This window comes from Bufo gargarizans, chromosome 6 (assembly GCF_014858855.1).
Source record: "Bufo gargarizans isolate SCDJY-AF-19 chromosome 6, ASM1485885v1, whole genome shotgun sequence".
Taxonomy (NCBI): domain Eukaryota; kingdom Metazoa; phylum Chordata; class Amphibia; order Anura; family Bufonidae; genus Bufo; species Bufo gargarizans.
Window position 1 is genome coordinate 24,623,537 of NC_058085.1, and position 70,862 is coordinate 24,694,398.

Below are 70,862 nucleotides of genomic sequence, written 5' to 3' on the forward strand. Positions count from 1 at the left end.
TCAGACGTCCGCATGATTTTTACGGATCCATGGATACATGGATCGGATCCGCAAAACACATGCGGACGTCTGAATGGAGCCTTACAGGGGGTGATCAATGACAGGCGGGTGATCACCCATATACACTCCCTGATCACCCCCTGTCATTGATCACCCCCCTGTAAGGCTCCATTCAGACGTCCGCATGTGTTTTGTGGATCCGATCCATGTATCCATGGATCCGTAAAAAATCATGCGGATGTCTGAATGGAGCCTTACAGGGGGGGTGATCAGTGACAGGGGGGTGATCACCCTGATCACCCCCTGTCATTGATAACCCCCCTGTAAGGCTCCATTCAGACGTCCGCATGTGTTTTGTGGATCCGATCCATGTATCCACGAATCCGTAAAAAATCATGCGGATGTCTGAATGGAGCCTTACAGGGGGGGTGATCAGTGACAGGGGGGTGATCACCCTGATCACCCCCTGTCATTGATAACCCCCCTGTAAGGCTCCATTCAGACGTCCGCATGTGTTTTGTGGATCCGATCCATGTATCCATGGATCCGTAAAAAATCATGCAGATGTCTGAATGGAGCCTTACAGGGGGGGTGATCAGTGACAGGGGGGTGATCACCCTGATCACCCTGATCACCCCCTGTCATTGATAACCCCCCTGTAAGGCTCCATTCAGACGTCCGCATGTGTTTTGTGGATCCGATCCATGTATCCATGGATCCGTAAAAAATCATGCGGATGTCTGAATGGAGCCTTACAGGGGGGGTGATCAGTGACAGGGGGGTGATCACCCTGATCACCCTGATCACCCCCTGTCATTGATAACCCCCCTGTAAGGCTCCATTCAGACGTCCGCATGTGTTTTGTGGATCCGATCCATGTATCCATGGATCCGTAAAAAATCATGCGGATGTCTGAATGGAGCCTTACAGGGGGGGTGATCAGTGACAGGGGGGTGATCACCCTGATCACCCCCTGTCATTGATAACCCCCCTGTAAGGCTCCATTCAGACGTCCGCATGTGTTTTGCGGATCCGTTCCATGGATCCGTAAAAATTATACGGACGTCTGAATGGAGCCTTACCAGGGGGGTGATCAATGACAGGGGGGTGATCCGGGAGTCTATATGGGTGATCACCCCCCTGTCATTGATCACCCCCCTGTCATTGATCACCCCCCCCCCCCCCCCCCCCTGTAAGGCTCCATTCAGACATTTTTTTGGCACAAGTTAGCGGAAATTTTTTGTTTGTTTTTGTTTTTGTTTTTTCTTACTAAGTCTCATATTCTACTAACTTGTGTCAAAAAATAAAATCTCACATGAACTCGCCATACCCCTCACGGAATCCAAATGCGTAAACATTTTTAGACATTTATATTCCAGACTTCTTCTCACGCTTTAGGGCCCCTAAAAAGCCAGGGCAGTATAAATACCCCACATGTGACCCCATTTCGGAAAGAAGACACCCCAAGGTATTCGCTGAGGGGCATATTGAGTCCATGAAAGATTGAAATTTTTGTCCTAAGTTAGCGGAAAGTGAGACTTTGTGAGAAAAAAACCAAAAAAATCAATTTCCGCTAACTTATGCAAAAAATTAAAAATTTCTAGGAACTCGCCAGGCCCCTCATTGAATACCTTGGGGTGTCTTCTTTCCAAAGTGGGGTCACATGTGGGGTATTTATACTGCCCTGGCTTTTTAGGGGCCCGAAAGTGTGAGAAGAAGTCTGGGATCCAAATGTCAAAAAATGCCCTCCTAAAAGGAATTTGGGCCCCTTTGCGCATCTAGGCTGCAAAAAAGTGTCACACATCTGGTATCGTCGTACTCAGGAGAAGTTGGGGAATGTGTTTTGGGGTGTCATTTTACATATACCCATGCTGGGTGAGAAAAATATCTTGGTCAAATGCCAACTTTGTATAAAAAAATGGGAAAAGTTGTCTTTTGCCTAGATATTTCTCTCATCCAGCATGGGTATATGTAAAATGACACCCCAAAACACATTCCCCAACTTCTCCTGAGTACGGCGATACCAGATGTGTCACACTTTTTTGCTGCCAAGGTGGGCAAAGGGGCACATATTCCAAAGTGCACCTTTCGGATTTCACAGGCCATTTTTTACAGATTTTGATTGCAAGGTACTTCTTACACATTTGGGCCCCTAAATTGCCAGGGCAGTATAACTACGCCACAAGTGACCCCATTTTGGAAAGAAGACACCCCAAGGTATTCCGTGAGGGGCACAGCGAGTTCCTAGAATTTTTTATTTTTTGTCACAAGTTAGCGGAAAATGATGATTTTTCTTTTTTTTTCTTTTTTCCTTACAAAGTCTCGTATTCCACTAACTTGCGACAAAAAATAAAAGATTCTAGGAACTCGCCATGCCCCTCACGGAATACCTTGGGGTGTCTTCTTTCCAAAATGGGGTCACTTGTGGGGTAGTTATACTGCCCTGGCAATTTAGGGGCCCAAATGTGTGAAAAGAATTTTGCAATCAAAATGTGTAAAAAATGACCGGTGAAATCCAAAAGGTGCACTTTGGAATATGTGCCCCTTTGCCCACCTTGGCAGCAAAAAAGTGTCACACATCTGGTATCGCCGTACTCAGGAGAAGTTGGGGAATGTGTTTTGGGGTGTCATTTTACATATACCCATGCTGGGTGAGAAAAATATCTTAGTCAAATGCCAACTTTGTATAAAAAAATGGGAAAAGTTGTCTTTTGCCAAGATATTTCTCTCACCCAGCATGGGTATATGTAAAATGACACCCCAAAACACATTCCCCAACTTCTCCTGAGTACGGCGATACCAGATGTGTCACACTTTTTTGCTGCCAAGGTGGGCAAAGGGGCACATATTCCAAAGTGCACCTTTCGGATTTCACAGGCCATTTTTTACACATTTTGATTGCAAGGTACTTCTCACACATTTGGGCCCCTAAATTGCCAGGGCAGTATAACTACGCCACAAGTGACCCCATTTTGGAAAGAAGACACCCCAAGGTATTCCGTGAGGGGCATGGCGAGTTCCTAGAATTTTTTATTTTTTGTCGCAAGTTAGTGGAATATGAGACTTTGTAAGGAAAAAAGAGAAAAAAAAAAATCATCATTTTCCGCTAACTTGTGACAAAAAATAAAAAATTCTAGGAACTCGCCATGCCCCTCACGGAATACCTTGGGGTGTCTTCTTTCCAAAATGGGGTCACTTGTGGCGTAGTTATACTGCCCTGGCAATTTAGGGGCCCAAATGTGTGAGAAGAACTTTGCAATCAAAATGTGTACAAAATGACCGGTGAAATCCAAAAGGTGCACTTTGGAATATGTGCCCCTTTGCCCACCTTGACAGCAAAAAAGTGTGACACATCTGGTATCGCCGTACTCAGGAGCAGTTGGGGAATGTGTTTTGGGGTGTCATTTTACATATACCCATGCTGGATGAGAGAAATATCTTGGCAAAAGACAACTTTTCCCATTTTTTTTATACAAAGTTGGCATTTGACCAAGATATTTTTCTCACCTAGCATGGGTATATGTAAAATGACACCCCAAAACACATTCCCCAACTTCTCCTGAGTACGGCGATACCAGATGTGTGACACTTTTTGCTGCCAAGGTGGGCAAAGGGGCACATATTCCAAAGTGCACCTTTTGGATTTCACCGGTCATTTTTTACACATTTTGATTGCAAAGTTCTTCTCACACATTTGGGCCCCTAAATTGCCAGGGCAGTATAACTACGCCACAAGTGACCCCATTTTGGAAAGAAGACACCCCAAGGTATTCCGTGAGGGGCATGGCGAGTTCCTAGAATTTTTTATTTTTTGTCGCAAGTTAGTGGAATATGAGACTTTGTAAGAAAAAAATAAATAAATAAAATCATCATCATTTTCCGCTAACTTGTGACAAAAAATAAAAAGTTCTATGAACTCACTATGCCCATCAGCGAATACCTTAGGGTGTCTACTTTCCGAAATGGGGTCATTTGTGGGGGTTTTCTACTGTTTGGGCATTGTAGAACCTCAGGAATCATGACAGGTGCTGAGAAAGTCAGAGCTGTTTCAAAAAGCGGAAATTCACATTTTTGTACCATAGTTTGTAAATGCTATAACTTTTACCCAAACCATTTTTTTTTTGCCCAAACATTTTTTTTTAATCAAAGACCTGTAGAACAATAAATTTGGCGAAAAATTTATATATGGATGTCGTTTTTTTTGCAAAATTTTACAGCTGAAAGTGAAAAATGTAATTTTTTTGCAAAAAAATCGTTACATTTTGATTAATAACAAAAAAAGTAAAAATGTCAGCAGCAATAAAATACCACCAAATGAAAGCTCCATTAGTGAGAAGAAAAGGAGGTAAAATTCATTTGGGTGGTAAGTTGCATGACCGAGCGATAAACGGTGAAAGGAGTGTAGTGCCGAAGTGTAAAAAGTGCTCTGGTCATGAAGGGGGTTTCACCTAGCGGGGCTGAAGTGGTTAAACCTGTTATGAGGAATAGTTTTATTTTACGTTCTAGTTGCCACCTCCCTAGGTGGCTACTTAATGTGCCCACCGGTCAATTCAGGAGATTGAAGAGAAATTGCACTTCGAAGAGCAGTTTGAACGAGAAGCCCATGACCTTAAACAAAAATTTATAGAGAAAGAGTATCTAGATCATGAATTAGATAGGTCATTAAACAAAGTAAAGGCCATGAATACAATAGACTTCTTCACACCCAGGCAAAGTAAACACGAGGAAGAAACACTGAGAATTGTCAAGTCATTTAATAGCCAATTTAAAGGGTTAGAAAGAATTATCCGTAAACGCTGGCATCACCTATTAGATGACAAGATAATAGGTTCTAGTTTGAATGCCAACCCTCTAATTACATATACCAAGGTTCCTAATCTCGGCCTTAAAGTAGCTCCGACTGTAAAGAATAAAAGGCTAACGAATACATCTAATTGGTTGGACGTCAAAGGCTTCTTTAGGTGTGGCATGTGCCAAAATTGTAAAACAACAAAGTTCCCTAGAAAAAACGTGAAAGTACAATCGACCCAAAAGGCCTTTTATTTAGAAATTGGTGACTGTTTATCCTGCAATTCTGTAGATGTTATTTATCTATTAGAATGTCCTTGCCGTAAGCAATATGTTGGCAGGACAGAACGTGTATTTAAGAAAAGGATAGCCGAACATGTTTCTAATATTAGAAAAGGGTACGAGTTACATTCAGTGTCTAAACACTATAAAGATGTCCACAACTGTGACCCCTCTTTGCTAAGATATGTAGCCTTTGAAAAAGTGATTAGGCCATGGAGAGGGGGTAACCATATCTCTAGAATGTCCAGAATCGAATCAAAAAGGATATTTGAGTTCAACTCTATGATTCCAAGAGGACTCAACGCAGAATTGGAGTTATTTGGTTTCTTGTAGGATTTGGCGGATGTGGGCCCGTGATGGGATAGACGGGGGTGTCTTCTATATATCCGTCTCCCCCTCCCGGCCCTGCCTCCGCCCCACACCGCGACAAGCCAAAAGCTCCAGATCGAGGACTTTCTGAACATTATGGTCAATTCCACTAATTTTATCATCATTTTATATTATGTATTTTATATATATTCATATATTTTTATCTTATAAAATGCTTTTGGACAAAATATATATATAGAAGCAGTGCTTGAGAAAGATCCCAGGAGGTCGATCGAAACGTCGCGGTCTGGTGAATAAAGCCTATTTTTATTTTACGTCTTGGATGTGCCGTGGAATTTTTCCTGCTACTTTATTGAAGGGGGATCGCCTTCACAGCCGCTGGCACTCCGCCTACATCTTTATACTGCTGTGCTGCTCTAATTCGAATTCTCTCTCTCTCTCTGTCTCTCTCTCTCTCTCTCTCTCTCTCTCTCTCATATATATATATATATATATATATATATATATATATATATATCTCCAAATATGTTTAATTCTTCTTTTACATATGATTTTAGAAAAACAGATTTACTAAGTTTTTTGTTGTTGTTTTTTTTTATATTAATTTAAGCATTACAATAGTATATAAACGTTTGGATGTAATTTTATTTCATGTTTTTAATGCAAAGTCTTTGTACTGACCACATTGGATATATAGGGTCTATTATAAAGTCATATATTGGAGGATTCAGATCCGACCCAGGTTTTGATTTAGACACAGCTGAAATACAATCAATGGGGTCAGACGCCCTATAAAAAGACCTCCATATCAGTCATTTGCTGTTGACCACTGAAGAAGGAACAGTGTTGCTCCGAAACGCGTTTAGTACACAGCAAGGACCAACAAGGAGACATTTTATCAAAGCTATACAATAAGGACTCATCGTTTACAAGTTACTTTTTTGGCCGTTTTCTTCTCTTCCGGCACCAGCTTTTTCAGAGACTACTAGAACTAGTGTCATCACACAGCTGATGGACTGAGTCACGTGATTCACTTTAACACACGTGGGACGCCACCGGACCGGTAATGTACACAAAAAATATCTGTGTGTATGTGTCTGCATTATAACAAGTTTGGGTGTGAAAAGTGAACCACGGAGTGCTGTTAAAATTGTGAGGAAAACAGGTGCTTTCATTTGAGATCTTGAAGAGGTGTGGATCTGCTGAGCAGGACATTTTCTTTACAGATACGCTGCTTCATATGAACGATCTGTTCACTTAGAACCAAGTGCAATTATTTGACATTGACCAACTATTGAAGTATCATATTTATTCTGCAGATATATCACTCTGGTTTAAATCTATCCCTTATGGTATGGATTGCTGACTTTTTATCTATCTATCTATGTATAAATAGGTTTTATATATATTATTAAATATTTATTGTTCAGTCCACATTGCCCCAGATATTTTGTGTGCCCTCCATCTATACACAACAATTTAATCATTTTAAAAATCCCTAAAAGTACAACATTTTAAAACAGAATTTATAGGCCTATATATGAGATAAAAATTATTACAAAAACAAAAAAAGATAAACATATATAAAAAGAATGAAAAAAAAAATGAAAGTTTAAATCACCACCATTTCCTTATATTAAAAAATAAATACCTAATTAACAATAAATATAAACATCATGGGTATCACCACGACTGAAAACGCCCATACTATTAAAATATAAAAAAAAAATCAAATATGACGAATGGTGTAACGGAAAAAAGTGTCATAATGGCAGATTTGCCTCCTTTTTTTTTTTTCTCCATTGCTTCTCTTACACAAAAAAATTTAATACAATGTGATCAAAAAGTCACACACATTCTAAAATGGTATTAATAAAAACTACAGGTCGTCCCGCAAAAAATGAGTCCCTATACAGCTCAGAATATGGTGATGTAAAAAAAATTTTTATTAATTTTTACACTATTTAGACATACAAAACCTATATGGGGTATCGTTGCACTGACCCAGAGAATGAAGGGCATGGGGCAGTTTTTGCACAAACGAAACGCTGTGGGAACAAAACCTGTAAAACGGTAAAGGAATAGCAGTTTTTTTTTCCAGTTCCACCCCATTTGTAATTTTTTTTTACCACTTCCCACTACATTGTATGCCATAATTAACAGTGGCATTAGAAAGTACAACTTGTCCCTCATACAGAAAATGAGAGGAAAAATAAAAAAGTTATGGCTCAAGGAAGATAGGGAAGAAAAATAAAAACAAAAACAATAAAAAAAATCGCTGGTAGTGAAAGGGTTAATTGATGACTATATAAATGTTTGTTTGAAGAATTATTGCAAAGATAATTGAGAGATTAATGATGGATAATACATGTATATGTAAGTTAATTTCTTAATATAGAGAGAACTAGATCAGTTCTAGGGTTTAGAAGAATGTATGCTGTTTCAGCAGAGGACCTCTATGGTTCCATTGGGCTAGGGGTCATTTACAAGCAGCGTTGGACTGACCAAGCTTACAAGGTCATTTGTTTGTGTTTGTTGATCCATCTGATAGGGGAGGGGTGAGAAGTGAAACCAAATCAACTACTCATCCTACCATAGACTGATTTGGAGTAAGTTGAAATCCATGAATATAAATCCATGAATAAGCTAATTGAACTGAATTTACTGTAAAACCAAGTTATTTCTGGCAATCAAGTCAATCTACAGCTCCAACTTCCCTAAGTGCATGCCGTATCAGCATAGCCAGGACTGACAACCTCAACCATGCCCAAGTCAACAACACCAGGTGTGGTAAGGTTAAGCTCATGGTGGCCTGTGCCACCCAACACGAACCCTGCTACTCACACTTCTGTTGTCCAAGGGTGGATTGTCAAGGTAATTGTTTGCCCAAGGTTTCCTGCAGTACCCGGGCCAAACAGCAGGGCTGATGACTTTATACCACAACCTATCAAACCAATGATGGAAGGTGGTCCCAGTGGCCTACAATGCTGAAAGGAGGCTCTTACACCTGCATTTAGAATGGTGACAACACCTGAAATCCCCCAGAGGAAACAGGATGAGGTAAACAAAGACTGAGTTTTATATGAGAGGAGGATTCCAATGTCAAAGTGCCCGATGACTTGACTACATTTACAACACCAGGAACTGTGTCTGTGAGAAGACCAGAAGATGAAACCAACTTGCACAGAGTTCAACACACAGAATTTTGGCTGATTAATTTTTGAGAAGCCCAGTGGTTTCAGAGGGGTTTCCTGTTAGACAATTAGTGGCAGTAACCTTTAACCCTTTCAGGACCAAGCCATTTTTCACCATTCTGCCCAGGCCATTTTTAGCAAATATGACGTGTCACTTTATGTGGTAATAACTTTAAAACGCTTTTACTTATCCAGGCCATTCTGAGATTGTTTTCTCGTCACATATTGAACTTAATGACAGTGGTAAAATTGAGTAAAAAAATGTCACACAGCTGTGTGACCCTAGACCCCCCCTTCAGGGTGATGAGTCTCTCCTTGCTTTCAAGGGGAGACTCATTTTCCGCCAGTATGTTCCGTCTAAGCGGGCGAGGTATGGCGTGAAGCTGTACAAACTTTGTGAGAGTACCTCAGGATACACTTACAAATTTTGTGTGTACGAGGGGTGAGATTCCCGTATTCAACCCCCAGAATGTCCCCCCACTCTGGGTGTTAGCGGAAACTTGTGTGGGACCTTATACACCCACTACTAGTATCCCCTTCTTCCAGTCCCTTGCCGCCAGATTCACGTCCGCTTGTGGGACTGTGCGGAAAAATCAATGCGGCCTCCCTACCCACCCCTCCAGGTACCTATCCCCTGGGGTGCGACCGGTGCCCTTACCAGTGGAAACCTGTTTCTGGTCAGATATAAGGACAAGAGGGATGTCCTTGTACTGTCCACAATTCACAGTAATGGCATCACCCCTGTCCCTGTGCGAGGTACCGCGGCAATGGTCCTCAAGCTCGATTGTATCGTCGACTACAATCGGTATATGGGAGGAGATCTCTCTGATCAAGTCCTAAAGCCATATAATGCCATGCGCAAAACCCGGGCATGGTACAAAAAAGTTGCGGTCTACTTGGTACAGGTTGCCTTGTACAACTCTTTTGTGCTGTCCCGGAGCGCTGGCAACACAGGGAAATTCATTCAGTTCTATGAGGCAGTCCTCAAGGCCCTGATCTTTTCTGACCAGGAAAGAGCAGGCCAGAGTACCTGGGGAACTGGAGGCGCCCGGATCGTCCCTGGCCAACACTTTCCAGGTGTGGTCCCCATACTGGAAAGAAGGGACGGACCTAATAAAAAGTGCAGGGTGTGTCACAGGAGGGGGATACGGAAGGGGGCCATTTGAAGCCCCCCTGATGCACCCCTAGAGTAGAAACTACATGGAAGCGACCACATCTAAGAAACTACACCCCTCAAGGTATTCAAAACTGATTTTTACAAACTTGATTAACCCTTTAGGTGTTCCGCAACAGTTTATGGCAAATGGAGATGAAATTTCAGAATTTCTAATTTTGGTAACTTTGCCTCACAAAAATGTAATATAGATAAACCAAAAATCATATGTACCCTAAAAATAGTCCCGGGGGCTTCAAATGGGACATGGTGTAAATAAACCAGTCCAGCAAAACCTGCCTTCCAAAAACCACATGGCGCACCTTTCCCTCTACGCCCTACTGTGTGCCCATACAGTAGGTTACGGCCACACATGGGGTGTTTCTGCAAACTACAGAATCGGGGCAATAAATATAGCATTTTGTTTGGCTGTTAATCCTTGCTTTGTTACTGGAAAAAATGGATTAAAATGGAAAATTTGACAAAAAATCTAAATTCTGAAGTTTTATCTTCATTTGCCATTAACTCTTGTGGAACACCTAAACGGTTAATTACGTTTGTAAAATCATTTTTGAATACCTTGAGGGCTGTTGTTTCTAGAATCGGGTCATTTTTTGATGGTTTCTATTATGTAAGCCTCACAAAGTGACTTCAGACCTGAACTGGTCCCTAAAAATTGGGTTTTTGAAAATTTCTGAAAAATTTCAAGATTTGCTTCTAAACTTCTAAGCCTTGTAACATCCCCAAAAAATAAAATGTCCTTTCCAAAATGATCCTAACATGAAGTAGACATATGGGGAATGTAAAGTAATAACTATTTTTGTAGGTATTACTATGTATTATAGAAGTAGAGAAACTTGGAAATTTGCTAATTTTTCCACATTTTTGGTAAATTTTGTATTTTTTTATTAATAAAAATGATTTTTTTTTTACTTTATTTTACCAGTATCATGAAGTACAATATGTGACAAAAAACAATCTCAGAATGGCCTGCATAAGTCAAAGCGTTTTAAAGTTATTGGTCAGATTTGCAAAAAATGGCCTAGTCCTTAAGGTGAAATATGGCCGTGCCCTTAAGGAGTTAAGGACCAGTTCAGGTCTGAAATCACTTTGTGAGGATTACATAATAGAAACCACCCAAATTTTAGAAACTACACCTCTCAAAGTATCCAAAACTGATTTTAAAAACTTTGTTAACCCTTTAAGTGTTCCACAAGAATTAATAGAAAATGGAGATGAAATTTCAGAATTTCACTTTTTTGGCAGATTCTGCAGTTTACAGAAACACCCCATATGTGGTCTTAAACTGCTGTATGGTTACACGGCAGAGCGCAGAAGGAAAGGAATGCCATATGTTTTTGGAGGGCCATGTCACATTTGAAGACCCCCCGATGCACCCCTTGAGTAGAAACTGCAAAAAAAGACCCTATTTTGGAAACTAGAGGATAAGGTGCCAGTTTTATTGGGACTATTTTAGGGTACATATCATTTTTTGTTGCTTTATATTGCACTTTTTGTGAGGCAAGGCAACAAAAAAATAGCTGTTTTGGCACCTTTTTTTTTTTTTTTTTGTTATTTACAATGTTCATCTGATAGGTTAGATCATGTGGTATTTTTATAGAGCAGGTTGTTACGAACGTGACAATACCAAATGTGACTGCTTTTTTTATTTGTTTGTTTCAGTTTTACATAATAAAGCCTTTTTGAAAAAAATCATGTTTTTAGTGTCTCCATATTCTGAGAGCCATAGTTTTTTTTATTTATTTTTTACTTTTTGGGTGATTGTCTTAGGTAGGGTCTCATTTTTTGTGGGATGAGATAACTGTTTGATTGGTATGATTTTGGGGTGCATATGACTTTTTGATTGCTTGCTATTACACTTTTTATGATAGGTGACAAAAAATGGCTTTTTTTTCACCGTTTTTACTCTTTTTTTAAATTTATTATTTAAGGTGTTTACCTGAGGGGTTAGGTCATGTGATATTTTTATACAGCAGGCTCTTACAGACGCATTGATACCTAACATGTATACTTTTTTTTATTTATGTAAGTTTTACACAATGATATCATTTTTTTAGGTGATTGTCTTAGGTAGGGGCTCATTTTTGCAGGATGAGATGACATTTTGATTGGAACTATTTTTGGGTTCATATGACTTTTTGATCGCTTGCTATTACACTTTTTGTGATGTAAGGTGAAAGAAAATGGCTTTTTATTTAACTTTTTTTACGGTGTTTACCCGAGGGGCAAGGTCATGTGATATTTTTATAGAGACGGTCGATGCAGACGTGGCAATACCTAATATGTCTACTATTTTTTTACAATTATTTTTTTTACTTTATTTGGGAAAAGGACGCTTTTTTTATTGAAACTTTTAAAAATATTTTTTGGGGAAAACTTTATTTTTTCGCTTTTTTTGACCCACTCCGGGGCTTCAGCTTTTGGGGGACTGATCCCCTTTACAATGCATTACAATACTTCTGTATTGTAATGCATTGGCTGTAAATGTAATACACAGTTTCCTGCCTGTGAGATTCAGGGGGCTGGATCTCACAGGCTCTCCCCCAGAAGGCAGCCAAGATGCCTAAGGAAGGCATCGCACTGCCTTCCCTGCAATCCGGTCCAATGGCCATCCCGCACCCAGCCGGATCCCGCACTTGCCGCTGTCAGCGCTGATCGCGGCCATGGAGGGGTTAATGCGCTGGCATCTGTGATTTCCGCCAGCGCATACAGCAGGGGCCCGGCTATCAATAAGTCTCCAGACTCTGCTTAGTGCGCTCAGTCTGCCAATTTGACTGAGGATGAAAGGCCGAAGAGAAGGACAATTGGACCCCAGACGAGTACAGAACACCTTCCAGAATCTGGAAACAAATTGAGTCCCTGTATCAGACACCACCAGAATCACAGTTTTCCCAGAAGAATTAGGCAAATCTGTGATAACGTCCATGGACAAATGAGTCCAGGGTCGAGATGGGATAGACAAGGGAAGTAGAGATCCTGAGGGCCAAGTATGAGCCTTCTTAGCAAGCGCACAAGTCTCACAAGCTGCCACATATCCCTCAACACATTTACGTAGTGGATCTGCTCCCAGGGTGTCCCGTAAGAACAGTGTCTTGATGTTCCTTAAACACCTTGTGTCGTAGTTCCGAAGGGACAAACAACTTCCCTGGAGGACAGGAATCAGGTGCCTCTCCCTGGGCCTCCAACACCTCTGCCTCAAGTTCAGGATAAAGGGCGGATACAACTACCCCATCAGCCAATATCTTCTGGATCCTCCGAATCACACGACAAGGCATCCGCTTTGACATTTTTAATCCCGGGATGATAAGTGATAATGAAATTAAATATAGTGAAAAACAACGACCATCTGGCCTGCCTTGGGTTCATATGACTGCAGGCAGGCCAGATTTTTGTGATCAGAAATTACCGTAATGGGATGAATCGCTCCTTCCAACCAATGACGCTATTCTTCAAAAGCCAATTTGAAGGGGTATTATCATCTCGCTCATTCAGCCTCACCTGCAGTCACTCTGCTGGTAACTTCCTGGTTTTCTGCAGATAAGGCTGGGCGGGGCTTAGGCAGCTAGAGTGAAGGCCGGCCACGCCTCCTTATGACATCACACTGAGAGCTGAGTCCTGTGTGCTCGTTCATGTGAAAAGTATGAGTCATCAGTCTGGCAGCCTGCAGTGTCTGAGGCCCCTCCCCCTGCTGGGGAATCAGCTCTGCTACACCTATCTTCCCTGAACCTCTTTATATAGAGCTCAGCTACATCTGTCGTCTGTGCGCCCCGCATCACGGACCCATTCACTTCAATGGGTCCGCAATCCGGGAGATGCGGTGCACTGAGCGAAACCCCACGGAATCTCCTCAGAGTGCTTCTGTGGGGTTTCTGGCCGTGCCTACGCATTGCAAAAAAAGTAGTGCTTGCACTACTTTTTTGCAGAACGGATGGATCACGGATCCATTCAAGTGAATGGGTCTGGGATCCATCTGCGGCAGCTGCACGAATGTTGCCCGCGCATAGGGTACCACAAATTGCGGTCCCCAATGCATGGAACGGCCGACACACATTCATGTAGATGAGCCCTAACGGAGAAATGGCGGGGAATTTATCCGTGTAGAGAAAGCAGAATTGGGAATGGGAAATTCTTGCTTTGTAAAGTCTCAAGTACACTCTTTGTGCCGCCATATGGTTTTATATAGCAGCATAATTCAGAAGTATTCTCTCCTAGAACAGTCCACAATGCAATTCGAGGCATGCAGAGGTAGTGTATAGCCCCACAGACTTCTATTGGAGTTCTGTTCTCTGTGTGCTGCCATATGGTGCCATTATATGGCACTATGATACAGAAGTGCCGCCATATTGTGCAAATATAGGACCATATTCTCCCCTAGAACATGTCACAATGAAAGCAGAGGCATGTGGAGGTGCAGTGTGGCCCTGTTGACTTCTCTTGGGGCCACATTACTATTTCATACAACTAGCAGCTTGTGTGGGGCAGTTGGACATCAGCCCATGCTAATGTCAGGAAGCGCAGAGCAGGGGGCACCTTATCAGAGAAGCAGTGGGACCAGCTGTTATGTGACCTTTCAAGGGGACAGTGACAAAGGGACAGAACACATAGCAGGTCTGCTCAGTGACAGAGCTGGAGGACGCTGAGCACATTCTGTCACTACACGGCAGAGCAGAGTGTAATCGGACACCGCTCCAGCGCCTCCTCCCTCTATCCCAAGTCTGCACTGCAAACAGAGCATGCGCGGCTATGTTTCAGAAGCAGCACAAGGAAATGAACAGCCAGCTGTGCGAGTTCATGAAAGAGAGGAGAGGCTGGCCACTGGATCGATGTGGTTACTCTGCGCAGGCGCGGCACCTGCATTCGGCAGGCGAGAGGTGGCCGTAACTAGGGGAGACTAGGGGAGGAAGGATTTTATCAAAAAGGGAGGGAATTGGCTAATACATTATATTTACAAAAATGATCACTGTTATATCATTAGCAGATTAAACAGTGATCATTGAAATTAGACAACCCCTTTAATGGCCAACAACTCTCTTTTACCTACATCATAATTTCTTTCAGCAGAAGAGAGTTTTTTTTAGAGGAAAAAGCACACGGGCGCAATTTACTAAGAGAAGAACCCTGCAACAAGACTGCTCCAACCCCTACCTCTGCGTCAACTTCCACAATAAATGGTTGTGACACATCTGGTTGCACCAGAATAGGAGCAGAAGCAAAATATTTCTTTATTGCTGAAAAAGCATGCAATGCTTCCTCAGACCAGACTCAGAAATCCACAACTTTCTTAGTGATATCAGTTAATGGTTTAACAACAGTTGAGTAATTCAAGATACATTTATGGTAGTAGTTGGTGAACCCAAAAAATCGCCTGAGAGCCTTCAGATATTCGGGTCGATCCCAGTCCAACACAGCACAGACTTTTTCTGGATTCATGCAAAAACCCAAAGATGAGAGTATGTACCCCAGGAATTGCACTTCAGGGACCGCAAATACACACTTCTCCATTTTGGCATACAATTTATTCTCTCTTAGGATCTGTAATACCCGTCTCATGTGATCCTCATGCGTCTCCATATCAGGGGAATAAATTAAAATATCATCCAGATAAACCAACACAAACCTGCCCACCAGATGATGAAAGATGTCATTGATGAAGTGTTGAAAAACCTCAGGAGCATTGGACAAACCAAAAGGCATGACCAGATTCTCAAAATGACCCTCAGGAGTATTAAAGGTCATTTTCCATTCGTCCCCTTCCTTGACTCTTATCAGATCATATGCCCCCCTCAAATCCAACTTAGAGAACACCTTGGCGCCGACAATCTGATTGAATAAATCTGGGATCAAAGGAAGGGGATAGCGATCACGGATAGTGATGTGATTAAGCTCACGGAAGTCATATCTTACTTGTGTGACCAGAGAAGAGTCATATTTTCAAGCTCTGACTCATCTCAGGTTAATTTGCATATGTATCAAATCGTCCAAACATGGCCATCCTTTTTTTTTTTTAAAACAAAAAAGAACCCCACTGCCATTGGTTATTTGGATGGTCTAATATGACCTTGAGCCGAATTCTCTGTGATATACTCTCGCATGGCTACTCTTTCGGGTTCGGAAAGATTATACAACCGAGACTTTGGCAATCTAGCTCTGGGAATAAGGTTGACTGGGCAATCATACTCCCGATGAAGTGGCAACTCCTGGTCTCTACCTTTAGAGAATAAATCAGAAAAATCCAAAAGGAAGGAGGTAACATCTTAGTACTTACAACAGAAAGCGACGTGCTGAGACTGTTGTCAAGGCAGAGATCACTCCAGTCGAGAATCTGTCTAGCTTGCCAATCGATAGTAGGGTTATGTTTGGTTAACCGTGGTAAACCTAACACCAGAGAAGCAGGCAAACCCTCCAGCACAAAACATAAAATGGATTCATAAATAAATAATGAAAGTGGGGCACACTCTCAAAGTATAGGGATCTTTATTAACACAAATGGAAAAAATGCAGAAATGACAGTAAATCTTAAAAAATGGTAAATAAAAATGCAGAAAAAAGTTAAAATACACTAGGTATAGACAATAAAATTGATTAAATTTAGATTATAAATGATCATGAAAAATGGGTAAAATATATTAAATAATGCAAATACTATAGTCAATATGCGCATGGATCCCAATATAAACTTTCAATGCGAATAGTCAGTCACAAAGTATAAGCTCACTGGTTGTTAGGTATAGAGTCCCATATACGGTTAGTATAATGTTATATAATTTTAGAAAGGTCCTTACTTGCCAGTTGTAGCAATGCTTGAAAGCGTATGCAGCCTGTGGGTTTGCGTTGAATAATATTCAGGCTGTTCATACGCACAGCGGCGTCCCGCTGTATTCAATGTAGCAAAAGCGATCGCTTGTCGATGGTTTGTAGAGGCTTACCCGAGGGTCTTTTGATGTTGGATATTGAGCTCTCGACACGGCGTACCTGTCTCGGTTCCGGTCTCAAGAGCTGGTGTGCAGGTTTGAGTTTTTGGCCGCCAGTGAGATTTGTTTGTTGCACGCGGTGTCGATGTCTTTCATCACCAGCGTGGCAGCGATAGTTCACTTCGGCGGCTTTCTTGTTAAATGGCAGTTATCCAGACTTCCTCGGTTTTTGCAGGGTCTCTCTACTCCATAGGGGGATTGATACCAGACGCGTTTCGGGGATTTACAAAAATGACCCCTTCCACTGAGGAAGGGGTCATTTTTGTAAATCCCCGAAACGCGTCTGGTATCAATCCCCCTATGGAGTAGAGAGACCCTGCAAAAACCGAGGAAGTCTGGATAACTGCCATTTAACAAGAAAGCCGCCGAAGTGAACTATCGCTGCCACGCTGGTGATGAAAGACATCGACACCGCGTGCAACAAACAAATCTCACTGGCGGCCAAAAACTCAAACCTGGACACCAGCTCTTGAGACCGGAACCGAGACAGGTACGCCGTGTCGAGAGCTCAATATCCAACATCAAAAGACCCTCGGGTAAGCCTCTACAAACCATCGACAAGCGATCGCTTTTGCTACATTGAATACAGCGGGACGCCGCTGTGCGTATGAACAGCCTGCATATTATTCAACGCAAACCCACAGGCTGCATACGCTTTCAAGCATTGCTACAACTGGCAAGTAAGGACCTTTCTAAAATTATATAACATTATACTAACCGTATATGGGACTCTATACCTAACAACCAGTGAGCTTATACTTTGTGACTGACTATTCGCATTGAAAGTTTATATTGGGATCCATGCGCATATTGACTATAGTATTTGCATTATTTAATATATTTTTACCCATTTTTCATGATCATTTATAATCTAAATTTAATCAATTTTATTGTCTATACCTAGTGTATTTTAACTTTTTTCTGCATTTTTATTTACCATTTTTTAAGATTTACTGTCATTTCTGCATTTTTTCCATTTGTGTTAATAAAGATCCCTATACTTTGAGAGTGTGCCCCACTTTCATTATTTATTTATGCTATTTATCACTTTCAGACTGGGTGTTGTCTGGTAAGTGGGTGCACCTCTGTGTGGTTTTTCCACCTCATTTTAGTGCGACATTCCTTGTTTGATAAAATGGATTCAATATGAGAATCTCCCACCTTTAGGCGAATGTCCTGCACCATTTGAGACAGACACTTTTGAGACAGATGGGCGGAATCAATCGCAAACACAGAAATATTTTTGTCTAATGCGCTTGTTGTCAAACCATGCATGCGGACAAACTGGCCATCCACTAAGTTAACCCCTGCCCCACTGTCAATAAATATTTCCATTTCCACAGTTTTGGATTCTAGCGCCACCTTGGCAGGCAGGAGAAATCGGGTTCTACCGGTAAAAGACAAAAGTACATTCTCAACTTCCCCACCCACACTACCAATAGTAAGAAGAGGTCTAAACACATAATTTTTTTTCCCCGCTTTTCACCTTGATGTTTAAAGGGAACCTGTCACCGGGATTTTGTGTATAGAGCTGAGGACATGGGTTGCTAGATGGCTGCTAGCACATCCGCAATATCCAGTCGCCATAGCTCTGTGTGCTTTTATTGTGTAAAAAAACCGATTTGATACATATGCAAATTAACATAAAAGAGTCATATCTAACTTGTGTGACCAGAGAAGAGTCATATTTTCAAGCTCTGACTCATCTCAGGTTAATTTGCATATGTATCAAATCGGTTTTTCCCTGAAACAAAGTTGTCACTTCCCCCGGAAAACCTATCCGGGAGAGCAACCTTCGGTTCAGGACAGACCTGGTTCCCGCTGCTGGAACCCACCACCTGTGGTCTCTGAAACTGTGCAACGGCCGTGCGGAGGTCAGCCACCTCCAAAGACAGCCCCTGCATATGATCGACCAGTGCAGAAACAGTATCCATAGCTGCATTAATAAAACAAAGGATATTGTTTTCGGCGGTTGATAGTGTCACAGGTCAAGGTGTAGGGAAAACGCCAAATACACAACACAACGAATAGGCAACAATCTAGGCCTCAAAAGCTAAGGAAGAGGGATGGTGACCTCCTAGTAATTTCTAGGCCTTTCCCTAACTCCTGCCAGTATGAGCAGATCCTGATGGTGGAAATACTCATACATCGGATATCTAAAGCCCTGCAAAAACTGACGAGCCCTAGGATACAGCAATTTGGCGAGAGAGAAAAGAGAAGGGAGAGGCGCTCATAGGGTGGTGGGTGGCGGTTGTGTTGTTTTGCGTAATGGTCGAAGTGTGCTCACCTTTTGGTGTTGTGCTGGTTGGAGCACAACGTCCGTGGAGGTAGGTACACGTGGAGGAATAAGGGGGCGTTGGTATTTTTGGGAGGGTCGGTGCTGCCAATACCCATTCGGTCCCTTAGGGTGGAGTTGCCAAGGACTCCTAGGGACTGTGAAGGAAGAAGTTGCTGGTTTGTGTGCGAATGCACACAGTAGGGTATTTGCTTGGCGCACAAAAGGACGACCTCAGTCAGCGGACTTTGGTGAAATAGCTGTTTTTATTGTTCAGTAGACAACGCGTTTCGGAGTTTATAACTCCTTTATCAAGTCTAAAACAAGGGTATAAAAGAAAAAAATGCCGGAGGCAAAAGGTATATCCCCACCTGGTTAGATGGGTGTGGACATGCATTAAACAGTAGAATATTTAGAGAGTTTGTGCGCGTGCCTTTAAGCGTTAAAAATGTGCATAATTATATACAAAAAAAATATATATATATAATAATGATGATAAAAACAATAATAGGATCTGTAGTTTGCAGAGAGAAATAAATATGCAAATGTCAGTAACAACAGCAGTTGATTAAAAACGAAGGAAGTCGGTAAGTATTCAGTGGTCCGCGTATAGGGTCACTTTTGGGCCCAGGTGTGTCTACTAATTCTGCTGGCATAAAGGATTGTGTGCTCAAGTGTGTTTCAGGAGGACTGTGGTTATGGGATGAGTGAATGTATATAGCGTGTGAAAGCTGGTGTCCCTAGTGCGGTATTGGGAAGGTGGTGTGTGTGTTATGACGGTATTTGGTGAAATGTAGTGGGGGGGGGGGGTTTACCTTAATCGGGCGTCAGCAGAGAGACTGGCCAGATGGCTGTGGGAATAAAAATACAACAAATGAGAAGACGGACACTGAGCAAAGGGGCATGATGATGTCTGTGTGTGTGGTGATAGAACTGAGGGGGGGGGGGGGCGGGGGAATATGGCAGGTTGGGGGGGGGGGAACAAGACAAATATAGTGCAGTGGTAATATATTGAATATATTGTATTGGAATATGGCTGTGGGGGTAATGTAATGAAGGTGGTGGTCATATATAATGAATATAATGGAATCTGGCTGTGGGGGTAATATAATGAAGGTGGTGGTGATATAATGAAGGGGGGGGGGGGGCAGGTGGCCGGTGGTGATGAGAAGGGTGGGTGCAGTGTGTGGTGGTATTTTGATGGTGCTAGAGGGAGGAGGATGGATAACCTATATATTGGTGGGGGTTGCACTTGCACAAATGGCTCGCTTGCGTAGTGACAGCCGAATTGTCACCATTCGACAGAGGAATAACTTCTGGCTCTCCACCTTGTTGGACCCTCGCTGCCATTCCAAAATGGGGGCCTTTTTTAACACCCACTGACAGGGAGGACAAACTGAACTACTACAGAGACATCCTATGTATTCAGTGGACCGCTGCCTATCTGCGCCATCATCCATCCTCTCGCCGGTCTGACCAGGGGGGCCCTCTGCGCTCGCGTTTTACTTCCATGGCTGCTGGGGAGGGGTGGGCTGGCAGAGCAGCAGCCGGAGTCTAGAGTCGCTAATGAGCAGCTTTCTTCACCCGCATAGTGAAGAAACTACACACCAGTAGCTAAACATAGAGCAGAACCTGAACCAGCAGGTGGTGGCATACATGGACAGCACCCTGCCAGCCGTCATTGAAGATCTGCTGGACTACTGGGCAGCCAAACTGGATTTGTGGCTGAGTTTGACTTGGAAAAGCTGTCCTGCCAAGCCAGTAAGGGTGGCATCAGAGCGGGTGTTTAGTGCAGCGGGGGCCATAGTTAACCCAAGAAGAACTCGCCTGTCCACCCAAAAATGTGGAGAGACTGACCTTTGTCAAGATGAATCAGGCGTAGATCAGCCAGGATTTCCACCCATCAATACCTGATGCATCAGATTAGATCATCTATGCCGGCTCACCCAAACCTTGACAAAATAGTCTGGTTTATGCTGGCTACCTGCCTCAGCTTCTATTCTGATGCTGCCACACGTCAGATGCCACACATCTGATGCCAAGTGCTCCATATTACACCTACCTTAGTCACCAGGTACTGGTAGTGCCACCCACCTCCCCACTCTATCACTGGGTCACTCTGGTCTGCTCATGCTGCTGACACCTCCATACTATGTCACCTTGCCACTCTGTGGTCTCCTCATGCTGCTTCCACCTCACCACTATGCCATAGGGCCACTTTGTGGTTTCTTGATGCCACCACCACCTCCAGACTCTGTAATTGGGCCACTCTGTGGACTTCTCATGCTGTTTCCACCCTTCCCAGTACATGACTGGGACACTATTTTGCCTTTCGGCCAGGCTGACATCATTTAAGGAAAAATGAGACACACAACGGATCCTGTCTGTGTAGCAGCTGTAAGGCCTGTATGGTCCCATCAGAATTGGCTTACAGTATGATTTGGTAGCCAAAAGCGTGAGTGGGTGCAAAACACATAAGACATGCAAATATTCTATTCACATGTCATCTCTGTTTTGGATCCACTCCTGTTTTGCATTAGCAATACTGATGGATTACTGACCAAATGCTGACTGAGTGAAGGTGGATGCTCAACAAACAGGATTCGTTTTTTGTGGGTTATTGTTCTGACAGATCAGAGGAAGGGCAAAATAATCAGTGATGTCAACACAAACTTACTGCTGACACCCTCTCCACTCTGTCGGGGGGGCTCTACTTGTATAAGCGTTTAATAGAACAGGTTCTGTAGACATCTATGTGGAGTCAGCTGATGACGGTGTAAAAGGAGTGCGCTTCTTCTGGACACTAACATCGACCTGTAAGGCTGAGTTCATACTATCACTGCCCAAATAAGTGAAGTGTGCAGTGATTTTAAGAGTGATGCCTGTCATCTGCATGTCATACAGACTCACAGTATTATTTCACTACCACAGCAGACTCCCTATGCGTGTTACTGCAAGGCACAGTGTTCTACACCACTATAAAGGCTCTCTGCAGCCCGGAAATAGCCTTTTTTACACGATTCGCAGCAAATTAATTCGTATCGAACTAAATCTTTTCAAAAATTCGGCAAACCGGACAAATCAAATTTTTTTAGAAATTTGCTCATCTCTAAATGTAACATAATATAGCATACGACTTTATTGATCCAGAAGGAAATTTCAACCCCACGTAACAGTACCTGATGCATCAGACTAGATCATTCTGGGTGACCTGTTTCTTCTGGCCACCTGCTTCAGCCACACGCCTGCTGCCATCTTCTCCTACTGCCATCTTGTGCTGTTACTACCACTGCTGTTGTCCCATACCTCATCCACTCTGTGACAGGGCCACTGTGTTGACTACTCATATTGTTGCCAGCTTCTTCACTCTGTGATGGGGCCACTATGTTGACTTCTCTCACTGTTGCCACCTTCTTTGATGGGGGCCACTAGTGTCCCTGTTTGGCCTTCTTGACATCACAATTTTTGTTTACCCTTCTTCTGATCTGTCTGCAATGAAAAACCCCACGGATCCTGTCTTTGGAGCATCCGTAAGGCCTGTATCACACAGTCCCTATTTTGCATCAGGATTGGCTCATCATGTGGAAGCCAAGGAACAAATGTACTTAGTGAACAACTCCAAGAATTTGCGAAAGAGTATTTAAACTAGGAAGGGGGGGCAAAAGAGTGAAAATAAAAGAGTCCAATTGCCCCCTGAAACAATGCCAGAACAGGTCAGAAGCACAGAGGTTAAGAAATGATAAGCTCAGAGTCCTGTCTACAAATGCTCGCAGTTTAGGTAAAAAAATCAATGAACTTGGGTCAATAATGGCATCTGAGAATGTAGATTTAGCGGCTGTTATGGAGACATGGTTTAATGAAAGAAATGACTGGGACATAACCATACCAGGGTACTCTTTATACAGAAGAGACAGAGAAGGCAAGAAAGGAGGAGGAGTGGCCCTGTATGTGAAAGATAGCATTAAATCTAACCTAATACAAGTTGGTGAGGCCAACATAGAGTCAGTTTGGGTTACGTTGCAGTTTGCTAATCATGCAGTAACTCGTGTAGGTGTGATATATAGACCACCTGATCAAGTTAAAGAACTAGATGATCTACTAGTTGAAGAAATAGCTAAAATGACAATGAAAGGAGAAGTTATCATTATGGGAGATTTCAATCTTCCAGATATAAACTGGAAAACCAAAATAGCAAGTTCTACCAGGAGTACAGATATTCTAAATTCCCTACTGGGGTTATCCCTACAACAAATGGTTGAGGAGCCAACCCGGAGGGAGGCCATTTTGGATTTGATATTCACAAATGGGGATTCGGTATATGATGTCATTGTAGGCGAAACCTTGGGATCTAGTGATCACCAGTCAGTGTGGTTTAATATAAGAACTGTGAAAGAGTCCCACCACACAAAAACAAAAGTTTTAGATTTTAGAAAAACAGACTTTTCAAAAATGAAATTAGTCATAAATGAGTCCTTATCAGACTGGAACGGATTACATGGAGTCCAGGAGAAATGGGACTACTTAAAAGGTGCATTATTGAAGGCAACAGAAAATTGCATTAGACTTGTCAGTAAAAGTAAAAAGGAAGAGACCACTGTGGTACTCAGCAGAAGTGGCCCAAATCATTAAAAATAAAAGCTAGCATTTTGTAATTATAAAAAAACCCAGAGCAATGAAGATAAGGAAATCTACAAGATTAGGCAGAAAGAGGCCAAGCAAGTTATAAGAACTTCTAAAGCGCAGGCAGAAGAAAAACTAGCTCAGTCTATGAAAAAAGGGGATAAGACATTCTTCAGATATATAAATGAAAAAAGGAAATTAAAACAAGGAATAACTAAATTAAAAACAAGGGACGGAAGGTATGTAGAAGAGAATAAAGGGCTAGCCGACTGCCTTAATGAATACTTCTGTTCAGTTTTTACAAAAGAAAAAGAAGGAGAAGGACCTCCACTAGAAAGGATGACTAATAGATCGTTTGATGCATGTGTCTTTACAGAGGAAGATGTTCTAAGTTTGCTGTCTAAAGTGAAGACAAATAAGTCACAGGGGCCTGATGGGATACACCCAAAATTATTAAAAGAGCTTAGTGGTGAGCTGGCAAAACCGTTAACAGATTTATTTAACCAATCATTAGTAACAGGAGTCGTCCCGGAAGATTGGAAATTGGCAAATGTCGTGCCCATTCACAAGAAAGGTAGTAGGGAGGAATCGAGCAACTATAGACCAGTGAGTCTGACATCAATAGTAGGCAAATTAATGGAAACCCTATTAAAGGATAGGATTGTGGAACATCTAAAATCCCATGGATTGCAAGATGAAAAACAGCATGGGTTTACTTCAGGGAGATCATGTCAAACAAATCTTATAGATTTTTTTGACTGGGTGACTAAAATAATAGACGGTGGAGGTGCAGTAGACATTGCATATCTAGATTTTAGTAAGGCTTTTGACACTGTCCCACACAGAAGACTTATCAATAAACTGCAGTCATTGAGCATGGACTCCCATATTGTTGAGTGGATTAGGCAGTGGCTGAGTGACAGACAACAGAGGGTTGTAGTCAATGGAGAACATTCAAAACAAGGTCATGTTACCAGTGGGGTTCCACAGGGATCTGTACTGGGACCAATTTTGTTTAATATCTTCATAAGTGATATTGCAAAAGGCCTCGATGGTAAGGTTTGTCTTTTTGCTGATGACACAGATATGTAACAGGGTTGATGTTCCTGGAGGGAAACGCCAAATGGAAAAGGATTTAGGAAAACTAGAAGAATGGTCAGAACTCTGGCAACTGAAATTTAATGTGGATAAGTGCAAGATAATGCACCTGGGGCGTAAAAACCCAAGGGCAGAATATAGAATATTTGACACAGTCCTGACCTCAGTATCTGAGGAAAGGGATTTAGGAGTAATTATTTCAGAAGACTTAAAGGTGGGAAGACAATGTAATAGAGCAGCACGAAATGCCAGCAGAATGCTTGGGTGTATAGGGAGAGGTATAAGCAGTAGAAAGAGTGAAGTGCTTATGCCGCTGTACAGATCACTGGTGAGACCTCACTTGGTGTATTGTGCGCAGTACTGGAGGCCATATCTCCAGAAGGATATAGATACTCTAGAGAGAGTTCAGAGAAGAGCTACTAAACTAGTACATGGATTGCAGGATAAAACTTACCAGGAAAGATTAAAGGACCTTAATATGTATAGCTTGGAAGAAAGAAGAGACAGAGGGGATATGATAGAAACTTTTAAATACATAAAGGGAATCAACTCGGTAAAGGAGGAGAGCATATTTAAAAGAAGAAAAACTACCACAAGAGGACACAGTTTTAAATTAGAGGGGCAAAGGTTTAAAAGTAATATAAGGAAGTATTACTTTACTGAGAGAGTAGTGGATGCATGGAATAGCCTTCCTGCAGAAGTGGTAGCTGCAAATACAGTGAAGGAGTTTAAGCATGCATGGGATAGGCATAAGGCTATCCTTCATATAAGATAGGGCCAGGGACTATTCATAGGATTCAGATATATTGGGCAGACTAGATGGGCCAAATGGTTCTTATCTGCCGACACATTCTATGTTTCTATGTTTCTAAGCCAAAAGCAAGAGTGGATCCAAAACACAGAAGACATGCAAATATTCCAATCACGTGTCATCTCTGTTTTGGATCCACTCGTTGTCACGAACTATGGATCCGATCGCTCCGGATCCCACAGCTGTGACGTAGTGGTCTGTGACGGAGTCTGCGCACACACAGAGACCTCACGTGACCGGGGTATTACCATCCGTCTAACACCCCCCACTACACTTCGGTAACTGCCACTACGTGGGTTCCCGGTCCACGAGCCGACTATCCGGGTAATTCACTATCACACAGATCAGTGGATGAACCGGATATCACTTACTGACCAACCGCAGTCAATCACCCCCAACTACAATTCCTAAATGCAATTTAACTAACTACCTGGTAACGTCTCTTCAAAGGCAAGGTACGTTGTTCAGCAGCTTAGAATATGGAAGACTTGGCTATTTAGATTTTATAATCTTTAATAAGAGGTAAAAAGCAGTGCATACAAGTCTAATGAAAATGACTATAAATCTACAGAATAATAATAACAATATAAATAATCACGACAGTTCAAATGAAAGGGAAAAAGATGAAAGAATACTTAGTTTCTCTGGAGGGTTTCAGATGGTCGTTCATATGTCCTTTTTGAATCCTTGCAAACCCCTTTTCAGTATGTATCAGGGGAGACCCTCAAAGTTCTTCTGATACAGGGATATGCTGTCAATGTCCAATTAAGTGTCTGGTGATGTTCCATGGGTCTCTCTCCTCTGTCCTTGTGCATGGATTTTTATGAACTCTCCCATGGGCAGGAGACTTACTCCTGTCAGCCAATGGCAGCAGAGTGACTGTGAAGCCTAGGGATGGCCCCCAAGTGTTTTATGACCCCATCAAAGTTCAGTTCCTACAATGAGGATTATACTTAAGCCCGTATCTCCTTGATACATCGGCATATTTTTATACAGAATACATATTTGCGATCCTTATTTATTTACCTACAGAATTAGACCACACACGGTAATGCTGGGACCTGTAGTTCTTCTACCACCCATAGGTCAGCTACAGAATCACATCCTCTAGTCATATTTGATACCCAATTAACCACAATACTCTGTAGAGCCTGGATCTGGTGTCAGAAAGGGCATAAGTTGATTCATAAATGAAATATGAAAGTGGACTGGTTTTATGCCCAGAGCTAATTAAGGGCTATTAGCTCTCCTCAAACCAGACCTGGAAATTATTGACGTCACTGCTCCAGCCAGGCTTGACAGCGAGCTGATCTTATCTTACAGGACAGGATGAGCTGGGCCTGGTATAGCCTTTATGACCTTTTTATAGCTGGCCTCAAAGAGTAGTGGTAATAAAAGTGTCCATCTATATCATAGGCGACCCAGGCTTCAGGAAGATGAGAGTTCACAGTTTTTTTTACATATGCCAGAAGCAGATAAGATGGCTACCCAGAGGAATTATGTATGTATGCCGGCACACGTGTTTTTAGTTTTTTTTGGCCTTGCCAATACTGATGGATTTCTGAGCAAATGCTGACCATGTGATGGTGGAGGCATAAAATACAGGATTTGTTTTTGGGGGTTCTTATGTCGGATCAGAAGAAGAGCAAATTAAACAGTGACGTCAACACAAACTTACTACTAACACCCTCTCCACTGTCATGGGGATACTACTTGTATCAGCGTGTAACAGATCAGGTTCTGTAGAAATCTACGTGGAATCCGTTGACGACGGTGTAAAAGAAATGCGCTTACTTCAGTCTATGGTGGAATCTTGGGCCACTGCACAGTATTTTATACCTGGCATTGACCTGTAAGGCTGAGTTCACACCTGAGTTATTTGGTCAGTTTTGGCCCCGTGACTGCCCAAATAAGTGAAGTGTGCAGTGATCCTAAGAGCGACGCCTGTCATCTGCCTGTCATACTGACTGACAGTATTATTTCACTAGCACAGCAGACTCCCTATGTGTGTTACTGCAAGGCACAGTGTTCTACACCACTATACAGGACAATTCACTAATCTCTACCCAGAATATGATCGGGCCAGGCTGAATTCCACTGTCTCTGATACGGGTCATCACCCTCTGTATGTTTGCAGTGCAAGATCACTGGCCCTAATTCATTTAACCCCTTACAAACATCAATTACTTATTCAAATTCAGTGGAAACTGATGAGGCTGAAGTTGTTTTTTTATTCATCAGTTTCTTATTCGCATTTTTTGTATTTTTGTATTTTTTTTTTATGAGGAGACTTTATCACTAGTAATATAGTTGCAGTGAGCCTCTCGAGGGGAAATCAGGTTAAAACGGCATTAAAATACAAAAGACGGACACAAAATGGGCAGACAGACACTGTCCCTGATTGCAATAAGTAACTGGTGTTTTCAAAGGGTTAAATGAATTTGGGCCGGGCTGAACTGAAATGTATATGATGTGGGGCATCACCCTCTGTGTGTTGGCAGTGTGAGATCAGTGGCCGAATTCATTTAAATATGACACGTTTATGGGGGCACTGTGGATGTCAATGTTATGGGGAAGCTGTGGATGTCACTGTTGTGGGGGGCGCTGTGGATTTTACTGTTGTGGATGGCCAGTATGAAGCCGGGTAATTCTGCTCGTAGATGATAAATATATCAATAGGCACCAAAAAGATATAGAATTAATAATAATGGAGAAGAAGTGCGCAGGTCTCCAGTGTGAGACAGAAATCAGAGAACGGCGAAAGGAAATTCACAAGTAAAGTGACTGAAATAAACAATAGTAAAATCACCAACCCATATGACAGACATCTGTAGGGGATGTGTCCTCCCCGATGCGTGTTTCAGCTGCTGCCTTCATCTTGGGGTTGGCGCTGCTGTGTGTGAGAAGCCTTTTATATCAGTGTATAATATAATACTTGCCACTTATTTATGTGGTGCATGCGCGTACAGGAAGGAAGGAAACCCTGTCCCCGGCGACAAAAGGACGCACAGGGAGGCAAGTGGGACAGGAAGCGGTGGACATTAGGGCTGAAACGATTACTCGATTAAATCGAGTAATTCGACACAAAAAAATCCTTGATGCAATTTTTTTGTATCGAAGATTCATTTGTGTCACGTGACCACAGAGCGGGAGTGAAGGGCTTGCTATTACTCCCGCTCCGTGGTCTCCCGCTGGCCCGTAATACTCACATTTCCAGCAGGGGGCCTTCGGACACTCCACAGCACATCCATAGTCCCACGCGGCACTGACCTCCTGAAGTACACACGCCGTGACCTGACGCACTGTGTGAAGTCAGACGCAGAGCAGGACGATGGGGTGTTGTCGGCACCCCTGCTGGAAAGGTAAGTTGGTGCGACTAAGGACAGGCACCCGGAGTGCACAGCGTCATAGCAACCAAGGACGCTGTGCACTCCGGGTGTCAGGAGGAGGGGGGTGGGGAAACGGAGCTGCTGGCACAAGGGGGGTGGGGAAATGGAGCTGCTGGCACAAGGGGGGTGGGGAAACGGAGCTGCTGGCACTAGGGGGGTGGGGGAACAGAGCTGCTGGCACAAGGGGGTGGGGGAACAGAGCTGCTGGCACAAGGGGGGTGGGGGAACAGAGCTGCTGGCACAAGGGGGGTGGGGGAACAGAGCTGCTGGCACAAGGGGGGTGGGGGAACAGAGCTGCTGGCACAAGGGGGGTGTCACGGATGGTGTACTGGAAACAAGGCAAAGCAACATGTATAAATGACTCGCTGGATCCAAAAGCTAAGGAACCAAGGGAGACCCCTGCAGGAGACCTGGCACTTTCCCTGGCTGCTCAGCCTATGCAAAGATCCTAATGGTGGAGGTTTGCATATCCACGAACCTTGACTATAAAGCCCTGAGCACCCTACAATAGTGAGGGGACACGACCACCGGCTCCCTACACAAGATACGGAGGGAGTCAGGGTCACCTGGGATCCAGCAAACAGAAAATAAACGATAAAGGTACAACACTTAGCTTTGTAGCAGACGGGAGAACAAGGTCAGCATGCACACACACTCCAGGAAGAAGTATAAGCCGCCCAGAAAAGCATTCTGGGGAGGAATTTAAAGGGAAGCAATTAGTCCAACACATGACAGCTGAGAGAGGCTAACGAGAGGAGGAACTGAATACCACAACACAGAAACTCAAGGAGGAGGTTCTGAAAGGCCTCTGTCAGAGCTTCTCAGCTGTCTGGTTGTGACAGTACCCCTCCCTCTACGAGTGGACTCCGGACACTCAGAACCCACCCTCTCAGGATGGGACCTATGGAAAGCCCTGATGAGACGAGAGGCCTTAATGTCCGTCACTGGGACCCACATCCTCTCCTCAGGACCATACCCCTCCCAATGAACAAGGTACTGAAGAGAACCGCGGACAAGACGAGAATCCACAATCCTAGAGACCTGAAATTCAAGATTCCCATCAACCATAATCGGAGGAGGAGGCAAAGGCGAGGGTACAATGGGTTGAACATAAGGTTTCAATAAGGACTTATGAAAAACATTATGGATCTTCCAAGTCTGAGGAAGATCAAGACGGTATGCAACAGGATTGATGACAGACAGGATTTTGTAAGGCCCAATAAACCTAGGACCCAACTTCCAGGAGGGAACCTTCAATTTGATATTTTTGGTAGACAACCACACCAGATCACCAACATTCAGGTCCGGACCAAGCACACGTCTCTTATCTGCCACACGCTTATATCTCTCACTCATGCTCTTTAGATTATCCTGAATCTTTTGCCAAATAGATGACAAAGACGAGGAGAATCTGTCCTCATCAGGTAAACCAGAAGACCCCTCTCCCGAGAAAGTCCCAAACTGTGGATGAAACCCATATGCACCAAAAAATGGTGACTTATCAGAGGACTCCTGACGACGGTTATTTAAAGCAAACTCAGCAAGGGACAAAAAAGAACACCAATCCTCTTGATTCTCCGCCACAAAACAGCGCAGATATGTCTCCAGATTCTGATTGACGCGCTCTGTCTGGCCATTCGACTGCGGGTGGAAAGCAGAAGAGAATGACAACCAAACCCCCAAGCGAGAACAGAAAGCCTTCCAGAATCTGGAAACAAACTGCGTGCCCCTATCAGAGACTATGTCTGAAGGAATACCGTGCAATTTGACAATGTGATCAATAAATGCCTGCGCCAGCGTCTTAGCATTGGGCAAACCAGGAAAAGGGAGGAAATGCACCATTTTGCTAAAACGGTCCACCACCACCAGAATCGCAGTCTTCCCCGAGGAACGAGGCAGGTCCGTTATGAAGTCCATGGACAGATGTGTCCAAGGACGGGAAGGAATGGGTAAGGGAAGGAGAGGACCTGATGGCCTTGAATGAGGGACTTTGGCACGAGCGCAAGTCTCGCAGGCTGCCACAAAACCCTCAACCGACTTACGAAGCGCAGGCCACCAGAATCTCCGAGCGATGAGATCCAGTGTGGCTCTTACCCCCGGGTGCCCAGCAAGGACCGTATCGTGGTGTTCTTTAAAAATCTTGTGTCTTAAAGCGAGAGGCACAAACAACCTCCCAGGAGGACAAAGATCAGGAGCCTCTGACTGGGCTGCCTGCACCTCTGCCTCCAATTCAGGAAAAAGAGCAGAGACCACCACACCTTCAGCCAAAATGGGACCCGGGTCTTCAAAATTCCCGCCTCCCGGAAAACAACGTGACAGGGCATCTGCCTTCACATTCTTAACTCCAGGGCGGAACGTGACAACAAAATTAAACCTAGAAAAGAACAAAGACCATCTGGCCTGTCTCGGGTTCAGACGCTTGGCTGACTCCAAGTAGGCCAGATTTTTATGGTCAGTAAATACGGTAATAGGGTGTCTGGCTCCCTCTAGCCAATGGCGCCATTCCTCAAAAGCCAACTTGATGGCCAACAATTCCCTATCTCCCACATCGTAATTTCTCTCTGCGGAGGAGAGTTTTCTTGAGAAAAAGGCACACGGTCGCCAATTGGCAGGAGAGGAACCCTGAGACAAGGACCGCCCCCACACCCACCTCAGAAGCATCAACCTCAACTATGAAGGGTAAAGAAACATCAGGTTGCACCAAGATGGGAGCGGAAGCAAAACTCTCCTTGATATCAGAGAAAGCCTTACGCGCCTCTACTGACCAAGAAGAAAAATCTACCCCCTTTCTGGTCATATCAGTGAGTGGTTTAACAATAGAAGAATAATTCAAAATGAACTTCCTGTAATAATTGGCACAGCCCAAAAAACGCATCAGCGCCTTCTGATTCTCAGGAAGCTCCCACTCAAGCACAGCGCGGACCTTCTCGGGGTCCATGCGAAAACCAGAAGCGGAGAGAAGAAACCCCAGAAATTGAATTTCTGGAACCGCAAACACACATTTTTCCAGTTTCGCATATAATTTATTCTCCCGCAGGATGAGCAAGACCTGACGTAAATGTTCCTTATGAGTTTTGAAATCGGGAGAAAAAATCAAAATGTCATCCAAATACACCAATACAAATTTTCCCATCAAATGATAAAAAATGCTGTTCACGAAATGCTGAAAAACGGCTGGAGCATTCATCAAACCAAAAGGCATAACCAAATTTTCAAAATGGCCCTCAGGGGGTATTGAAGGCCAACTTCCATTCGTCCCCTTCTCTGACCCTGACCAGGTTGTATGCCCCTCTTAAATCTAATTTGGAAAATACTTTAGCCCCAACAACCTGGTTAAACAGGTCCGGGATCAGAGGAAGCGGATAAGGGTCACGAATTGTGATATTGTTCAGCTCCCTGAAATCCAGACAAGGTCTTAAAGAACCATCTTTTTTCTTAACAAAGAAAAAAACAGCGGCAACAGGTGACTTCGAGGGTCGTATGTGTCCCTTTCTCAGACTCTCAGAGATATAAGCACGCATAGCGATCCTCTCAGGTTGGGAAAGATTGTATAAACGAGATTTAGGCAGCTTGGCGTCTGGGATGAGATTAATAGGGCAATCGTACTCCCTGTGCGGGGGCAAATCCTGAACTCCACTCTCAGAGAAGACATCCGAAAATTCAGAGAGAAAAGATGGTACAGTCTTAGTAGCAACCTCAGAAACAGATGTCATGAGGCAATTCTCTCTGCAAAAGTCACTCCAACCATTTATTTGCCTCGCTTGCCAATCAATGGTGGGGTTATGCTTAGTGAGCCAGGGCAGCCCCAACACCAGAGGGGTAGGTAAACCGCTAAGGACGAAACATGACACATCCTCAACATGAGCATCACTCACAATTAAACGGATATTGTGAACTATGCCCTTTAATGATTTTTGAGAAAGTGGAGCGGAATCGATAGCAAAAACAGGAATATCCTTTCCCAAAGTGCGCACCTGGAAACCATGAGTTATCGCAAATTGATTATCAATGAGATTGACCGCTGCTCCACTATCCACAAAAATCTCACAAAAAATGTTCTTGCTCTCTAGCGCCACCCTAGCCGGCAGGACAAAACGGGAACTACAAGCAAATGGAAAACCTTCAATTTCCGCCTCAACCCTGCCAATAGTAACAGATGGAACATTTTTAAAAGATTTTTTCCTGTTTGTTTCTTTATTACTCCCAGAAAACTGCCTGAATCTCCTAGAGGGACAAATATTTGCCAAATGATTTATACCTCCACAACAAAAACAAACCCTCCCATGCGAGCTGAATCTTCTATTGTCAGAAGCAATCAACCCCAGCTGCATGGGCTCCTGCTCAGAAGGGGCTGACGGCGACTGAGACCCCTGCGCACAGAATGGGACCGCTGCACTTGTCCTGGGACTGAGTATGACAGGAAGGGGACATCTCTCCTCTCTCTCTAAGACGCCTGTCAATACGAACGGCCTGAGACATAGCAGAGTCCAAAGAAATAGGCCTCTCATGAAAGGCAAATGCATCTTTCAATCCCTCTGAAAGACCATGGCAAAATTGACTTCGGAGTGCAGCATCATTCCAACCAGTATCAGCTGCCCATCTCCGAAATTCTGAGCAGTATATTTCTGCGGATTGTTTACCCTGGCATAATAGACGTAGTTTAGACTCAGCCAGAGCAATACGATCCGGATCATCATATATCTGACCCAGGGCTAAAAAGAATTCATCCACTGAACGGAGAGGCCGTGCCCCCTCCGGCAGCGAAAAGGCCCAGGACTGAGCGTTACCTCTGAGCAGCGATATAATGATCCCCACCCTCCGTTCCTCATCACCAGAGGAGTGGGGAAGAAGGCGAAAATGGAGTTTGCAAGCCTCTCTAAAACGCACAAAATTCTCACTACCCCCGGAGAACGTATCCGGGAGCGAGATCTTAGGCTCAGAACAAACTCCATGAACGCAAGCTGAACCGGTCACTTGAAGCTGAGAAAAAGTCTTACGGAGATCAGCTACCTCCAATGAAAGACCCTGGAAGCGTTCAGCCAAAAGTGAAACCGGATCCATGCTTGAGACGGTTATGGCGGCTTATAATGTCACGGACGGTGTACAGGAAACAAGGCAAAGCAACATGTATAAATGACTCGCTGGATCCAAAAGCTAAGGAACCAAGGGAGACCCCTGCAGGAGACCTGGCACTTTCCCTGGCTGCTCAGCCTATGCAAAGATCCTAATGGTGGAGGTTTGCATATCCCACGAACCTTGACTATAAAGCCCTGAGCACCCTACAATAGTGAGGGGACACGACCACCGGCTCCCTACACAAGATACGGAGGGAGTCAGGGTCACCTGGGATCCAGCAAACAGAAAATAAACAGATAAAGGTACAACACTTAGCTTTGTAGCAGACAGGGAGAACAAGGTCAGCATGCACACACACTCCAGGAAGAAGTATAAGCCGCCCAGAAAAGCATTCTGGGGAGGAATTTAAAGGGAAGCAATTAGTCCAACACATGACAGCTGAGAGAGGCTAACGAGAGGAGGAACTGAATACCACAACACAGAAACTCAAGGAGGAGGTTCTGAAAGGCCTCTGTCAGAGCTTCTCAGCTGTCTGGTTGTGACAGGGGGTGGGGGAGAGCTACTGCCACAAGGGGGTGGGGGAGAGCTGCTGGCACATAAGGGGGTGGGGGAGAGCTGCTGGCACATGGGGGGGTAGGGGAGAGCTGCTGGCACAAGGGGGGTGGTGGAGAGCTGCTGGCACAAGGGGGGTGGGGGAGAGCTGCAGGCACAAGGGGGGTGGGGGAGAGCTGCTGGCACAAGGGGGGTGGGGGAGAGCTGCTGGCACAAGGGGGTGGGGGAGAGCTGCTGGCTCTGGGGTGGGGGAGAGCTGCTGGCAGTGGGGGAACTGAAGAACTTGGGCTGATCACACAGGGGGGAACGAAGAGTGTTAGGGACTGATGGCAGGGGGTCTGATGAGTTTTTATAAAGGAGAACAGTCTATTAATTCATTTTTTCTTATTAGATTACTCGATTAATCATAAAAAATAATCGATAGAATACTCGATTTCTAAAATAATCGTTTACTGCAACCCTAGTGGACATGATGAGGAGTATTCATGCTCCATATTGAGAAAGGAAGAATGACCTGGGGAAACAGGGAGAGATTCTGGAATTCTTTGGATTTCTTCATTCAATCCCTCCGGTGTCAGAGTCCGCATCCTGACCCTCCAGAAGTCTTCTCCACCGATTAGACTAGTGTTGAGCGAGCATGCTCGGCCGAGTACCACATATGCTCGAGCGCCATGCTTGAGTCTCCTCCCCGCACGTTTCGCGCCTGCTATGCAGCCAAAAAACGTGCAGGTAAGTACTGCCCTCACTGTAATACCAGTAGCCATGTTGGCTGCTGACATTACAGTGATTGGCTGGGCGGAACACGTCATCGGGTGCTATATAGCACCCGATGACGCATGTTCGGCTCATTTGTAGTCAGGGAGAGCTGCTTTTAATTAGTGTGACTATATAGCTTGGCCTGCTCCCCCTCAAACACTGGAAGCCATTTGGCACCAGGAGTGGTGTGGTGGGCCCGGCATCCATGTTGGTACCTGCATTCCTTGGATATAATCGAGGCCATTTTGGCACCAAAAATGACAGAAATTTAAGCAGGCCCAGCATGCATGTTGAACCTACACTCTCTGAATTGTATGGTAGCCGTCATGGCACATAACAGGTAGAATTTAGTGTTAGGAACCCGTCTCACAGAGATCGCCTTGACGTGTGGCAGATGGGCTCAAATTATTTTGTACAAAATGATTTGCCAAGCATCTCTAATTTATAGAAGTATAGCAATAGCAATTATTATGCATTTTTGTACTTTATTTGGTTTGCAGAGAGCTGTTGCATTGCATGTTTTGTTTTACAGCAATATAATATAGCCATCAATTTTTTTTTGCCCCATCATTTAAATACTGTTTCTATAAAGGGTGTCTGCAGTGACTTGTGACCTCTGTACAATACCTTCTGTGTGTCCGGAAAAGTGATAGGAAAAATATAAGTGAAATCTATTTTCCTTTTTCCATACTTTAACGTACTTGTTCCATATACTGTGCTTGCTCTGAACTGTGACATCCGTGCCACATCTTGAGTGTCAAGCATGCATATAACATTTAATATGACGAAGGCAAGCATTAAAGGGGTATTCCCATCATAATGATCACTGTTAAATCTGTTTATCATTTGACAGTGATCATCTTTGTAAATATATTTGATTAACCAATTCCCACCCTTTAGGAGAAATTTCATCCCCACTTACCTCATTGTTGTCATTCGGTCTCCCCTGGTCTCCCTCTTCTCCAGAATCCCTGTAGGCCACACTTGCGCAGAAGACTCCTTCTTTTCTCCCGGCCGGGCCGCTCGCTGTCCTGAATGCACACGCCACTGCGCATGCGCCATGGTGGCTTCTTCCTGGCCAGAATAGTACAGAGCCGTGCACGCCAGCTCTTTACTATACTAGCCAGGGATAAGTCACCATGGCGCATGCGCGGTGGCATGCACATTCAGTCCAGCGCGCGGCCTGGCCGGGAGAAGACGTCAATCAAGATGAATTGATACGTGATAGATTAATACCGCAATTGCACCAGACGCATTTTAGACAACACGGATTACTGGTTGTTCACCCTTCTCGACCCCCGCTACTTCTCATCTCTTATTCCTCTGGTGGAGAGGACAAGCAAAACGGTGCTATACCAGAAGGTCCTTTTTGAAAAATTGCTCCAAAGTTAATAGGGCAGACGTGCAAATGGATCATCGCCCTCACGGTGACGTGCGATCGCCTAGAAGTTATCTAGAGTCAACAAAACGGCAGCAGGCCCTCCCCTACAAGTCCAGTCTCAGTAGCCAAGAGTCTGGTCAACACAATCCTCACCATGACAGCACACTGGGTGAACGTTGTGGAGGCTGGGAGCAAGTCGGCTGCTGGCACCAGACTTGACCTCCAATAGATCCTCGTTAATGGAAAGTGTACTCATTCCAATAACAGGACCTCTTGTTATTTATCGTCACTACCTCCACGAGTCGGGAGTGGGTAATTGCCGCGCGCCTGCTGCCTTCCTTGGACGCTTGTGCTATAACTTAACTAACCCTCTCTGGGTGGTTCACAATTAGGAAAACAAAGGGGCAAGGCAAGAACAGACAATCAGATTTCAGCCATTGATCTCCCTTGGATGTGGTAGCCCTTTCTCAGGCTCCATCTTAGGCATTGAACCCTGATTCCCCGTTACCTGTGATCTCCATGATAGGTGCAGAAAAGAACATCGAAAGCTTATAGGGCAGACATCCGAATGGATTGTCGTCTGCACGGTGACATGCAATCGCCCAGAAGTTATCTAGAGTCACCAATGCGGCAGCAGTCCCTCCCCCCAATGTTTTAGATGGCCAGATCAGCAGGCCCTTGCTCCAAATGTTTTTGAGGGTCACCAGCAGGCCATCAATCATAATTTTTCAAGGGTGTGTATGATGTCCTCCTTTATGTCTAACAAAGGGTGTATTGGAGTGCCGCGGTTCCTTGTAATTTTTGGCAGCCCTTTCAGTTAGTGCATAGGCTTTATGAGTGTAGGAGTCCCACTATCTGAACTATTGTACCTTAATGTGAATGAGGCCCTCCATTATGTGATATACAGGTTGTATCGCAGTGCCTCTTCCTTGTAATTTTTGGCAGCACTTGCACTTTATATACAAGTAAATATACAGAAAAGAATGTTTCTTAACAATTTTTCCTCTAAAATAGATTTTTTTCCCCCCATATTATTACTCGGACAACATGGTTCCCAGCAGCGATCTGGGAGTCCAAGATGCATCGAGACATTCTCCCCATGCTGTTCCAGAACCATTTTGGTGGCGTTTCCATCAATTTCTGACCTTTTCCAATGAACCAGGCACCCTCCCCTCTTCAGAGCAGGGGGTGCCTGGTTTAATGCTCGTGTTCTCCCATTGACTACTTATACTCGGATGCTCGGTTGAGCACCCGAACATCCCAATGTGTTCGGCCAGAGCACCCGAGCACTATGGTGCTCAATCAACACTAGTGCAGACCCATCTCTACACCATGTAGGTATCAAACCGCCATCTTTATCATGTGTGATGGTGAAATGACAGATAAACTTCGGTTAGATTTCCCTGCATTAACCCCTTCAGAATTTTTAATTTTTTTTATTCAGTTTTAAAAAAAATTATTTCTCTGCTTTTCCGGCAGATAGTGATACCTCGTAAACTAGTTATTACTTTACATCCCCCACATGTCTGCTTTATGTTCCTCATTCTGTAAGTGTCATTTATTTATTTTTTAGAACAGCCTTAGAAGTTTAGAAACAATTCTTTCAAATATTTAGGCAAATTTCCTAAACTGCTTTTTAAAGGGGTTCTCTGGGCTTTTAATATTGATCACCTATCCTCAAGATAGGACATCGGTATCGGATTGATGCGCTGCTGGATCCTGTAGTTCTTTCGTGTGCTGGCACACTTACTACAATTTCTGCTATTTCAATATCCGGAATGGTATGAAGGATACGTTTATTCCTCTCAATAGGTTGGTGCTGCAATTACACTCGATGGATTAATACCGCAGTTACACCAGACGCATTTCTAAACTACGTTTTCTTCCTCAGTGGTTGCAATAGTATAAAAATGAAGGACCAATCGCTCCTTATACGGACCTCCAAATGATCTAGATTATAAAATCCAATACATAGAAAATACTAAACATAAGTTGATCAACAAGTCATAAAACTGGGAATAAAAAAAATCTAGAATAAAATGGACACATGTAGTGTAAAAGGGCTAATGTGGTCTTCATTCCGGGGTGTTAGTTCGCTCTGCAGGTCTGTCTGCATTTTATTCTATATTTTGTTTTATTCCCAGTTTTATGACTTGTTGATCAACTTATGTTTTGTATTTTATATATATTGGATTTTATGACCTATCATGAAACTGCCTTGACCTCACTCGTGTTTCGATGCATATAAAAAGAGAGAACACAACATCTACACTTTATCTCCTCCGATGTCTCCTCTTATCTCCAGTTATTGTACTTTACATGGGATTTTGTAGGATTTTACATCTTCTCATCTTCTCTCCATTCAGGTTCCTACAATATAGGATCTGCTAAGTGGAGATCTTCTATATACGATTCTTCTCCCGATTGAACCAACAAGGATGGACAAGATGGCGGAGAGTATAATAAATCTCACCCTAGAGATCCTCTTCCGGCTTACTGGAGAGGTGAGAGATTCTGATGATGTCACATTACATAATCTTATCTATGTTACTAACAGATGGACATGACTGGAGAGGTGAGGGACTCTGGAGATGTATGGAGTGATAGTTATTACTGTGTCTCTCCATAACCAGGACTACACAGTAGTGAAGAAGACCTCTAGTGAGCGCTGTCAGGACCCTGTGTCTGAAGGATGGGGAAGAAACCTGAGCCCAGTCATGGAGCCTCCACCTCACCCCCTGATGCATGAGGAAATCAATAGAGAGAAGATCCTAGAACTCGCCAACAAGATGATTGAGCTGCTGACTGGAGAGGTGACACTGCTGGGAATGCTGGGACATTATAGAGGAACGCTATGAAGGGATCTGGGTGATGACTGAATCATTGTGTTGTCAGGTTCCTATAAGGTGTCAGGATGTCACCGTCTATTTCTCCATGGAGGAGTGGGAGTATTTAGAAGAACACAAAGATCAGTACAAGGACGTCATGATGGAGGATCACCGGCCTCTCACATCACCAGGTAATAGACATGACTAAATACACATGTCCTCTCATTATCTGTATGTAAGGGATGAATTCAGTCACTGGATGTGTTTCCCACTGTTGGAAATTGGCCACAACAACACAAAATGTCTTAAAGAAACTTCTTCCTCAGAAGATTCTTTTGTTTAAAGGGGTTCTCCGGGCTTAATCTTTTTTTTTTGGGGGGATTAAAAGCTAACCTGTGGAGGAAAGATTATTGAGCACATACCTTCCACAGCGCAGCCGGTTCCAAGATCCACCACCCTGTCGGGCTTTCTTGTCTTTCTGTGAGTCTCCGTCTTCTTCTCTTCCTTCCTTGTGCAGGAGACGGATCGTCATGAATGACGTCACTGCCTCCTGCAAAAGAAAGCTCCGCCCGGCCGTCTTCACTTACAACGCAAGCGCACTATTCTGAATCATAGTGCGCATGCGTGGGATTGCCGGCCGCTCTCTGCACTGTACAGGCTTCTATGTGAAGCCTGTACTGACTCCTGCACAGCGCAATGTCAGCGCTGTGCAGGAGTGACAGCATAGCGATCAGCTGTGCATGTCCCTGGGGGAACCTTGGATGGCAAACAGGGGGCACTGTATGGCACAATGGTGGCAATGGATGGCACAAAGGGGCACTGGATGGCAAACGGGGCACTGGATGGCAAACGGGGCACTGGATTACACAATGAGGGCACTGGATGGTACAAGGGTGGAACTGGATGGCACAAGTGGGCCACTGGATGGCACAATGGGGGCACAATGTCACAAGGGGGTACTGGATGTCACAATGGGGGCACTGGATGGCATAAGGAGGGCAATGGATGGCAGAATGGGGGCACCGTGGATGTCACTGTTATGGGAGCACTGTGAATGTCACTGTTCTGGGGGCGCTGTTGACGTCACTGTTATGGGGGTGCCGTGGATGTCACTGTTATGGGGGCGCCGTGGATGTTACTGTTATGGGGGCACCGTGGATGTCACTGTTATGGGAGCACTGTGAATGTCACTGTTATGGGCGCTGAGTATAAGTGATAGGGCTCGTGCACAGAACCGTTTCGGTTTTGCGGTCTTAAAGTTGCGGATCCACTAAAAAAGGTTACTGTCTGTGTGCGATTCACATTTTTTTGCAGTCCCATTGAGTTCTATGGGTTTTAGATCTGCATTATGAGGACCAGAATAGGACATAGACATAGAAACATAGAATGTGTCAGCAGATAAGAACCATTTGGCCCATCTAGTCTGCCCAATATACTGAATACTATGGATAGCCCCTGGCCCTATCTTATATGGAGGATGGCCTTATGCCTATCCCATGCATGCTTAATCTCCTCCACTGTATTTGCAGCTACCACTTCTGCAGGAAGGCTATTCCCTGCATCCACTACTCTCTCAGTAAAGTAATACTTCCTGATATTACTTTTAAACCTTTGCCCCTCTAATTTAAAACTATGTCCTCTTGTAGCAGTTTTTCTTCTTTTAAATATTCTCTCCTCTTTTACCTTGTTGATTCCCTTTATGTATTTAGCAGTTTCTATCATATCCCCTCTGTCTCGTCTTTCTTCCAAGCTATACATGTTAAGGTCCTTTAATCTTTCCTGGTAAGTTTTATCCTGCAATCCATGTACCAGTTTAGTAGCTCTTCTCTGAACTCTCTCCAAAGTATCAATATCCTTCTGCAGATATGGTCTCCAGTACTGAGCACAATACTCCAGATGAGGTCTCACTAGTGCTCTGTAGAGCAGCATGAGCACCTCCCTCTTTCTACTGGTAATGCCTCTCCCTATACACCCAAGCATTCTGCTAGCATTTCCTGCTGCTCTATGACATTGTCTGCCTACCTTTAAGTCTTCTGAAATAATGATCCCTAAATCCCTTTCCTCAGATACTGAGGTCAGGACTGTATCACTGATTTTATATTCTGCTCTTGGGTTTTTACGCCCCAGGTGCATTATCTTGCACTTATCAACATTAAATTTTAGTTGCCAGATTTTTGACCATTCCTCTAGTTTTCCTAAATCCTTTTCCATTTGGTGTATCCCTCCAGGAACATCAACCCTGTTACAAATCTTTGTGTCGTCAGCACATGTTCTAGCTTTCGCAGAACTGACATACGGATGTGGAAAGCACAGGGGCGTCATCAGTGTGTTTTCTACATCCGTATGTTAGTTCAAGTAAAGATAGAACATGTCCTATTCTGGTCCTCAAAATTAGGACCTCAAATCTATAGAACTCAATGGGACTGCGAAAAATGTGGATCGCAAAATGGATACGGTCGTGTGCATAAAGGTTTAGATACACAGCTCAGCAGGTTTTATGATACAAAATGGAATTAGATACACAGCTCAGCAGGCTGTATCACACAGGATAGGATTAGATACAGATGTGAGGGCAGAGCCTGTGGATGGTCAGTGATGGGATTAGATACGCAGCTCAGCAGGCTGTATCACACAGGATAGGATTAGATACAGATGAGAGGGCAGAACCCGTGGACGGTCAGTGATGGGATTAGATACACAGCTCAGCAGGCTGTATCACACAGGATAGGATTAGATACAGATGTGAGGGCAGAGCCTGTGGACGGTCAGTGATGGGATTAGATACACAGCTCAGCAGGCTGTATCACACAGGATAGGATTAGATACAGATGTGAGGGCAGAACCCGTGGACGGTCAGTGATGGGATTAGATACACAGCTCAGCAGGCTGTATCACACAGGATAGGATTAGATACAGATGAGAGGGCAGAACCCGTGGACGGTCAGTGATGGGATTAGATACACAGCTCAGCAGGCTGTATCACACAGGATAGGATTAGATACAGATGTGAGGGCAGAGCCTGTGGACGGTCAGTGATGGGATTAGATACACAGCTCAGCAGGCTGTATCACACAGGATAGGATTAGATACAGATGTGAGGGCAGAACCCGTGGACGGTCAGTGATGGGATTAGATACACAGCTCAGCAGGCTGTATCACACAGGATAGGATTAGATACAGATGTGAGGGCAGAGTCCGTGGACGGTCAGTGATGGGATTAGATACACAGCTCAGCAGGCTGTATCACACAGGATAGGATTAGATACACATGTGAGGGCAGAGCCTGTGGACGGTCAGTGATGGGATTAGATACACAGCTCAGCAGGCTGTATCACACAGGATAGGATTAGATACAGATGTGAGGGCAGAACCCGTGGACGGTCAGTGATGGGATTAGATACACAGCTCAGCAGGCTGTATCACACAGGATAGGATTAGATACACATGTGAGGGCAGAGCCTGTGGACGGTCAGTGATGGGATTAGATACACAGCTCAGCAGGCTGTATCACACAGGATAGGATTAGATACACATGTGAGGGCAGAGCCTGTGGACGGTCAGTGATGGGATTAGATACACAGCTCAGCAGGCTGTATCACACAGGATAGGATTAGATACAGATGTGAGGGCAGAACCCGTGGACGGTCAGTGATGGGATTTAGACACTGAGTGAGAAGCAGATTCCTGTCTGGGTGTAGTAACATGGACACAGGAGTTGTAGTGGGTGGAGCTGCTGCAGAGCAGTGTGGGGGCGTGGCCAGCCTGTGACACATCTCTGTGCTGTGCAGCCAGGTTTGTGTATCAATAAAGTTATGTATTCAACAAAACAAGAAGGGGAGAAAGTAAACAGATCTGCCAGGATGATGTAATGTCAGGGGGGAAGGAAAGCTCGGACATGGAAAACAGGTATTGGGGGAATATGTATGGAAGGAGAGGGGTGTTAGGAGCACAGAAAAATAATTTAGCTTTTGGGACCGGACAACCTCTTTAAGCCTCATTCACACGTCAGTGTTTTGTCAGTGATTTCCTTCAGTGATTGTGAGCCAGAACCAGGATTTGAGCCTCCACAGACATAAGGTATAGGGGACACTCTGTACCTGTTCTGTGTTTAGAGTCTCACCTGGTTTTGGCTTAAAATCTCTGATGGAAATCTGAAGAGCAGCAAGACACCATTGAAGTCAATGTAAAATGTAGGCAGACTATGGCATAAGAGGTAAATGGAAGTGAATTACAGCCGTGGTAAAAGGCAGCGCTCCGTTATAAGTCCTGGACACCGTCCTTTATACTGTACTGTACCTCAGAGGACAAAGGAATAATTAATATTTTAATTCCAGTTTTCCGCAGTGTGTCGCTGTACGTAGACTTCAGTGTTTTGCACACAGATTCCATCATTCTCATACGTAACCATAGATCTACACAAGTTACACCGACAACAACTGCTAATTGGATAAAAGTTCCTTATCACAATCTCTTGTTACATAAATAATTTGTTCCTGGGGCCTTACATTAATCCTCTCTGTAACGGATCTCCTAGCACCCCGACCGGGTACCTTCGTCGATAGATGCTCCTAGTGCTTCCCGAGGACTCCAAGCACTCCACTTGACACCGTAAGCGCTGCAGACCCCACGAACCGCCGAAGCTTGGTTGAGGTCTCACCGTCTCCTACCCACCCTGGACCTACGACAAGGCTCCAGGCTCCAGTGGGTGAACCTCTCCTACAGCCAGAGAGCAGGAACAGCTCTTACAAGAGCTAGTAGTTATGTCAGGGGAGTATAGCAAATCTCCAGCGTATAGCAATCCCCCAGTGTCGATTAGTTACCCAAACACCAGCCTCAACATGGTAAAGGGTAAAGCAGGAACTCTTTATTGAGGGCTACCCGCCCGTATTTATGCAGGTCCCTATCTGGTGGACATGCCCCTAGGGGACCAGAAGGAAGACTGTGACACAGGACAGATATGCAGCAATTCAGGATACACAGACACAATACATCCCCACAATGCATCATGGTTTCCTCCTCTCTGCCCTGGAGACACCCGAGAAGCAATTCAATTATCTCTCAGGACAAAGGGAAATCGCCAATACACATGTGGGGACAACAGGACAGAAATCACCATTTAAACATACAATGTCACAACCCTTACAGTAAACACAGACATTTAACATATCCCCAGATAGCTCAAGTCTGAGTGCATATTATTAGGTGAATGGCACTCAGACTACACGAATACACTAAAATTAGCTATCTGGGTACCCTCACATAACATACAATACAATTCCAAAGACACAAAAATACATGAACTTATATAACTATGCCGCTATTGCATAAAACCGGTGCATACAACATGGGACCGTAATCACATGGTAAGAGCCTGGCAAGTAGTCCTCTCCAAGCACTCGTGGCAACCTCAAAAGAGGGGAGTTTGTCACACTCTCCAATTCAAGTACCAATCTCCATTGTTCTTTCCAAAGAGCCCCATGGTCCATAAAACCAAGATCGGCTCTTTCATTTATCACCGGTCCAACACCAAGGATCGATCATGATCATAAACATGCAAATGGTTAGTTTTAACCCCTTAAAGGGGTATTCCCATCTTAGACAATGGGGGCATATCGCTAGGATATGCCCCTATTGTCTGATAGATGCAGGTCCCACCGCTGGGACCAGCACCTATATCGAAAATGGAGCGGGGAGCGTTGTGGCTGGAAGACCCCAGATTTCCCGGGGTCCCTCCACCACCAAGCGCTAATTCCTGCATCTCCCATAGAAGTAAATGGGAGCGTGCTGTGCATGCGCGGCCCATGCTCCCATTCATTTCTACGGGGCAGACGGCAATAGCCGAGCCAGTGCTCGGCTATTTTCGGCGGCCCCATAGAAATGGATAGAGGGCGGCTCCGCATGCGCAGTGCGCTTTCCTTAATTTTCGGGGCTCCGTTCTGCCACCCTATCCCGTAGTTTCTAAAATGGGGCCACTTTTATTGAATTTCTACTCTAGGGGTGCATCAGGGGGGCTTCAAATGGGACATGGTGTCAAAAAAAAAACAGTCCAGAAAAATCTGCCTTCCAAAAACCGTATAGCATACCTTTCCTTCTGCGCCCTGCCATGTGCCCGTACAGCTGTTTACGACCACATATGGGGTGTTTCTGTAAACTACCGAATCAGGGCCATAAATATTGAGTTTGGTTTGGCTGTTAACCCTTGCTTTGTAACTGGAAAAAAAATAGTAAAATGGAAAATTTGCCCAAAAATTGAAATTCTGAAATGTCATCTCTATTTGCAAATAACTCTTGTGGAACACCTAAAAGGGTTAATGACGTTTGTAAAATCAGTTTTGAATACCTTGAGGGGTGTAGTTTCTTAGATGGAGTCACTTTTATGGAGTTTCTACTCTAGGGGTGCATCAGGGGAGCTTCAAATGGGACGTGGTGTCAAAAAAAAACTGTCTAGCAAAATCTGCCTTTCAAAAACGTATGGTATTCCTTTCCTTCTGCGCCCTGCCGCGTGCCTGTACAGTGGTTTATGACCACATATGGGGTGTTTCTGTAAACTACAGAATCAGGGCCATAAATATTGAGTTTGGTTTGGCTGTTAACCTTTGCTTTGTAACTGGAAAAAAATTATTAAAATGGAAAATCTGCCAAAAAAGGGAAATTTTGAAATTGTATCTCTATTTTCCATTCATTCTTGTGGAACATCTAAAGGGTTAATGACGTTTGTAAAAATCAGTTTTGAATACCTTGAGGGGTGTAGTTTCTTAGATGGGGTCACTTTTATGGAGTTTCTACTCTAGGGGTGCATCAGGGAGCTTCAAATGGGACACGGTGTAAAAAAAAAAAAACAGTCTAGCAAAATCTGCCTTTCAAAAACGTATGGTATTCCTTTCCTTCTGCGCCCTGCCGCGTGCCCGTACAGTGGTTTATGACCACATATGGGGTGTTTCTGTAAACGACAGAATCAGGGCCATAAATATTGAGTTTGGTTTGGCTGTTAACCCTTGCTATGTAACTGGAAAAAAAATATTAAAATGGAAAATCTGCCAAAAAAGGGAAATATTTTCCATTAATTCTTGTGGAACACCTAAAGGGTTAACAAAGTTTGTAAAATAATTTTTGAATACCTTGAGGGGTGTAGTTTATAGAATGGGGTCATTTTTGGGTGGTTTCTATTATGTAAGCATCGCAAAGTGACTTCAGACCTGAACTGGTCCCTAAAAATAGTGTTTTTGAAAATTTCAGAAAAATTTCAAGATTTGCTTTTAAATTTCTAAGCCTTGTAACATCCCCAAAAAATAAAATATCATTCCCAAAATGATCCAAACATGAAGCAGACATATTGGGAATGTAAAGTAAGAACTATTATTGGAGGTATTAATATGTATTATAGAAGTAGAGAAATTGAAACTTAGAAATTTTCAATTTTTTACAAATTTTGGGTAAATTTGGTATTTTTTTTATAAATAAAAATGAAATTTTTTTTACTTCATTTTACCAGTGTCATAAAGTACAATATGTGATGAAAAAACTGTCTCAGAATGGCCAGGATAAGTCAAAGCGTTTTAAAGTTATCACCACAGATTTGCAAAAAATGGCCTGGTCCTTATGGTGAAATAGGGCTGAGTCCTTAAGGGGTTAAGGACCAGTTCAGGTCTTAAGTCACTTTGTGAGGCTTACATAATGGAAACCACCCAAAAATGACCCCATTTTAGAAACTACACCCCTCAAGGTATTCAAAACTGATTTTACAAACTTTTTTTTAACCCTTTAGGTGTTCCACAAGAATTAATAGAAAATGGAGATGAAATTTCAGAATTTCACTTTTTTTGGCAGATTTTCCATTTTTATTTAAAAAAAAAATCCCACTAACAAAGCAAGGGTTAAGAGCCAACAAAACTCAATATTTATTGCCCTGATTCTGTAGTTTACAGAAACACCCCATATGTGGTCATAAACTGCTGTACGGGCACACAGCAGGACGTAGAAGGAATGGAACGCCATATGGTATTTGGAAAGCAGATTTCATTGGGATAATTTTAACTTGCCATATGCCATTTGAAGCCCCCCTGATGCACCCCTAGAGTAGAAACTCCAAAAAGTGACCCCATTTTGGACTCTACGGCATAAGGTAGCAGTTTTGTTGGTACTATTTTAGGGTACATATGATTTTTGGTTGCTCTATATTGCACTTTTTGTGAGTCAAGGTAACAAAAAAATAGCTGTTTTGGCACTGTTTTTATTTTTTGTTATTTATCTGACAGGTTAGATCATGTGATATTTTTATAGAGCAGGTTGTTATGGACACGTACAATACCAAATATGACTACTTTTGGTTTGTTGTTTCAGTTTTACATAATAAAGCATTTTTTAAAAAAAATTTTTTTAGTGTCTCCATATTCTGCTACTTTCACACCTGCGTTAGGTGCGGATCAGTCTGGTATCTGCACAGACGGATCCGCACCTATAATGCAAACGATTGTATCCGTTCAGAACAGATCCGTTTGCATTATGAAGAACAAAATCAAAACGGATCCATCCTGATTTGCATTGAAAGTCAATGGGGTACGGATCCGTTTTCAATTGCACCATATTGTGTCAGTGAAAACTGATCCGCTCCCATTGACTTACATTGTAGGCTGCAAGCAGTGTTTTGGTGTCCCCGTCCAGAGTGGAATGGAAGCGGAACAGAGCGAAACTGATGCGTTCTGAACGGATCCTTATCCATTCAGAATGCATTGGGGATGAAGTGATCCGTTTTGAACCATTTGTGAGATCCCTGAAACGGATCTCACAAACAGAGTGTGAAAGTAGTCTTATGTAGGGGCTCAATTTTTTCGGTATGAGAAGATGGTTTGATTGGTTCTATTTTAGGGTCCATATGACTTTTTGATTGCTTGGTATTACACTTTTTGTGATGTAAGGTGACAAAAAAATTGGCTTTTTTGACACTTTTTTTTTTTTTTACAGTGTTCATCTGAGGGGTTAGGTCATGTGATATTTTTATAGAGCAGGTTGTTACGGACATGGCAATACCTAATATGTGTACAAAAAAATATCATGTTTTAGTGTCTCCATAGTCTGAGAGCCATAGTTTTTTATTTATTTTTTGCCGATTGTCTTATGTAGTGGCTCATCTTTTGCGGGATTAGGTGATGGTTAGATACTATTTTGGGCGGCATACTCCTTTTTGATCGCTTGGTGTTGCACTTTTAGTGATGTAAGGTGCCAAAAAAAATGTTTTTTTTAGAACAGTTTTTATTTTATTATTTTAACGATGTTCACCTGAGGGGTTAGGTCATATGATATTTTTATAGAACCAGTCAATATGGGTGCGGCAATACCTAATATGTGTACTGTTCTTTTTTTTCCCTAGTTTTAACTCTTTTTTTTACTAGAAACTTTTTTTTTTACTAGAAACTTTTAGTTTTTTTGTATAACTTTATTTTTTAACTTCTTTTTTCACTTTATTTTTTGTCCCACTCTAGGACTTCAACTTTTGGGGGTCTGATCCCCTTTTCAATGCATTACAATACTTCTGTATTGTAATGCATTGGCTGTAAGTGTATTACACAGTGTAATACACTTACAGCTTCCTGCCTGTGAGAACTAGGAGGCAGGCTCTCACAGGCTCTCACGGAAGGCAGCCACAAAACTTCATGGGTCCTTAAGGGGTTGATCCACGAAAAAAAGGAAGATTTTATGGAGCGTGCCATCCAGTTTGTTTACTTGAGAGTGACAGGACTGTGCTTCCTACTGTCCATTCTACTCTCCTCCCTCCCTCCGATTCCAACTGTTGTATCTGTCATCCATTATAGCCCAGGTCTCATTCCCCGGCCTGCACTCTCCCCAGCAGCAGGTGTGATACAGTGATGTCATTGTACCTGCTAGGCTGAGAGGGAGAGCGCACAGACCTGAGATAATCCCCCGGCCTGTGCGCTCTCCTCAGCTCAGCAGGAGAGATGATGTCATCACATCACATCTGCCGCTGGGAAGAGCATGATGTGTTCGGTATTAAAGAGCTTTACTACTTTAGGGGCACTAAGGGACAGTACTACTGTAGAAGGGGACACAAAGGGGGCAAAACTACTGTGTGGGGTCACTAAGGGGAAGCCGTATTGTAAGGGGCACAACTACTGGAATTTTACTGTGAAAGAGACTCTTAGGGGAGATAACTATAGTGTGGGGAACTAAGGGGGCATTCAGCGCCTCTTGTCCAGCGCTAGGAAATGTTTTAATTATATGTACTTAAAATTACTGATTAGGTGGCAGTTGCAGGGAAGTTGCTCAAGGTGGGGGCCAACCTGGCCTAGTTATGCCCCTTGGTCTATTAGATCTTGATCTTTTTGGCCACCACTGTTTTTAGTCAGTTAATTCTTGTATTTTGTGCCATACCTTTCTGTGGATTTTTTATACTGAAATGTAATACAATTTCAATAGAATATTTTGGTATATTATTCATCAATAATAAAATGTACTTTGTTCTTGGCAGATGACTGTACCAGGAACTTAGAAAAACATCTGGTATCTTCACATTTTGAAGTAGATGATCGTGGTATCATACAAGATATATATGAAGAGCATGCCAGTATCCAAGATATATCTACATCCAATCAGAGCAAAAATGTATTATTTGATCCTTTTAAACAGGTCCGATCTTCTGATTCATCACAGACTGTAACACAGAATAAAAGTCGTAAAAAAGGTGTTAAACATCCAACAGCTTACGTAAGAGGGAAGACTTTTTCATGTTTAGAATGTGGAAGTTTTTTTAGCTATAAATCAGAATTTGTGAGACATCAGAGAGTTCACACCGGGGAGAAGCCATTTTCATGCTCAGAATGTGGGAAATGTTTTAAGCTTAAATCACATCTTGTTGTACATCAGAGAGTTCACACAGGGGAGAAGCCATTTTCATGCTCAGAATGTGGGAAACGTTTTAACCAGAACTCAGCTCTTGTTATACATCAGAGAATTCACACAGGAGAGAATCCATATCAATGTTCAGAATGCGGTGAATGTTTTAAGCATAAATCAGCTCTTGTTTTCCATCAAAGAGTTCACACAGGGGAGAAGCCATTTTCATGCACAGAATGTGGAAAATGTTTTAAGCAGAAATCAGCTCTTGTTTTCCATCAGATAATTCACACCGGGGAGAAGCAATTTTGTTGTTCAGAATGTGGGACAAGTTTTAACTATAAGTCAGCATTTATTAGACATCAAAGAATTCACACCGGGGAGAAGCCATTTTCATGCACAGAATGTGGGAAATGTTTTAAGCAGAAACCACATCTTGTTGATCATCAGAGAAATCACACAGGAGAGAAGCCATTTTCATGTTCAGAATGTGGGAAATGTTTTCACTATAAATCAGCTCTTGTTGTACATCAGAGAACTCACACAGGAGAGAAGCCATATCCATCTTCAGAATGCGGTGAATGTTTTAAGCATAAATCAGCTCTTGTTTTCCATCAGAGAGTTCACACAGGGGAGAAGCCATTTTCATGCTCAGAATGTAGTAAATGTTTTAAGTATAAACAAGTTCTTGTTGTACATCAGAGAATTCACACCGGGGAGAAGCCATATCCATGTTCAGAATGCAGTGAATGTTTTAAGCATAAATCAGCTCTTGTTTTCCATCAGAGAGTTCACACCGGGGAGAAGCCATTTTCATGTTCAGAATGTGGGAAATCTTTTAACAATAATTCAGCATTTATTAGACATCAGAGAGTTCACACAGGGGAGAAGCCATTTTCATGTTCAGAATGTGGGAAATGTTTTAACCAGAAATCAGTTCTTGTTGCACATCATAAAACTCACAGGGAGAAGCCATCTCCATACCTCGCCCTTTAGTGACCGCACTTATGTGTTTTTATGGTAGTCAGTGTCGTTAACTGGCTTTATTCCATCAGATATCCTTTTTTACACGGGGATAAAACTGAATCTTGCTTTTAGTTACCAGAGGTGGCCGATGGCTTGGAGTGATGATTGGGACCACTGTGGGAGCTCCCCAAACACGTATTGTCTCCTATATTGAATGAATACCAGACTCAAAGGACAAATCCAGTTAAAAGTGAAAGTTTAGACTGTATATATATCCCCTCTAAACAAACATGTTTGGTGAGAGGAAATAAAAAAAAACTATAGGGCCTGATATAAAAAGATAACTATCTACCTATTCCTGCCCCAGTCTGTTCTACCTTTTATAAGTATTTGTAAAATTAAAAACGTCAAATATGAGCTTGTCAAGAAACCGTCAGCTCTTACTGGGTCTCATTAGTAATGTGCTAGTTCTCCCAAAAAGTGACCCGGGTGAGGATTGCCTCATTACATAGAAGCCATTACTTACCCTCCTAAAGGAATATCATCTTAATCTGCACATCCTGACCAAAATGTATCATTCTGTAGATAAACCCCTGTATTTGTAGAAGTCACGTGGTTCACTCAGCTCACATGAATTTACACAGTGGGTGAATTCTTGGTTATTTTCTTCTTTGTATGTCCCACCAGCTCTGGATTTTTTTTATTTTTTTAAATTGAAGACTTGATATAAAATATTTTTATTGGATATATTGCATTTTTTATCATTTTGTTTCATATGACTGTTTTCATTCCTATTATTGTATGGTGATACAGAGATAGGTTTTATTTGGAGGATCTCTAATATTCAGGCCATTCCATGAGCTCCATGGGCGCAGTTACAGTTTTGTCTGGGTTTATAATTGGATGTCTTACACCTGACAATACTTCTACAAGTAAGGACAATACCTCGGATGGAGAGGGCGGGGGGTAGTGATCCTTTACTGTGTCTATGGATGGTTTTGGACGCTGCCCCTTAATATATTATGTCAGTGAATGCTTGTTTTGTGCACATACAGTAGTGGTTTCTACCTTGCCAGGGAGGGGCCATTATGGTGCAGAAGCATCAGTTGTCACATTTGGATGCCCCAGTTACAGTGATGTGTAAATGTCCCATAGGCCAAAATATATTTTAAAAGTATCAAAATATATAATTAAATACAAGTGAGAATAAAATAGAAAAAACGTCTACATAGTTTCTCTTTTAACATGAAGCAAAAAAAAAAAAACTATCAATATGACCAAAACGGGGAACCAATTTTAACTATTTATTGTGGTGTCAATCTGCATATTTAAAGAATAAAGAGCTTGAGTTTGAATTCAAATTAAAATAAATCTCTATAAAACATATTAATAAAAAGCCCCATGCGTCATGTAAACAAAAGTTCTAAAAATTAGGTAGGCCGCAATGTGACGAACACCGCACTTCGCTGCCCCACCTCAACTAAGTCGATCTCACGAGACACGGTATAGTCACTGGTTACCAAGACGTGACGCTACGCTCTCCCGGAGGAGCATGTAAGGTCAGCTTGGTGCAGTTTACATAGTTTACTCCTGTCCACACGGGCACAGATAGGCAGAGGGGTGAGCGACGGTGGTCCAAGCAGCCTCCGGCGTAACTCCACATGCGCTCACAACCCTGACAAGCTGCGAGAGCCTTTTCACTGCCCCAGTGAAACAGCGCTTTCTCAGCCCAGGTAGACTGCCACAAGTTTCTCATTTGATATAAGCCCGATCCTTTAACCGCATTATATAGGGTGAGAAACCAACCCGCAGTAGCGTATTACTATGCCGAAACACGGCCATGGGGATTCATGATCAAGATATAAGGACAGCACAAGATTAAATTATATATTTAATCGCCCTAAGGGCTTACTAGACAGTACACAATATAACAGAATATATACAGTGGTCCGATGTGCAAATACAGGCAATATGGTACAAACAGGATTAAACAGAACAAGGGTCAGTTACTGGATGGGTGAGTAGTCCTTTGGGAGGTGATGAATAATGGTTTGCTGTAGTCACATGGGAGGCAGTAATGTCAGCTGTTTCCAGGTCCCTCCAAACACGTAACTCGGCGTGGCCCCCCTTCAGAAAGACACGCCTGCTGGCCTGCATGGGCTTTTTTTTAACCTATAGCCGGCCCTCCCTGCCTCTGGGAGGGGTCCACTCCTCCTCTTCTGGTGCTGGCAGTCAACGACCCAACAAAACCCATTAGAGCTCATAGCTCCAGACCAGAAGGTCAAAGGGAGATGGTTCTGGGACCATCGGGTCTGCCTGGGTTCCGACTACAGGTGGAGACCAAACATGGTGCCATTATTAGGTGTCTGTGGGTAGATCTGTGATCTCCCCTTCCTGGCATCCTACCACAAAACTACAACCAGGGACATGTTAGTTTTGGCCCCAGGGTTGTAGATATATAACTGACTTATGTCTGTGATGGACAGTCAATTCATAATTCCTTATTAATCCCCGGTTCCAGGGTGTCTGAGGGAATTGATTGAACTGGTTACTAGCTTAGACCCCTTACAGAGAGGCTTTCCTGCAGGATCAGATTGGCCTCCTTGCTGCCTGAGTTCGGTGTGATTTGTACGCAAGTGGTCTAAAAGCCAGGACCCCCTGCGGAGTTCTCTGACCTCTGCTATCTGGCTGCGCTTTGAAGCAGGGCCCTCTTGTGGAGTTTGATTTCCTCTGCCCACTCCTGGAGCAAATGGCATTTTTTGGGGGGTCAGAGCTGAATCCGGGCATATCCCCTTTTTCACCCAGGCAGCCCCTCTGAGGTGATCAGAGCATTTCATGTTTTGCTTTTTGTTTACATTTTTACACTGCTAGGCGAAGGTTTTTTCAGTTGTTTTACAGGCTAGGGCAGCGCTAAAGCCTCCCCATTAGTGCCGGTGACATCACCTGTAAAGCTGCTAAGCAGAAGCCTCCGCCTAACAGAAACCCTGTAACGCCACCGGATCTGCTGAAAAAGCCCTTGTCCTGTGAGATAAATGTTGCATGCTCCCCTCTGAGGGGATGCCTGGATGAAGAAGGGGATATATCTGTTCAGCTCTGAACCCAGACAACCCTTTTAAGATTGGTCCATTAAACCACCATATGCTCTAAATAAATGCATATGTCATTAAAGGGGTTTTCTTGATGGCCTATTATCAGGTTTGGCCATAACTATCAGATTGGATGAGATTGAGGGGTCTGATACCTGGCACTGCAGTAGCGCTGCAACTCTGTGTCCCCCAGACTCTGACGAAGTGTCACCATGAGTTGCTGCTCTCCAGAAGGGATAGTAAGATGCAGTGTTTCTTTACTGGAGAAATTCAGGTGCAAAAAAATACAGGCAAGGCATAGGGCTGTCTTCTCCAGTCTCCTCCCTGACAGGTTTGAGGGTTTGCTGAGGAAAGACCTGAGCTGGCTGTCCATCTCTCTCTCTCTCAGAAGGCTGGTACCCTGCTAAAGGCTGGAGACCCAGGGTCTGTGTCAGAGTATCCCATCTCAGCGTCTTCTTCTGGTCACTCATGCAGTCTGGCAGAGTATCCCCTTCCAGCACAGTTCCCTAACTGCAGAACACTAGGGGCTCTGATTGCTGTCCTTATATACAATTTCTACACTAACTAGAACCTTGTAGTGGGAGGGGTGGAGTTGGGAAACTCTCCATAACATATACAAAGTTACAACTCCTGTCTCTCATAGACTTGCATTAGAGCTTCCGTAATACTCAAAGGCAATAACACAGCAGTTTTTCTAGACAAAAACAGATTTTCCGACATAATAACATAGCTAAACCAGACATTCAAAAGGTCAGTCTGTCTGAATAACATGGTAACAGTTTATAGGGCTGAAAAAAGACATTTGTCCATCCAGTTCGGCCTGTTATCCTGCAAGTTGATCCAGAGGAAGGCAAAAAAAACCACTGTGAGGTAGAAGCAAATTTTCCCCACTACCAATATCAGATCGGCTGGGGTCTGACACCTGGCACCTCCGCCGATCAGCTGTTTGAAGACAAGGAGCGCGCCGTGCCAGCGCTGCCTCCTCTTCACTGTTTACCTTCTAGCCATTGCATCTGCAGCGGTGAGCAGGTGTAATTACACCTAATCGTCCCATTAATTTCAATCGTACGGATCGCTGTAAGCAATCCATCCCATTGAAATGAATGGGACGGCTCTTCAAACAGCTGATCGGTGGGGGTGCCAGGTGTCGGACTCCAGCCAATATGATATTGATGACCTATCCTGAGGATAGAAATAAATATGCAGGAACAGCCCACAACGGTCCGTACTTCTAACCGGAAGATGCAACAGCCCCGCACCAGCTGTGGATCCAATAAGCCAGAAAATGTGTAGAAATCAAACAGCGGTGGCAGCATCTCCCATTACGTTTCGGCTGTACACCAGCCTTTGTCAAGCATAAAAACAATGTAACACATATGCATATAAATACTAAAATTACGGTCCACCCCCTATTGTCAAAGCCAATCGAAACTCACTCTAAGCACACCCATATATCTCACTACCTATCCTTGCAACGATCTCAACCCTCCTTTCATTACAATACTTCAATTACTCATAACCTGTGCTTTTCCTTCACCTTATCAGCAACATGTTTCTCGCTGTGGTCCGCGTCCTCTATTCCGTACTGTGCATGTCTCAGCAACAGCGGCTCTACTCTAAGTCCTGCACGATCGTCAGGAGCGAGATCCCGCGATAGCTGACGTCAGCCGAACGCAGCAGCGCAGAGATCACACCCACTACATCCGCGCAGTCCCAGAGCTAAGCATCTCGTTGCCATGGAGATCCCACAGTGCTAGTGCATTGGAACCGCATATGGATCAAAAACATGATTCCAGGCCACAATAAAAACCCATTGTTATCACAAATGCGATCTATATCCATATCGCAACATAGCGAATATAGACTAGATCAACAAGAGGTGTTGGACAGGCATTAATTCTGTTGATACAAAACAACATAGCATATATATGCATAGAGACATAGGATGAATACAGTTCTGACAATATGTAATCATTGACATGGGTGGAACCCGGCTAATCCTAAAAACATATACAGGTCCTTCTAAAAAAATTAGCATATTGTGATAAAGTTCATTATTTTCTGTAATGTACTGATAAACATTAGACTTTCATATATTTTAGATTCATTACACACAACTGAAGTAGTGCAAGCCTTTTATTGTTTTAATATTGATGATTTTGGCATACAGCTCATGAAAACCCAAATTCCTATCTAAAAAAATTAGCATATTTCATCTGACCAATAAAAGAAAAGTGTTTTTAATACAAAAAAAGTCAACCTTCAAATAATTCTGTTCAGTTCTGCACTCAATACTTGGTCGGGAATCCTTTTGCAGAAATGACTGCTTCAATGCGGCGTGGCATGGAGGCAATCAGCCTGTGGCACTGCTGAGGTGTTATGGAGGCCCAGGATGCTTCGATAGCGGCCTTAAGCTCATCCAGAGTGTTGGGTCTTGCGTCTCTCAACTTTCTCTTCCCAATATCCCACAGATTCTCTATGGGGTTCAGGTCAGGAGAGTTGGCAGGCCAATTGAGCACAGTAATACCATGGTCAGTAAACCATTTACCAGTGGTTTTGGCGCTGTGAGCAGGTGCCAGGTCGTGCTGAAAAATGACATCTTCATCTCCATAAAGCTTTTCAGCAGATGGAAGCATGAAGTGCTCCAAAATCTCCTGATAGCTAGCTGCATTGACCCTGCCCTTGATAAAACACAGTGGACCAACACCAGCAGATGACATGGCACCCCAGACCATCACTGACTGTGGGTATTTGACACTGGACTTCAGGCATTTTGACATTTCCCTCTCCCCAGTCTTCCTCCAGACTCTGGCACCTTGATTTCCGAATGACATGCAACAGTCCAGTGCTGCTTCTCTGTAGCCCAGGTCAGGCGCTTCTGCCGCTGTTTCTGGTTCAAAAGTGGCTTGACCTGGGGAATGCGGCACCTGTAGCCCATTTCCTGCACACGCCTGTACACGGTGGCTCTGGATGTTTCTACTCCAGACTCAGTCCACTGCTTCCACAGGTCCCCCAAGGTCTGGAATCGGTCCTTCTCCACAATCTTCCTCAGGGTCCGGTCACCTCTTCTCGTTGTGCAGCGTTTTCTGCCACACTTTTTCCTTCCCACAGACTTCCCACTGAGGTGCCTTGATACAGCACTCTGGGAACAGCCTATTCCTTCAGAAATTTCTTTCTGTGTCTTACCCTCTTGCTTGAGGGTGTCAATGATGGCCTTCTGGACAGCAGTCAGGTCGGCAGTCTTACCCATGATTGTGGTTTTGAGTAGTGAACCAGGCTGGGAGTTTTTAAAAGCCTCAGGAATCTTTTGCAGGTGTTTAGAGTTAATTAGTTGATTCAGATGATTAGGTTAATAGCTCGTTTAGAGAACCTTTTCATGATATGCTAATTTTTTGAGATAGGAATTTGGGGTTTTCATGAGCTGTATGCCAAAATCATCAATATTAAAACAATAAAAGGCTTGAACTACTTCAGTTGGTGTGTAATGAATCTAAAATATATGAAAGTCTAATGTTTATCAGTACATTACAGAAAATAATGGAGATGAATTTAGAAGGACCTGTACAATACAGAACACTGATGAGGAACATACACCAAATCTAATCTATACTGGCTACATTAAATTCTAGATTCAGCCCATAAGACTGCAGGGATCTCAAGGTGTGAATCCATTTTAATTCCTTCCTTCTAAGTAATTTGGTTTTGTCACCCCCTCTCCTCATTGGCCCAGCATATGCTGTGAAGATACGAGATGTGCAGCACCTGAAACTACGGATACTGGAAGCCTGTGCTAGCATTTCTCCTGCGGTGTTGCTATCAGTGTGTGAAGAGTGGGAGAAGAGGGTTGCATTGACAATCCAACACAATGGGCAGCACATTGAACACATTTTATAAGTGGTCAGAAACTTGTAAATAACTCATGAAAGAATAAAGTTACGTTAAAACCAAGCACACCATTATTTTTCTTGTGAAATTCCCAATAAGTTTGATATGTCACATGACCCTCTTCCTATTGAAAAAACAAAAGTTGGATTCAAAATGCAGACATCCCAACCTGCAAAAACTCATTTCAGGGAGGTGCACTTCTCATTTCAGGGAGGGTTTTTTTTTTTTTTCACGAACTTTTTATTACATTTTCCAAACATATGAAGTATCTGCACACGTTGCTCTATGGTGTGGAGGACCGGGCTCATTACCCTGCCCCAAATTATCATATTTATATATATGATTAAAGCATCCAGGAGGTGTGAATTTAACACTGGGGTAAATAATATAATTAAAATGGAGGGTTAAAAAAAATAATGCATCTCTCTCAATAGTTATATAGCTACTGAATGAGACAGAAGGGATGCCTTTAACATATATATCTCCTTGAGAAGCCAATTTGACCCTAAAGGGTTAATTCAACCTGTAATCTAAACTCTGTCCTGTCACTTCTCTTATCTCTCTGCTCTGCTATCTGACTGAGATAAACCTTTCCGGGAGATATTGTTTCACATGCGGGTGTCAGGGAGCCGCTATCTAATAGCGGGAGACTCCCTGAACCTCCGGGAGAGTTGAGATCCCTGAAAATGGCTGACTTCAAAATGGCCGCCATGGTCACCACCCATCTTGAAAAGTTTTTCGCCCTCACATATACTAATGTGCCACAAACAGGAAGTTAATATCACCAACCATTCCCATTTTATTAAGGTGTATCCATATAAATGGCCCACCCTGTATACATATATGTATCTATAAAAGGCCATATTCTTATTTATTTAAAAATGGCCGAAAGAGGTTCATGAAAGCTCAATATGCATAAGTAGAGATGTCCCGAACTATTCGCCGGTGAACAGTTCCCGGCGAATATCGCATGTTCGCGTTCGCAGCGCGGGCAAACATATGCGATGTTCGGTCCGCCTCCGTCATCAGTGAGCAAACTTTGACCCTGTACCTCACAGTCAGCAGACACATTCCAGCCAATCAGCATACCCTCCCTCCCAGACCCTCCCACCTCCTATCAAATAGCAAGGACAGCATCCATCTTAGATTCATTCTGAAGCTGTAGTGTCACAAAGTTGTAATCGCAATGCGAATAATGCAGGTTATATTAATCACATTGCGATTAAAACTTAGAGCTGGGATCCTAATGGTTATATTGATAGAATATAACGAAGATTGAGAATATAGTGCTATATTCGTTGTCAATTCTAGCAATACCACCATTAGGAACTCAGATCTAAGTTGTAATCGCAATGCGAATAATGCAGGTTATATTAATCGTATTGCGAATTCAACTTAGAGCTGCTGGGTTCCTAATGGTTGTATTGCTAGAATTGACGAATATAACGAATACAGCACTATATTCTCAATCTTCGTTATATTCTAGCAATAGAGCCATTAGGAACCCAGCAGCTCTAAGTTGAATTCGCAATACGATTAATATAACCTGCATTATTCGCATTGCGATTACAACTTAGATCTGAGTTCCTAATGGTGGTATTGCTAGAATTGACAACGAATATAGCACTATATTCTCAATCTTCGTTATATTCTAGCAATACAACCATTAGGAACCCAGCAGCTCTAAGTTGAATTCGCATTGCGATTACAACTTTCTCAAATCCGACAGTACATTCTAGCATGGAGCCGTTCCCATGGTGATGGGGACGCTCCATGAGCACGGAAGTCGGCAGAAGCTCTAAGTTGAAATGGCAATGCGATTAATTCAAGTTCTATAAATCGCATTGCGATTTCAACAGAACTTCTGCTGACTTCCGTGCTCATGGAGCGCCCCCATCACCATGGGAACGACTCCATGCTAGAATGTACTGTCGGATTTGAGAAAGTTGAAATCGCAATGCGATTAATTCAAGTTCTATAAATCGCATTGCGATTTCAACTTACCATACTCTGCATCAACTATGTAATTTTCCATGGGAGTTTTGCCATGGATCCCCCTCTGGCATGCCACAGTCCAGGTGTTAGTCCCCTTGAAACAACTTTTCCATCACTATTGTGGCCACAAAGAGTACCTGTGGGTTTTCAAATTCGCCTTCCTATTGAAGTCTATTGCGGTTCGCCCGGTTCTCAAACATTTGCGGAAATTACGGAAAATTTTATGTTCGCGACATCACTATGTATAAGGTTCATATTGAACACGGAGAGCATTGTTTATTACAAGTTGTTACCACAGATGTAGGTTTATCTGAAGAGCGGGAGGTAGCACTGTTTCATGAGAGACATCTGGTGTGTATGTTTATTCATATAATCAAAAGTATAATGTTTGTATACATATGGTGGATTTATTTAGTTTTAGCATAAACAAATTGATAAATCATATATATAATATTCTATGTTGGCACATGTTATAACAAGGTATTGATATACAGACGTGGACAAAATTGTTGGTACCCTTTGGTCAATGAAAGAAAAAGTCACAATGGTCACAGAAATAACTTTAATCTGACAAAAGTAATAATAAATTAAAATTCTATAAATGTTAACCAATGAAAGTCAGACATTGTTTTTCAACCATGCTTCAACAGAATTATGTAAAAAAATAAACTCATGAAACAGGCATGGACAAAAATGATGGTACCCCTAGAAAACACAGAACATAATGTGACCAAAGGGACATGTTAATTCAAGGTGTGTCCACAAATTAGCATCACAGGTGTCTACAACCTTGTAATCAGCCATTGGGCCTATATATATGGCTCCAGGTAATCACTGTGTTGTTTGGTGATATGGTGTGTACCACACTCGACATGGACCAGAGGAAGCAAAGGAAAGAGCTGTCTCAAGAGATCAGAAAGAAAATTATAGACAAGCATGTTAAAGGTAAAGGCTATAAGACCATCTCCAAGCAACTAGATGTTCCTGTGAGTACAGTTGCACATATTATTCATAAGTTTAAGATCCATGGGACTGTAGCCAACCTCCCTGGACGTGGCCGCAGGAGGAAAATTGATGACAAATCTAAGAGACGGATAATCCGAATGGTAACAAAAGAGCCTAGAAAGACTTCTAAAGAGATTCAAGGTGAACTTCATGCTCAAGGAACATCAGTGTCAGATCGCACCATCCGTCGTTGTTTGAGCCAAAGTGGACTACATGGGAGACGACCAAGGAGGACACCATTGTTGAAAACGAATCATAAAAAAGCAAGACTGGAATATGCCAAACTACATGTTGACAAGCCACAAAGCTTCTGGGAGAATGTCCTGTGGACAGATGAGACAAAAATCGAAGTTTTTGCCAAGGCACATCAGCTGTATGTTCACAGACGAAAAAATGAAGCATATCAAGAAAAGAACACTGTCCCTACTGTGAAACATGGAGGAGGCTCTGTTATGTTCTGGGGCTGCTTTGCTGCGTCTGGCACAGGGTGTCTTGAATCTGTGCAGGGTACAATGAAATCTCAAGACTATCAAGGAATTCTAGAGAGAAATGTACTAGCCAGTGTCAGAAAGCTTGGTCTCAGTCGCAGGTCATGGGTCTTGCAACAGGACAATGACCCAAAACACACCGCTAAAAACACCCAAGAATGGCTAAGAGGAAAAAATTGGACTATTCTAAAGTGGCCTTCTATGAGCCCTGACCTCAATCCTATTGAGCATCTTTGGAAGGAGCTGAAACATGCAGTCTGGAAAAGGCACCCTTCAAACCGGACACAACTGGAGCAGTTTGCTCATGAGGAGTGGGCCAAAATACCTGCTGAGAGGTGCAGATGTCTCATTGACAGTTACAGGAAGCGTTTGATTGCAGTGATTGCCTCAAAAGGTTGCGCAACAAAATATTAAGTTAGGGGTACCATCATTTTTGTCCATGCCTGTTTCATGAGTTTATTTTTTTACATAATTCTGTTGAAGCATGGTTGAAAAACAATGTCTGACTTTCATTGGTTAACATTTATAGAATTTTAATTTATTATTACTTTTGTCAGATTAAAGTTATTTCTGTGACCATTGTGACTTTTTCTTTCATTGACCAAAGGGTACCAACAATTTTGTCCACGTCTGTATATACTTGATGCCATGTGTATCCCACTAAAAGAAAATGTATTCTTCGGATATATGGAAAGCATTTACGTTGGTTTTCTGCTAATAGGATTTATTCAGAGTCACTGATATTATTTTACCCTAATGAATCAGTCATTTGGACAGTTAGAATATACTAACCCACAGTGCGAGTGTAAGGCCCATTGTATTTCTTAGCTAACCCATAAATTCAAGAGTCTGGGAAACTCATGCATTCTGGGTAAATATGATCTCCTAGGATCATTACCGTATGAGCACACCCATCCGATGTGATTGGAAAACCCTTATCTGGAAGGGTGTGATCATTTGATAAGTTTTTAAATAAGAAAGCACACATGAGAGAAAGGAGAAGAAAAAAGGAAAAAAAAGAAAGAAAGAAAGGGGTCTAGCAAGATATAAGCCATGGAGAGACATGCGATGATGGACCACCCAGCTTTCCTAGGAGCAGAAGTGAGATTCCTACTAGGACATGGTAAGAGACACAAAGAATGATATTTAATTTTATTAAGACTAATTTGATAGTGTGGGTGAAATTATACCATCTAGATTGGCGAATAAATAAATACATTTATAAATTTATCATCTTCATATTGAGATGTGGTCTTAGGATATTGTGGGGCTTCATTCTACCTGCAGAAGACTCGAGACTAATCTTTCCTGATGGATTCCCACAGGAAAGACTTGTTCCAAGTTCTTCCATTTAAAATATAATAATAGCTTTGATCATAAGATCCCCGTTATTTGTCTTAATAATCTTACCAAAGTCATATGTGTGAAAATAGTCCAGGATGGGGCGGAAGGATACAGTTATCTCTTCTAAGTTATATCCTTGATTGGATTTGCCCATGCCTGAAGTCATGTGATGTGTAGTTGGTTAGAGGGGGGCGGAATGTATTTAGCATTCTATATTGATGTCTAGGATTAGACATGCCCGTCCTGATATCATGAGGCTTTCTCTGAACAGTAATAATGTATATAAATTATGTTCCTATTTGATATCCTAACCTAATAATAGCTTGGTTATAATGTGACAAGTTATTTCCACTCACATGTATTGTTAAGCTTGTAATGCTTTATATTAACGCTATATATATTCATTTGCATTTATCATTGTGTTTATTTACTTATATATGTATATAACCTTGTAACCAATAAATCTGCATATTTTTATAATACCTGTGTATTATTGTATAATGCAGAACTACATGTTTTATCATTAACGTCATCTCACGTCAAAATAACTTATTATCTGAGGAAATAGTCGGACTCAGATGTGAATTTTATAGATTAGGTTGTCCACAATTCACCAGGTCATGATTTCAAGAATTTTTGACAAATTATATAAATTTTATTTTTTCACGGTTAATTATTTTATGACGATAATTAATAATTCTTAATTGAATTATTACTGCCCGACAGTCTGAAGAGGAGTCAGAGGAGGATGGTGCCTGGGGGGAGGAGGAGGAGCAAGAAGAGCAGGCTTTAAACTTTTCTGGGATCCCTGGTGTTGTCCGTGGATGGGGGGAGGAGACCGAGGACCACATTCTCCTGGGCGATGAGCAGGAGCCACGCCGCTCCACCGCTTCCAATTTAGTGCAAATGCTCCAGTGTTTGAAAAGGGACCCCCGTATAAAAAGCATAAAGGTCAAGAACCAGTACTACATACTTAGACCCCCGGTACAAACACAAAATGGCAGACATGATACCAGCATCACAGAGGGTTGCTAGAATGCAGCATTTTCAGGCCTTGCGTTAAGATATGCTGCATTCTGCTGTTGCAGACACTGGCAGAGGAATTTCCACCTACAGAGAAACAGTTGCGGGTACCAATCCTACCGCACATGCAAGAAGAGGGCAGTTTGAATATGTGTTGGTCACTTCGGATATGAGATCATTCTTGCTGCCAACCCATCAACAGCCGCCCTCCGGATCCAGCCTCAGGGAATGCCTAGACCGACAGGTGTCCGACTACATCGGGTTATCGGCCGATGTGGTCCCCTTGACTACTGGTTGCGCAGGCTTCACCTGTGGCCAGAGCTGGCTCAATTTGCCATGGAACTCTTGGCTTTCCCCTCGTCCAGTGTCCTGTCCGAAAGGAAATTCAGCGCAGCAGGGGGGATCGTGACCGATAAGCGCACTCACCTAGCTCACGACAGTGTAGACTACCTCACATTTCTAAAAATGAATGAGGCATGGCTCTCGGAGGAATTTAACACTTATGACGACCACGATTAATTGAATTTCACCTATTACCATTGTTTTTTTTTTCAAGAGGGGGGATTTCATTTGCCATGTTTTTGATCCAATTTTATATTTTTAGTTCTTTTAAACATATGTATTTGACATGTATTTATATTGGCCTGCAGTAAAATTTATATCCAATAACTGTCTAATATACCTCCAGCCACAGAATCACTTGATGTTTTCTGTCCGGTGAATGCCTAATGTTTGGGGCCTGTATTCTAACTGGCCAACAGTAAAACTGTTATACGCTGACCTCCTAATTTACCTCCAACCACATAATGACTTGATCTTTTCTGTACGTTGAATGCATAATTTTTGGGGCCTTTATACGTCAGATAGTGACAAAACATTGGTATTTGTTACAGAAGGACAAGATTATAGGTACATTAATGCCACAAAACCCCAAAATAACGTTTTCAAAGGCCCCGAACCTTGGTTTGAAGGTGGCCCCCACAGTTAAGAAACAACTAAATAGGGAAGCCACCATTTCAAGCTGGATAGGCCTACAAGGCTTCTTTAGGTGTGGTATCTGTAGTAATTGTAAAGTAACATCTTTTCAAAAAAGAACTAATGAACTAGTGTCTACTTATAATAATCATCGTCATCTAATTAGGGATTGCCTGACATGCAGTTCCGAAAATGTTATTTACGCTATAGAATGTCCGTGTAAACGGCTATACATTGGTAGGACAAAGAGATCGCTAAAAAAGCGAATTTCGGAACGTATAAATAATATACGGAAGGGATTTGAAAACCATTCATTATCACATCATTTCAAAATCAGCCATAACCAGGACCCCTCATGCATTAAGTTCCTTGCGATAGATAAAGTGGAAAAAGAGTGGAGAGGAGGCAATCACATAGAAAGAATGTCTAGACTCGAAACCAAGCGAATTTTTGAATTCGACACCCTGATACCCAACGGCCTTAATGCAGAATTCGAGCTCTTTGGATTTTTATGAATTCAGTGGACATCCATGTGTCGATGACAAACCGCGTGTTTGTTTCACTGCACCCGCTTTCTCCTCTACACATGGGTCTCCACGTTTACACAACCCTCAAGCCAATGTTATCTGTGCATAATATTATGAAAGTTTTCGTATTTATATCAATAATGTTTTTGGATGTTATAATAATGCAAATTTTTTATATTTTAACATTTTAATTTGAATGTTTTAACTTGCGTATTATTAGTCTATGGTGGGTACCTGTCTTTTGTCCGGTTTTAATGAATAAAGAAAAAATGCACAGGAACCGCATTAAAAACGCATATTGCTAGGGTGTGTTTTTTTTTTTTTAGGAGATACATAAGCTCAGAATATATAAATGGATGGAATTGTAGAACTATGTTGTATTGCTAAGGGTTGAAAAATACCTATTTAAGGTTGAGTTTGTTCAACATGACATTGTGAACAAGACTGAGTAATAATGATGGACACCTGAGTAAATCGACGAACAGGATCTGACGTTTTGAGGAGTGATCAATGAGACCATGGAAGATTTAGTATAAAAGAGGGTTTTTTAGAAGGATACCACTGAGGAAGGGGCAAAAACGTTGGACCCCGAAACGCGTCTGGTGCTACACCCCCCATCTTTGTACCGAAAGACCCGAGGACCTATAATCGACCATTTCAACAGACTAGAGGTGGACCTTATATCGACAAAAGTCTCTGTTATAATAACACTGCGGAACTTTCACCAAAAGGCCGAGATTCACTGGCCCAAGCAGTGACGACGAATTGATTTGCGGAGCCGTCTTCAATCTCCAGATTAAACAAGTGCTGTACGAACTTCAGGCATTTTCGGAGGAGTGAAGGCTTTTCAAGGTCTGGACGAAAACCTCAGTCGATTATAAGGTAACGAATTATTACTTGCAAGTAGCTTTGTAGCGGGACGCCGCTACCCACTTTGTTTCGGCGGGACGCCACCGTAATCCATTGGGGGACATTCAGTCTTGGTCTCAATTCATCGATACTCAGGTATATATTTCTAGAGCTGCACACAAATATCGGATGGAATAATGCATTGACTGTGTTAGTGAGGACTATCGATTATTTTGCTTTCTATAGCATCGAATACGCAGTCGATTTTTTTAGCTAGAACATTACCACTTTTATATGAATTATTGATGTTTGGTATCGATTATTTATTGATCTTTTATTGTTCAAGATTGTATATGCAAAAGAACATGGTTGTTATGACATTTTATTACACTTTATAGCCAATTTATCTGTTCTAATAAAATTATTTAATTGTTCCAACCACATGGTCACGGTTTCTTGAGTGCCCTGTATTTCATATATTTACTATTTATTTTAATTCATTGAGCGAGTGGTCTCAATTTACAGATGCACCTGGTGGTGTCCATTTCTCCTAGTGCGACATCTCATTCAAGTTATAACAAAATGTTTGAAAGAGGATGGGAAGCGAGAGAGAGAGAGGTTATATATTGTAGTAAGGCGGGTAATGACAGCCGGGGAGAGGGGCTGGAGAAGGTGTGAGGGGATAGGATCACTGCTACAGGTGGGGGGTCGAGAAGCAGAGAGAAGCCTAAAGACTTCTTCATCTGTTATAGCGTCAGAGGAGCTCGAGCACATGGAAGTGTGGGAGGGAGGAGGATCGAAACTGGTTGGGGACTGGGAAATTATTTCCTGCCGGATGTAACCGATCTTGTCTCTGTAGTAGTGTCACGGACGTTCCCGTGGCAGGTACCGAGAGATCGGAGAGACTGGCAACTCGTGGGTTAAATTGACAAGTTCACTGTGGATATTATTGTGTCTGTGTTTTGGTGAATGCCACACCCCTTGCTTCAGGTGTTGCTTGTTACTATTTTACCTCTCCCATAAGTAGCCGCTTCTCACTCTTGGAGGTGCGGTTTATAGATTTTCTTCCTGCCTTCTCACTAGCTGGTCGGCTGTACTCTGTGGCGCTTCTGGAGTTGCCAGTTTTCTACTTTCAGATAAGTCTTGTCTTTTCTTATTGTTTTGTGTTTGTTATATTCCCTGTTGTTTGTATCTGGGCCTGAGACAGAGACTTCCATTCGTCCATCTGGGGAGGAATGGGTTGTCTCTGGTCCTAACCTCATTCCAGGGCCTTATAGGGATATAAGGGCCTAGGTATCCTGCATATGAATATTCCTACCTTCAAGGTCTATTCATATTGATAGGTAGTTAGGGCCCGGATTAGGGTTGTTCCTTCCCTAGTTTCCTGGCCCAGTTACTGTTCCCCTTCCCTCCTGTGTTTAGTGTGGAGTTTTCCCCCCACACTGATCGTGACATTATAAATCGCTGAAAAGCCGTCATTTTGTTGTCTGTATCAGTTCAGCCATGGATGTTATCGCTGCACTGACTGGACAGCTATAGGGGCTAACTCTGGAGGTGGATGACCTCCGCACGACCGTCTCACAGATGTAGAAACCACTGTCGGCTGATCCTAGTAGTGGTCACCTGCAGTGATGACCAGCGAACACATGCAATCTGCCATCTTAACTGACAAGTCCGGCGAGGCACAGGTAAGTCCTTACCTGTGCCTGTGCGCGAGCCGGTCTGAAATGAAATGCGGTCTCCGGGAGCAGGCTGTTCCGAGAACGGCCCCCGGAGGCTGTTATCAGAACTGCCTGCTCCCGGAGACCGCATTTCATTTCAGACCGGCTTGCGCACAGGCACAGGTAAGGACTTACCTGTGCCTCGCCGGACTTGTCAGTTAAGATGGCAGATCGCATGTGTTCGCTGGTGAACACTGCGAACTGGCCATCACTGGTTACCTGACCTGTCCTGAACCTAAAGTTGCTCTCCCGGATAGATTCTCGGGGAAGGGGGGGGGGGGATAATTTAATTCGGCTCAGGGAAGCGTGCAAATGGCACTTAAAGTTGCGTCCACACTCATCTGGGGACGAGAGCCAGAGAGTTGCTTAAAGGGGACGCCCAGTCTTGGACTTTTAGTCTGCCGAATGGATCACAGTCTCTCTGATCAGTAGATGCATTTTTCTGAGCTTTGTCTGATCTATGATGACCCGGACTGAGCCTCCATGGCCGAGACTAAATTTACGCGGCCTGCGTCAGGAAAAGCGTTCGGTGGAGAGCTATTGTTCCGAATTTAGGAGGTGGGCTACGGATACTGAGTGGAACGATCCAGCTCTCTGCAGCCAGTTTTGTCAAGGATTATCTGAGAGGCTGAAGGACGCTTTGGCCTTTCATGAGAATCCTGAGTCTTTGGAAGCCGCTATGTCTTTGGCTGTACGTATTGATAGACACCTGAGAGAGAGATCTAAGGGCCCGCTCTCTCAGGACGTTCTATTACATAACGTACCGTATTCCTTTGACTCTTCGGGTGAAGAGACTCCTGAGCTTATACCTGGGGATGAACCCATGCACCAATATATGTCCAAACATTCAGCGGCAAAAAGAGAAATAAAAAGGGGCTTCTAAATCCCATCTGACTATCGGAGGTGTGAGTGGGGAGTCAGAGAATGTGCATTTGTCCTTTGCTGGTAGTACCCGATTTCTTCTGACTGCCGAGGTGGCGCTAGAGGAAAAGACGGTGGGAATTTAAGTGTTTAAGATATCAGATTAAGAGTGAATGACTTTCATCAAGAAGTTATCTCGTGTTTTGTCTTTGAAGGTCTCGCTGCACCTATGGGTTTACCAAGCATAATCCAACTATCGGTTGGCAAGCAGATTCTGGATGGGGGACTATTGCATTGATAATTGTCTTAATCCATCCTTTTCTGTGACTACTACTAAGGCTGTACCTTCTTTTATATCCGAGTTTGCCGATGTGTTTTCTGAGAGGGGATGTCAGGATTTACCTCCCCATCGGGAATATGATGCCCTGTCACTCTTATTCCTGGGGCTAAATTGCCTAAATCTAGGTTGTATAATCTTTCTGAACCTGAACGCCAGGCCATGAGAGAATATATTGCCGAGAGTTTGAAGAAAGGGCACATAAGACCATCCAAGGCTCCAGTGGCTGCAGGGTTCTTTTTTGTAAAAAAAAAAAAAAGGATGGAGGTCTTCGGCCATGTCTGGATTTTCGTGAAATCAATCAGATTACTGTCCGTGATCCCTACCCTCTTCCTTTGATTCCCGATTTGTTTAACCAGATTATTGGTGCCAAGGTGTTCTCCAAGTTGGACTTAAGGGGGGCATATAATCTGGTTAGGATCAAGGAAGGGATGAATGGAGGACGGCTTTTAATGAGGGATAAATGGAGGACATGACATTTTAATGATTACATCGCCGGCTCTGCTACATGGACATGACAAAGACTCAGCTGTAGTAACTGAACATTACACATACACAGCTCTGCTACATGGACATGACAGAGACTCCGCTGTAGTAACTGAACATTACACATACACAGCTCTGCTACATGGACATGACAGAGACTCCGCTGTAGTAACTGAACATTACACATACACAGCTCTGCTACATGGACATGACAGAGACTCAGCTGTAGTAACTGAACATTACACATACACAGCTCTGCTGCATGGACATGACAAAGACTCCGCTGTAGTAACTGAACATTACACATACACAGCTCTGCTACATGGACATGACAAAGACTCCGCTGTAGTAACTGAACATTACACATACACAGCTCTGCTGCATGGACATGACAAAGACTCCGCTGTAGTAACTGAACATTACACATACACAGCTCTGCTACATGGACATGACAGAGACTCCGCTGTAGTAACTGAACATTACACATACACAGCTCTGCTACATGGACATGACAGAGACTCCGCTGTAGTAACTGAACATTACACATACACAGCTCTGCTACATGGACATGACAGAGACTCAGCTGTAGTAACTGAACATTACACATACACAGCTCTGCTGCATGGACATGACAAAGACTCCGCTGTAGTAACTGAACATTACACATACACAGCTCTGCTACATGGACATGACAAAGACTCCGCTGTAGTAAGTGAACATTACACATACACAGCTCTGCTACATGGACATGACAAAGACTCAGCTGTAGTAACTGAACATCACACATACACAGCTATGCTACATGGACATGACAGAGACTCTGCTGTAGTAACTGAACATTACACATACACAGCTCTACTACATGGACATGACAGAGACTCCGCTGTAGTAACTGAACATTACACATACACAGCTCTGCTACATGGACATGACAGAGACTC

At 43.2% G+C, this 70,862-nt stretch overlaps 1 protein-coding gene across 1 annotated transcript; it reads left to right on the top strand.

Annotated features, from left to right (window-relative positions):
* Positions 1-14,511: 14,511 nt before the first annotated feature.
* On the top strand, positions 14,512-51,998 carry LOC122941901 (zinc finger protein OZF-like). The gene is made up of 2 exons (XM_044299398.1): positions 14,512-14,632; positions 50,273-51,998. The coding sequence occupies exons 1-2, from the start codon at positions 14,512-14,514 to the stop codon at positions 51,367-51,369; spliced, it is 1,218 nt and encodes a 405-aa protein (XP_044155333.1). The 3' UTR covers positions 51,370-51,998.
* Positions 51,999-70,862: the final 18,864 nt, after the last annotated feature.

Coding starts and splice junctions, on each gene's coding strand:
- LOC122941901 (XM_044299398.1), top strand. CDS start 14,512: ATGTTTCAGAAGCAGCACAAGGAAATGAACAGCCAGCTGTGCGAGTTC. Junction 14,633..50,272: donor GCGGCACCTGCATTCGGCAG/GCGAGAGGTGGC, acceptor TTTCATGTTTAG/AATGTGGAAGTTTTTTTAGC.